Genomic DNA, 69,027 nt, shown 5'->3' on the forward strand with positions numbered 1-69,027 from the left:
TGTTTTTATGTGCCATATCCCGACTGCAAGTTTATGGGTGGTTTTTTTTCTTGCGGAAGCTAGTATGCCTGGAATTAATTACCTTGATATGCTACACTTATGGCTCTTTACTTAATTGCCGCACAAACCATGGAACTTTATTTGGCAACAAGATGGTGCGCCTCCTAACTGGCATCTGTACGTGATTGGTTGAATGAAATTCACCCTTACCGCTGGATTGGTGCCAGAGACCAGAAGACAGGGCTTATTTACGATGTCTTTCACGTTCACCTGATCTGAACCCCCATGTGATTTTTTTTTCTTTGGGGGTTTATAAAGGATCAAGTTTATGTACCACCGTTAACCAGCTGACCTACCCGCCTTGAGACATAGTTTCCCATGGTCAAGTCAGGCAAATTTTGGTAGAGTACCTACAGTATGTTATCATATACCAATCAGAATGATAAATCAAAAAGATTTACTTAATAGAGAAAGTTTCTCTGATGGTTCCACAGTCATTTTCTTCCAGCTAATATCAGTGAAAGGTGCTTTCAATGAAAAATTACATGGTTATTACATTATTAGATGATATTATTTGTTTATCATCATTGTTACTTAGTACTGAACTTTTGAATAGCATTATTATAAATATACCTTAGTAACTCTGACATTAAAAAATATTTCCTCATGAAACTTTGAGAATGTTACTTGGAAATTTCAGGTAAAAAAAAAAAATTTATGTAATATTATTATTCCAGATGACTGTTAAGTCATCTGGAAATCAAACATTAGTTATAATGTTTGATTTCTTTGCTTTTTTTGTTTTATCAAGATTCAAATTCCTTGCCATTTGCATTTTTAGCAGACGACTTTTTTTTACACAAGAAGTGTAAATATAACTACAAAGGGTACTACAAAGGGTACTACAAAGGTGTACTACATAACTACAAAGGGAAAGTATAGCAATCAGCCTACATTTAAGGATTTAGGGTTTTTGTTAATATTTATGTTTCAAGACACCATTAATCCAAAAAATACATAAAAGGTTATAGAAATTTGCAGAAGATTTAGTCACTTTGCATCCAAAGTGTCATTTCTGAATTACATCTCAGCAAATATTATCTTTCTTCGGTTTAATTATTTCCTCTTTTAGTTCATTCATTCCTTCCTTTACTTTCCTGAGCTAAATCTATTTTGACTAGATCTTTATTTTTTTAAATAATATTGCACTTGCTATTAAGTTCTGCCTTCAATGATGAACCATACTAAACATACATATTTGAATTCACAATTACAATGAGATGAGTGTAATTTATAACAATTTACTATTATCATTTATCTATAAGATCAGCAGTTCTCAAACTGTGATGTGCGGAGCTTCTCAAGTTGGTATGCAGACACAACAATACAAAAAAAATATTATAATATAAAATACAAAAGTATTCTAACTATTATAATATAAAATTATTTGTACAACAGATATTTATTATTATTAATATTTATAACCATGTAATTCAATGTAGGAAACTGTGTTCAACTTATGATTTATGTGTAGTATTTATTTCAAAGTACCAATTAAGGAGGACTATTTATTTTGTGATGAGCTTTCAACACGAACTACTGCCGATGGCATATTAAAAAAGCTGGATGACTTCTTTGCAGGAAATGGACTGGATTAAAAGCAGTGCATTTTCTATTCTGAAGGTTCTAAAGCAATGAGACGAAAAATATGGAGCTGTTGCCACCAAAGTAAGATCAATTATGTAAAACTATACCCTCACTCACTGCAGTTTCCATGAAGAAGCTTTAGCAGTAAAACAAAGACCTGACCTAAACAATTTAAACATGTTCAGGAGGTCATCAAAGTATTTAATGTTATTAGACCTCTGGCTTTAAATGTTTATTTTTGAAACTTTGTTCTGAAATGTGACCACATTCTGTTATTCCTAAACACAGTGTTATCCCTACTTTTGAAGAATATTTAAAAAAAGACTATTCTGAATTCCTAGAAATACAAAACCCTTTCTGTTTCAAACTCTACTGTTTCACAGTAGGTGTTCATTACTAAAAGATTTAAAAATTTTATTTAGTGAATAAGTTATGTGAATTTCGACTGAAGGTTAAAAATTATGAATTTTCTGCAATGGTGACAGTAAAACATAAATCTCATAAAAAAATGAACCTTGACCTACATTTCTGCTTAAAATTAAGTTTAACTGAACCAGGTACCTCTTCAGTTGTTTCAAGCACGTATTACCACTCTTCTTACTGAATTTTTGGTCTTCAAGAATAATGTAATCTATAAGTAAATATTTAATGCAACATTTTTTTGTAAGTAAATAAGTGCTTATTTACATGCATTTGTAATAAAATAAATGCTTTTGTAAAAAGTGATTAAAAATTTATGATTCAAATGAGCAGTACATAAAATAAAATTTGAGAAATGCTATATTAGATGGGTGGTACATCATAGATGTAAATCACATTAGCAAGATCCCAGTAATTCTACACAAACGCACTCGCATGAGTGAGTAAGAGAGAGAGAGAGAGAGAGTGATAGAGAGATAGAACCCCCCACACACACAGATACACACAAAAGGACCAATTTCTTAACTCACTCACATCTGGACATAAATACACATTATGGTATATTTATGCACACAAAGATATATAATATACCAAATAAACATCAAACCTAAGGCTTCGTGACTTGTATTTGTCAGAACTCCTAGGTTCACGGATTAAAAAATGGAATTTATTAAACAATGATACTAAAATTACAGTACATAGAAATTGAAATGAAAATTTTACTGAAATATTTTAGAAGAGTTGGTTTAATTTGTTCCTGCCATGATGTTAGGGGGCTAATGTCTGAACTGGACATTGAATATGTTGTTTATGAATGACGTTTATTCATGGACTTATCAAAAAGAAGTTTAATGACAGTGTTATTGCATAACTTGAATAAGTTTTCTTCTATACTGGTACCACATGCTGTAAGAATGAAAGAAACATATGAAAGTATGTCAAAAATTATAAAAGCTATAAAGTATGATAAACACTCATGGCGTATCATTGCTGACCTGAAAGTGATAGGACTTCTTCTCAATCTCCAGAGTGGCTTTACAAAATATATTTGTTTCTTTTGTTTGTGGAATAGTTGAGCTATCATATCAAGGAAGGATGAGAATGATATAGCTGAGATTAAGATACTTTATTGCATCTGATACTAAGTTTGATCGACTTGAAGGGAGGAAATGATATCTAAAGCCTATGACAACATTGGTTTCTTAGTTGAATTCATGAAGGAGATCTGCCATTTGCAGAGAGAGAACCTTAAGTTGAGGGAACCCATTGAAAGAATGACTCGACCTCCTGTTGCTGAAGTATCGATGACTAGACCGATTGCTCTTATGGATATTTCGCCGCTTACCGTACTCCAGCCCCAATTGAATCGTCTTGGACTACGGTAGTATCTAAAAAGAACAAAAAGAAGAAAAGGAACCTAAAAAGAACCTAAACAAAACGACTGCAAAGGTAATAGTTGTAAAGGGCCCTTGCCATTTAACATCACACCCAAAACACTTATATTATAATCTCAAAGATCTACATCAATTAAAAATTAAAATTATATTTATTTATAAAAATCTCAATTGAGATATATGATCTTTCCCTTTCTTAAATTTATCGCTTTGGTTTTCCTTTTGGCCATCCTTTTTTCTTGCTCTTCTCCATTTTCCTGAAGGCCTCGATGTCGAATTCTGCGTGTTTGATACATCCTAGATGATCCTTCAGTTCCTCCGGTAAAACGCGGAAGATCTCCTGCTGCCAGTATCAGATGACACCGGCTCCATTGGTGCAGCCAGAAGCACATCACACTCAAGACTGGATATGCTCACTGAAAGAACGTTTGGGGCGGCCGAATGTCTCGTCCTCTGTGATTTCGGAAGCTCCATTTTAGTTCCTTAAATTTTCCTTTTCTAAAATAGGTATTGGTATTTTCGCGGGTCCCGGAGTTCGTATTTGTTCAGTCTTAAAAACTTTAATCGAACCGGTATTGGGCAGTGTAACAAATAAGGGTTAGATAGATAATATGTTAGAATATCATATTTTTATTGACATCAGATATATTTTTTATAGCCGTCCATTGATTTTTATTTTCCTGAAAAACTTGTTTTTTTTCACGCCAAAAAACGGAAAAAGACATGCTTATGTCGTTTTTTTACCCTTTTAAGCAGAAAAGACAGATAATTATTTTGTTATAATTAAATGTTTTCTACAGCACTTTTTTTTTAGTAACACGCCAAAGAAACTGGCCCAGTTGTATGACGATTAGTATAGATGCGTCAAACTAATATTCAACGGCTCGTCATACATCGATAGAAATTATTCTGTCTAATCTCTTCATTAGAATCCATGTATCATTTATTAAAAAAATATGTTGACTAAAAGACAAAATAATTGTCACTCAGGCTACAAAAATGGAAATGCATTTAGTATTCTTGACGGAATTATTCTACAATAAACAAGCGAACTAGAAAACAAAACAAATAACTTATAGAGGTTATAAAAAAATGTTCTACTGATGAAAATAATGAAAAAAGTTCATATAAACATAGGTCTGGAAACACTTTTTTTCAAGTTACGGGTAGCGAAAGATTTCGCTCGGATTTCGGCTTTTTTAATAAAAAGAAGCCCTATTGTAATTTTTGAGACCCATATTAAAGAATAAAAGTGATGATTTCTTATGTAATTTTAGCTGGGAAATGAGATAAAACAGGTCCCAGAACTGTAACTCTAGTAATTTTTAAGATATCCGATATGAAACACAAAATTCGGTGTCGAAAAACAAGCTTTTTTAGGTTTGTTAAATGCGGAGATTTAGTAACAAAACTTAAAGAAAATCTAATTCTGAGAAAATTAATGTAAATATAACAAATAAAAAATTCATAAAACTTTTTAAAATCGGGTGTTTATTGAAGCAAAACAGACGAAAAATAGATAGAAAATCGTATTATATTTTGTTTCTAATAAGCAATTCTAATTAACAAGACAAAATTTTTAAAACAAAGCAGGAAAAATTAAAATATAGATTTTATTTATTTTTAAACTATAGATAATAAACAGATTTACAGTTACGATGGTGGGTATGGATGAATTTAAACAAACACATGTAGTAAAGTAGGAGCGGATTGACCGTACGGCCATCCTGACTCTTCACTGTCAAAAACATTAGCGATGACATGTAGTAAATTTTTGTCTATCACTATACTTAGTTCTTGTGTGAATATTTTATTATGTAGTATTAATTTAATGTAAGTATTAATTATTATATTAAGTATGTATTAATTAAGTCCGTTTGTAATAATAAAAAGGAAAAAATCGTCAGTCAGTTATAATAAATTTATCTACTTTACTCATAACCGAAAAAACATTCTTGAATCATACATGGAACTTTAAATCTGTAATTAGGCATTGGTCTTCTATTGTTTAATTTGATAGATTAAAAAAGTACTTTTTTGTTCTCTGGGTCTACATTAGAAATTCCGCTTTATATTTGTTGTAATTAAATATATTTGAATTCTTTATTATTTCTGTTAATAAAATTATAATTTTCATCTACTGATTAAACCGTTTCACCTACCTTGTTAAAATGCGCACGCAGCAAGTCTAAAACCGTAATTGTTATCATACGTAAAATAATATGTTAGCTAATATTGAAGCTGTTAGTCGGTTACTTAACAATATTAAAGAACATAGAGTTAGCTCGATCGGGTTGTTCTTATGAAAGCTTATGAAAGATACTGAGATATAAGAAAAGTATTACAGAAAAAGTAACAAAATGAAATTATAACTAGTAGAAAATAGATAATAAATATACATATTTTAAATCAAACGCAAACTTAATGTATAAAAAGTTCGAAAATAACTCACGCAGTAGCGAACACAAAATGCAATATTGCGTGACCTGTCAACGAAGTTGATGTCCCTGTTATACTCGTAAATAAACAGAATTTTTAAGTATAATAATTTTCGTCATTTTCTGGTGTTCTCTATAAAAAAAAATATTGCGTAATAAAGACTCTTGGACGCAAAGTATGTATGGTTTTATGAGCTGCCACTGGATATTACCTTTAATTTGCTTTACATGGGTTACTAGCCAACAAAAAATGAAAAATAAATTGGTTTAAAATCTACAGAAAATCTACCACAACTGACACATTCATACACAACTCTTTTAATCTAATCATCTGGTAGCTGGTAGTTCTGGTAGAACTTTCAAACTCAGAGCCTTGCTGAATGGTTTACTTACAACTCCACTTTCATAAAACGTCTACCAGGTTGAATTAGACTCGATAAAATATTTGACTGTAGTGAATGGATACAATAGACCGATAAATGTAAATTATTGCAGAACAAAAACATTTCAAATGCAGTTTTACGTTAACAATAATTTTTTTATAACGTCTACCTTTAAAAAACTTACTTAAATTAATTTTCTAAAAACTCAAAAAGTTACACAACGAAAACAACATTTTTTATTACCTTATTGTTGATTGCTCTTGGCTTTGTAGCACTTTTAGTTTATTTGTGGAATTTTATTACGTATGTAAGTAAACATATTATTGTAATATTTCACTTTGATTCGTTTAAATGTTAATTTAAGAACTGACAATATCTATTGTAGTAAATACCTAATCACAGATTAATTAATGAATAAATGTATTTATTAATTTCAAATAAATACATATTTTTTTACTGATGACAAGTTTATCAATAAACAATAATATTTATAATATTAATTAATTAATTTATTATATCATATTAATAATGAATAATAATATTTATTATTGATTGACAAGTTAATGAATAATATTTTTAAAAGTTTTTATTGTTTATGGAGATCATAAATATTTTTCTAAACATTTTTAGAAATAGGAATGGAATGGAATGCAAAGTTGGCAGGAGTCTATTACTCCCTACTTTATCGCAGAACCTGGACAGAGTCCCTTGCTGCTGGATCATTCTAATCGGGCTTGTTTTTAAAAGGGTTATTTTTTAATCTCGGATCTAATTTTTCTAGTTTTGTCTATTATTATTTTAGTGAATTTAAGACGGATTTAATTGCATTCCAATCCGTTGTTAAACCAGCGTTATCGAACCCATTTCATGGGCCGACCGCGGAAGGCTAGGCTTATAAAGCCTGTCCTCCCGACGTAATTCCCCTTCAGACCGTCCACTGAAGTCCTTTCGGTGCTAACTCTTTAATAGGCTAGCAGGAATACGCCACAACGGGGCACTAGCTATAAGGAGGGAGCAATGCGTCCCCTTTTCCGGAGGAGTCGCAATTGCTGGGATATTTTGTCTTACTGTAAGTTTTTTTTTAAATTTAGACCGCGTTTTTGTTTTATACGCGACTTACCGTGTTTGACGTCTTCAAACTATATAACTCGCGAAAACTTTTCACTCGCGACCCCGGAAACGCGTCTGACGCACTATTCCGTTTATGGCTCATGCGATATGGAGGCCCCTAAGCCTGGTTTGTCGATTTTCGGCTACCGCACCGCACCATCACGGTGGTTCGTCCAGTACGGCGTGAGGCCGCTTCCTTACAACTGTCGGAGTTGGGTCCTCTCGGCAGATGTCCCGAAGATGACTGTGTTCGGACACAGCCGCTCTCCCGAACAGTTTGCGCGCCTGCGCCACCCCCACCTCGGACACGGATTGAAATCTCGCATCAGATCGGAGAGTGGCGTTCCTGACGAACCACGGAGCTCCAAAGATCGTCCGCAACGCGATGTTTTGGACGGCCTCGATCTTCTTTTGAAGCGAGGAGCTCAACACTGCCCCCCATGCCGGGTAAGCATATGTTAGAATCGGCAGTACGTATAGCCGAAAAATGAGGAGCTTAGTTGCCAGTGGGTACGGGCTGGCACTGTTCAGCACTGGGTATAGCGAGGCTCTGGCGGCCTTAGCCCTCCGGGTCGCATAATTTACATGTTCGCCGAAGGTAAGCCGCCTGTCCAACACCACCCCCAGGTACTTAACTGTTTTCTCAAAAGGGATTTTCTCCCCTGAGATTTCCAGCTCTCTGGTCGGTTTTCGTGTCTTGCATGTGAACATCACGGCCACCGATTTTTCACCGTTGACCCTGATTCTCCACATGTCGAGCCACGGTTCCACTAAGTCCAGCTGCCTTTGGAGCCTCCGGACCGCGTAATCCACATTTGCGGATTCGTAGAAATATGCCGTGTCGTCTGCGTAAAGGGCCGTTTTGACCCCTTCCGACAGCGGCATATCGTTCACGTACAAGGTGTACAAGAACGGGGAAAGTACTGCTCCTTGGGGAACCCCAGCGGCTATTTCTCTGGTAGAGGAAATCGTTTCCCCTACGCGCACGACAAAATGTCGGTCTAGCAGATATGACCGCATCAGTCTGACATAGCGGTACGGGATCGCCGATCGCGCTAGCTTATAAAGCAGCCCGCTATGCCAAACTTTGTCAAAGGCCTTGGCCACATCCAGAAAAACGGCTGCAGTCACCCGTTTCCTGTTCAGGCCTCCGACAAGGTCGTCTATTATTTTTACCAGTTGGAGGGTGGTTGAGTGACCCTCCCTGAACCCAAATTGCTCGGGCCGCACTTCTCCCTCCATGTATCGCCTCAGTTTTTCGAGAAAAATCCTCTCGAACAACTTAGACAATACCGGTAACAGGGAGATTGGCCTATAATTCCGTGGGAAAAGTAAACTTTTCCCCGGTTTGGGTAAACATACGACTTTGGCCGTTTTCCAACAATTCGGGAAATATCCAACGTACAAAATGGACGTGAATATCACCGAAATTGCTGTAATCACGGAGGCCGGTATGTTCCGGAATGCACGGGCGCTGATCCCGTCGACACCCGGGGCCTTGTCGGGGCTTGTGGCCTTAATGGCTGCGGAAACTTCCGCTTCAGTGACTTGGTCAATCTCTAGAGGGGCGTCCTCCACCTGTGAGAAATAATCTACAAGAAAGGATTCCACCTCGGTTGTGTGCTCGTCGTTCGGGGAGGGAGGGGGGTTTGGAGTGAACTGCTCCTCCAAGGTATCGGCGAATACCTCGGCCCTCTCCGCCTCCGAGTATGCAAGAAAACCTCGCTGCCCCACAACCGGATGGCGAGGCTTCTTCCCTTCTCGCAGTCTCCTGTTCAACCTGAACACCGAGGAGATGTCGTCAGAGACCGAGGCGAGGTATTCGTTCCACGAATCCTCTCGATGGCTTGTCAGCAGTTGTTTTACCCTGTCCGTTTGATTATAAAAGGCCCGCTTATCAGCGGGGGACAGGGTGATTCGATATCTCCTCCTCAGTCGTCGTTTCTCCGTTATGGCTTCGGAGATATGAGGAGGGAGGTCGTTTCGAACAACTGCTCGAGTTTTGGCCGATGAGCTGCCTGCCAGGGCCTCGGTCATTGACGACGTGACGCGCCCGACAGTGTCGTCGATTTCCTCCGGGGTGTTCAGGAGCTCAGGATTTACCGGCCTGTACTCCCGCTGGAGGGTCTCGTAGAACCTTTTCCAGTTGACTGACCTTCGGGGTATAGGCGGGGGATCTCGGCCACCCCCTGCCTGACCTAGTTCCAACAGGACAGGGGAATGGTCCGAGCTGAGGTCTTCTATCGTTTCAATCATGAATGGGAGGGTACCCCCTTCATGACTGCGATATCCAGCACGTCAGGCCTAGATCTGCCTGAGCGATGCACGAACGTGGGCACCTCAGGGCCTACGACGACCAAGCGGCGGGCTCTCGCCCTTTCGTACAGCAATCTGCCATTCGGATTTGTCAGAATGCTGTTCCATGACACGTGTTTGGCATTGAGGTCGCCCATGAGTATCACGGGCCCATCCCAATTTTCCAGCACGGCATCCAGATCTGCGCCGGTTACCGCGTCGTTCGGCTTGCTATAAGCCGAAACCAGCCGATACACCGTGCCCAGATGCTCCACATGCACACACGTTTGCTCCATCACGTTTGTATGAAGAACAACGCGCGTATGCATGTGGCGTCTGTGGACTAAAACCGCAGTTCCACCAGAGGTGCGAGATCCGGGTCGAACTGGCCTATCCGTCCTATATGTAAAATAGTTCCGAAGGGTCAGTTGCTTGTTTGGGTTCAAGCACGTCTCAGACAACAGTATCACGTCTATCAGTAGATCCTCGGCCAGACGGCATAGTTCCTCCGTCCGGCCTACTACTGAGTTGGCGTTCCACTGCAAGAGTCTGAGGGTGGGCCTAACCATACCTGGACAGTACAGCCATGAGGCACTCTATTAAGGACTGAATACAGTCCTTGAGAGATTTTGCCTGGAGCAGGCGTGGCAAAACCATCATGATATCTGGCAGGATATCCTTCACTGTCATCTGCGACAGGAAGTCCATGCCAGTGGTCTCCAACGGGGTAGCCGGTTTCGGATTGCCGCTGGGGGTGCCTTTTGGCGCGGCCGCCCTTTTGGTGGGGCGCGGGGCCACAGTGTTTTTAACAGCCTGCTTGGCCTTCCCAGCCGGAGCAGGCTTTGCCTTTCCCGTCGAGGAAGGCTTGGCCTTCTTCGCCGGGGCCGGCTTTGCCTTTCCCGTCGAGGAAGGCTTGGCCTTCTTCGCCGGGGCCGGCTTTGTCGCCGCCTTTTGTTTCACCACCTTCTTGGTGGTTGCCGCCGGTTTTGGCTTGGCGGGTGTTGGGGAGGGTACCTCCCCTTTTTTCACGACCGCTTTGGCCACAGGTGCCGGCACCTCCGGTTTGGGGACTGTTTTTCCCCCACCGGCAACACGGGCCCAGCTGCGGCCGTCCAAAGTCGCGGGCTTTTTAAGTCCCTTGACTTTGTTTGTCTGCTCCTTATAATAGGGGCAGCCCCTGTAATTGGCCGGATGTGGCCCCTTACAGTTGACGCATGAGGCTGGTTCCTCACGCGGCTTGACGCAGGCAGAAGTGTCGTGGTTTCCACCACACTTTACGCATTGCTGGGCCCTCTGGCAGTAATTGGACGAGTGTCCAAATTTCTGGCATCTGTGGCACTGGGGTGGCCCCCCTCGTGACACAAATGCAGTCACTGCGACCTTGCAGTAAAAAATACTGCCAAGGTCATAAATGGCCCGGGCCAAAGGGGTCCTCTTAAGGGCCACTAGGCAGGTCGGGGTTTCCCGACCGTCCCTTGTGAGGAGCTTCTTAACCGAAACCACCTCATAGCCAAGGGAGGTCAGTTCCTCCCTTACTTCCTCCGGGGCAGCCCCATAGGGGATCCCCCGTATAACCACCTTCAGCTCCCTGTCCTTCGGGAGCTGAAAGGAGTGAAAGGCGATTCCCTTCGAGTGCAGAAAACTCTGCACCGCCCGGTAATCCGCCTCGCTGCCCAGCTGCAGCCTTATCGAGAGCCCGGTGCTTTTAGCCACCAGGCGCCCCCCAATCCTCGACTTTATGTCCCTCGCCAATGCTGGCCACTCTTTCGGGCAGTCCAGCATTATCGGCGGGATTTTCTCCCGCCTGACGGTAGCAGGCTGTGATGGGGCCCCATCATCAGCCTGCGAGTTGGCAGCTGCTGCAGCCTTGCTGCAGCCCGCTACGGGCTCCGCCTCCATAGGAGGCGCGGAGTCCCGGCGTTTCTGGCGCTTCTTAGCGCCAGACCCGCTTTCCTCTCCACCGTCGGACAGTTCCGTGGTGGGAGAACGGGGTGGAGGAGGCCTTATTTTTCCTTCCATTGAGGAAAATAAGGAAGAAAAATTTAAAAATTAAAATTAAAATTAAACTTAATTTACACTTCTTAGTCTACACTTGCTGTAAAATAAAATCACTGACAATAAAATCAATTAAAAAATAAAATTATTTTAAAAGTAGCACAATAGTCCTATAATAATAGGCTATTTACTTAATGTATTCACAATGACTACAAGAGTTCACTTTACATTATTAGAAATATTGAATAGGATAAAAGTAAAATTAAGAAAAGGATAATCCTTTTCTTAATGTGACTGGCCTGTAGTCCAGGTAGCTGGCCGCCCGGCTGATGTCCTAGCAGACCCTTCTCACATTGTCTGGCGACGCAGGTAGAAGAACTGTTGAACACCTGGCTGGACTGGTTACAACTGACAATTCACAGAGCACAATAAAACACAACCTTTCACTACAAGAGCCAAGGATGGAATCTTTTAGAAATAAGAATATAACTTTATGGCTTTCTGTGGCCATCATGATTATCATGTAATTATCACAGATTTACGCTAACTCCTCTAATCTTAAAAAAGATTAACACTAATTTTTAAAAATATTAAATTTGAAATAAACCTATGCACTTGTATAGCTGTATAAAAAAGAAATGAAAGATAAATGCTTTTTTTCTGTTAAAGTGAATAATTTCACAGATGTTAATTATAAGATAATAATTATACTGACAATTTTTATAATCATAAATCATTCCTGACAGAAAGCTGATGGTAACATTTTTGGGATTTTATAAAGTTGGTTATGGTCAATTTATAAAATATAGATTAAAATATTTTATAACGATAATTTTGTATAATGATAACAGTATAAGGCAAACATTGCATCCAGTCAATTTAGTAGAAAATCAAAAAAAAGTAATTTTTGTTCATTGCACCATTTCAGTCAAATACCATTTTAAATGTTTAAGCAACATTAATCACCATAAGAAGCAAAAGTAAAACATTATGTTGTGAATATCTTACTGTTAATAAAACTCACAAAAAATTTAACTTAATTTCAGTTAAAATAGTTAATCTTGTTGATGTCCTGGTCCAGTTTGATTAATTTACCTTGATGTAAGTTATAATAAAATATATCAGAAATATGTTGCAAAAATTGATTGATTCAATATTAAGTTACCCAAGTCAAATGCCCAATAAATTGTAGTAAATTGTTTCTCTATGTATAATGAAAGTGCTAAATAATAAAAATAAAATAACATATGAATTTATAAAAACAAAAATCTAACACACACAATTCCCCAGTACTCATGTTCTTTTTTGAACTCAAATGTAACTTCATCTAGTATTCTTCCACTTCATATTCTAATCATTTGTGTGATTTAGCTTCTGTTTTTGTTTAACTTCATAATATTGTAAATACAGTGTTGTTTGAGGAGATACATTCTTTGATATTCTGATGTTTATGAGTCAGCCAAATTCTTTCCAGGTGTACATTATGTACAGACCATGTGCATCCATGGTTGGTTCTCATTCAATTTTGAACATTATTCAGTTGATCTCTTTGTGGCTAGTCAGTAATAATTTGCAGTTTTTGTACACAATATAAAAAATAGTGGGAAGTAATTGATTACTTGTATTTTTGCTTTAAATCACTGTTGAATTACTATAGCCAGACTAGTTTTTTCTTGTGGTCTCTGGAGTATGATTTTCCTTCCACATTGTGAAACTAAAATGTAAATGTTATATGCAATATAATAACCAATTACAAAAACCAAACCAATTTCACTAATTATTAATTCATAACTAAAAAAAAATATCTACGTGTGTGTGTGTGTGTGTTTGTGAGTATGTGTGTGTGAGAGAGAGAGAATGTGTGTGTGTGTGTAACATACAATAAAATGAATTACTTCTTTAATTACGCTTTTTAGATTAACTGTCATAATAAAAATTTTAGGAACAGTATATTGTGAAATCATTATAATTATTTACAGAAAGAGATATGATAGACACAAGTTAATTTACCGTGGGGCTATAAATAAATTTTTATTCATACTGAACTAGAAAACTGATCAGCCTTTAATTTCATCACATCTATAAATCTACTATTCCTTATTAATTATGAAAAAAAACACACTTCTTGTCAGTAATAAACTGCATTACAATTAGGTTATTTTGTGACTGTTGCACTTTTATCATGGTACAAAGATTAATTTTTATAATCTATTTTTAGGTCACAAAAAAAAGATTAACAAAGTAATGATACATAAAACTTTCTATGAATTTAATTTTTTTTAAATGTTATAGTGAATGCTTGTAATTGTTAATTCAGTAATTAATTTGAATGTGCTAAAACAGTTAATGGTAAACTATGACTTTCTCCATAAAGAATTAAACTTTCAACCATTCCAATCATTCCTCATCAATTGCAATAACTGTTCTGTGATTACAGAACGTAGTTTAGTTTTTGATTGTATTGTCACCATTAACTAAATATCCCTATTACTGTGGTAATTTATGTTGATATAACATCTACTCAGGAATTGTCAGTCTTGAGTGTACTGCAAGGTATCAAGTTTTTTTTAGAATTCTTAAATTAATGGTACATCTTAGATGAAAGTTCTTTCCATTCTTTCAGCCATGTTTTTAAAATTAAATGATAAAATAATTCTAGACTCTTTCTAAGAATTAAATAAGAGCAACAGAGAGAGATGGGCTGGGTACTAATTACAGTTCTCTTATACAGTTCTGTTATTGAGCTGTTAAAAGTAAGGGTCAAATTTCCTTCATAGGAGATATGAACTCCCAGTTACCATACAGAATGATTACTTTTGCATTTTAATTAATACTACTACTTTTTCCACTTTTAGGTCATAAAAAAAAGATTAACTTAAAGTACGTACAATACAAAAAAAGTAATTTAATCAAATTTAAACTAAAAGATAATTTTAAAAAAAACTAATCTAGCACAGTAATGTGATTTTCTCTATAATTAACATACGGAATAAAAATGTGTCTCATAATGAGATACTGAAGAACTACTAAGACAATAGCCTCTCTCTTTCTCTTTTTCTGTTTAGCCTTGGAACCACCATAAGGTATTACTTTAGAGAATGAATGAGGATGTTATGTATGAGTGTAAATGAAGTGTAATCTTGTACAGTTTCAAGTTGACACATTCCTGAGATGTGTAGTTAATTGAAACCCAACCACCAAACAACATCGGTATACATGAGTATTCAAATCCATATAAAAGTAACTGCATTTACTAGGATTTGAATCTTAAAGTCTCGACTTTGAAGTTGCGATGACTTTGAAGTTGCAGTAGCTGATTTGCAATGACAAGTTCACCACTAGACCAACCCAGTGGATTATAAGATAACAGCTTACCTAGCAGCAAACTTTTTCTGCATTATTGTTTTTATTTAAATACATCATATTTACTATTAATGTGGCTTATATTTACTGTTATTTTCTTTTTTATATGAAGTTCAAATTTAAATATTGCACAAGATTTTTAATAAAACTTTTCTGTAATATTTGTAATGTTTTACTTTCCCGTCTACTACTATGGCTGTAAAGGGGAAAGTATTGTAATTGGTCCAATTTGGGCATATGCGGTTTTCACCGGATCTTGACGTTTTGGCACCTAAGGAACCCAAAACCTGGATGGAAATTTTCCGGATGTTCATGTTCATATTTACGTGTTGTGCATTCAGCCTTACACTCCTTATATCTTCAGAACTATTGGACTGATTTTCACCAAACTTCGCCAGAATACTTCTATATATGGGACACTGATGTCTTCAACTTAAAGGGTCAAGAAGGGGAAGATATATAGCAAGGTCACCCTCAGTTTCTCGAGATTTCACCTAATTAATGTTTATTTTTCTTAGGCACATTTGTTAACAATAATAATATTGTTAATTAATTTATGTCAAAATTTTGCAAAACCACATTCCTATCCCTAGTGGGTAAAGAAAAAATGGTGTTTCGAATACAAAAAGTATCATACCTCTCTTAATAAGCACAATATCGAATTGGTTTAAAGTGGTCGTTAGTCCTTTAAAAATTACCTAAAACTTTTGTCTAAAACAATTTTTGATATGATCGACCCATATGGCAAGGGATGACCAAAATGTTGTTGGAATTGTAAGATGGGGCTTGTCATATGCTGAACACATGAAACTTTTTTTCACATGCAACCATTGTCGTATTGAGTAAATTTGAAGTTTTTCTTAACTTTAAGGTGGAAATCTTTTTTATCCCTTACTTAGCATCGGTGAAATCAACCTCCACCTTCTGGCATGCCGAAAGGTTTTCTTTTTAAATCTGAAAAGAAAATATTTTTGCTGTTTTCAATGATACTTAAAAAGATTTTTCATAAATAAATTATTGTGACTGGGATCGATCTTTTAAAATTCTTACATAAAATTACACCAAGTAGTTCACATCAAAAAAGAGTAAAATGTTTTTGTCATATTTAAAAACTAAATTAATTTTGAATGCATGTTTATATAAAATTTAGTTAATTTTTTCTTTAAGTACTTTTATTTATAGTTGCACCAACAATTAAAGTCATTAGCAACTTATCAGTGTAATGTAACTGGTACTGGTAAATGTGTAGTCTTGAACAAACTCAGGCCGACCATTTCTAAGACATATGGTTATCAAACCCAACTACCAAAGAACACTGTTATCCATGATCTAGTATTCAAATCCGAATAAAAGCAACTACCTTTATTATGATTTGTACCTGAGAACTTCAATTTTGAAATCATCTAATTTACGACTAATTTACCATTAGACTTACTCGGTGGGTTATTTAGTTTATTTAATCAAACCAATGTGCTTTTAAATTTTAGCAGGAACCTTCTGTATAACTCTCTTATTTAATTTCTTAAATTGTTTATCAAGAATTTTTATTTCACATCCCAGGTTAAAAAAGATTTTGGTTTTCGGCATGAAGAAAATTGCATATGATATGTGGTATTTTAATTCATAAAATCATTGCACATCAGTGTCACACATGATATATGTAAAATTTTATCACATTCATGAAAATTATTGCAGCTGTTTAGAATAGGTTTAAATGCAAACAAACCAAAAACATATCCTCTGGCACAATCAGATAAAAATAAAATATACATATTTCAACAAAATATTTTCTTGTTAATGACATAAAATTTTGTGTATGATAAAGTGATTTACCATTACTGGTTAAATTCTCTTATAAAATTCTTGTTATTTATAAGATCTTAACAATTTTTAAAAAGTAAATTTTAATTTTAAAATGACCATCTTGATGATGCAAATGGTAATGACCTCACCTTCTACAAAGCGTTTTAAAATACTTTATTAAACAGTTGTCTCACAGTAACTATTTCATTCACAATCATTGCTTCAGTTCTTCATTTAGTATGATTTTAACATTTGTTATGAATACCACTGTACACATGAAACAAAATAAAACTTGTTCAGACATCACTGAAAGACTTCATCAATGAAACTTGCAGACTGATTTGGTCTTGGCCCTGATGCAAATGTAGGATGAATAAACGTTTCAAAATATAATGTGCTTCTCTTCTTTTTTTTTTAAACAGGCTTCTGACATTTTCTAATCAGAATTTTTTTTACAAAAAAAAATTATTAAACATATAATTTAATCTTACATAAAATTTTGTCAATAAGAAATAAATTTGATAAATTTCCAGTTACTGGTATTCTGTTTACTCAGGAAGTAAAAGACTATATTATTTTTTACCTTTACATTTAAAAAAAAAATAATATGAATTTTAATCACATCTATTTTGTTAATTAATTACGTATTTTGTGATACTGCTTTGATTAAGGTTTTAGCAGTTTTTCCATTGATAAGCCCTTGCAAATTTTGGGACGGTTCATTTTTTTTTTATCTGAGGCATAACACATCTACTCATTACCCATTACCAGAGTTAGGTTAAAACTTCTATCACATGAGAAAATAAAATAATTTCTGATGAAATAAGCATTTTTTATGCTTTTTATCAATTTACAATTATATTTTTTTAAATTTTGAGTTTACTTATTGAAAATTATGTATTTATTTTAATCGTTAGAAGTATTAAATATTCTATAAATTTATTCCAACTATCTTTATAATTTTCATGTTTTATTAAATAATTTATATATTTTTTAACCTTTTTTTTAACTATTCTGAATTTTTATCCAGTCATTATATATAAAACTTGCTCTAATCATCTATTTTAATGAGAAATGAGATAAATATAGTGATGTGTGAAAAAATTCCCATACCCTTGCCTGTAACTAAAGTGAGACTCATAAGCAAATTTACAAGTCACCATTTCTAAAAACTGCCTACAAAATTACTTGAATGGTTTTGTTGATGGATCGCATCTTTATTTCATGTTGAAACTCAGGAAGTAAAAGACTATATTATTTTTTACCTGTACATTTTTAAAAAAATAATATGAATTTTAATTATATCTATATTTTTGTTTTTTAATTATGTATTTTGTGATACTGCTTTGATTAAGGTTTTAGCATTTTTCCCCTTTATAAGCCCTTACAAACTTTGGGGTAATTCATTATTTTTTTTTTATCTGAGGTGTAACACATCTACCCATTCCTGACATGATTTATATGTTATATTTCTATGATCAAAATAAAAGATTTATTTGTTAAACTATCTACCTATACACAACATATATATATATATATATATATATATATATATATATATATATATATATATACATAACTCACTTGTGAGTTTCAAATGATTCATTTTAAAATTACTACATTTTAAACTTTCAGTTTAGTCAGAAAAATTTATGAATGGAATCTCTTAACAGGAGATTCATAATAATCGAAAAAAGAAATTCATAAAGCAGGTTATGAATTAAAATTAAATAGAAGTAAAGTAATTAAAAGTAAATAATCAACCCTCAGCAAAACATCAGCTGTTGCCAGAATGAGAAAAGCAGCAGGTCACTGAAAAATGTCATAAAAAAAATCACTGAATGTGAATATAAACTAAAATTGTTATGACATGGGCTTTAAAAACTGCATTAAATAAATTTGTTTTAGGTTATTGTTTAAAAGGTTGCCCAGCTTTAAAAAGAAATTAAAAATATGTTGACTTTCTTTTAGTCAAACTTGTCTCTACACTATGATAGGGATAGTCGCTGCACTCATAGAAACTCATATCAGGTACCCGATGATTGAAAAAAAATTAACTTATATAATTCTGATCTCTATAGTTATTCAGAGCCCACCACTAAAAATCATTCTTCCTTTTCTATAACATTGTTCCTCTTCCCTCATTATGAAAATTATTTATTTATTCTTTCAATAGAAGTGTTGACATAATTATTTCATTATGGTTATTTTTATAGTAGAGTTATTAAACATTCTACTTGTTAGAAAATTTATTTATTATTGACTTTAAACAAAACTTTTGTAATTAAACTTAATGATGATTAATTTACTGAATTAATTTATTACAAATTCAATGAATCTGTATGTAAAGATTAAATGAAATCAAAAGTATAATTAAATATTATAGATGACCATGAACTAATCAGTGTGTAATAACAAGGGAAGATTACAAATGAATAACTTAAGTGGTCATACTATTTTTTCTATAATCACTGTAATAGTCCAATACACAAATAAATTCATTCGTACACACAAAACAGGCTTCATGAGTGAGTACTCTGATAAGCATATTCTTAGACAAAAACAGTAAACATTCATTAATTACAATACAAAATTAACATTTTAATCAGGTCAAAAAAATTGTTGTTTAATTAAAATTTTTAATTTCATGATAAGGTTTCTCCCACCCTACGATAAAAATGATATCTTCTTTCTGTATTTTTTTTTCTTAAAGATGAAATGTAGTATTTTTATATAAAAGGAAAAGATTTTTCATTTTAAATTACAGTTACTTGTTGTAACACTATTTAGCTCTTTCACAGTTTCACTGTTGTATTTTTATTAAAAGAGTATTGTTTATACTAATTGTGTACATCATGAATCAGGTATGGTATATTTTTAATACTTGTGATTTTACATGTATAGATAATAATTTGTAATTTATTAATTATAATTTTATATTTGATTAAAACTGACAGAAAATACACAGACCCTGATAAAAGTTGCATTTTTTTTTGTTATAAATAATTATTTATATTTTGCAAAAGTGTAAATAAATATGACTCTTTTAAATCAATATTTTCATATATAATATTCATAATAAATAAAAATTCCATTCTGGTTAAACAAAAATTAACCTTAATTAATTACCTCATAATTTTTTTATCTGTGCTACTGTTTATTTTTTAACCTGATGATACTGCAATACCTGAAGTTAAACATCAGATGTAATTTCATTACATTCAGTTGGTATTTATTAGTGACTGATGTGACAATAACAATTGATAAAATATTTATTTAAAAAAAAATTACAATTCACCGATATAATTTTTTTTTATGAAGAAGTAGATAACATATATTCCATTCGCAAATTATCACAATTGTTCAAAAATGTTGTGCTTATATAAGTTGCTATTAATTTTATTATTAGGAATTATTTCTGACAGAAATCAAAGAAATTTACCAGTCAGTATTCATTTTATGCTTTTGTCATTATCTGACTACCTGTTGACAATGAAACAAAAAGCAGCATGCACAGCACATTTAGCACATGATAATTAGATTGTATTTTAAGTTGTTTCTTTCTGTTAACATCCATAATCTTGCATGGATTGAAGAAGTATGTTTTACAAGTACTTTTCAAAACGGATTAAAAAAAACCCTGCCTTAAAAACAAAAAAAAAAATAATATATTTTCATTTTTCTTTAAATTCAGATTTTGTTACTTAGCACACTAAAAACTACTGCAACTTTCTAACCCATAATTTGTTTTCATTGAGAGAAAGTAGAAATAAAAAGAACTACTTTAACTTTTTATGGCAGCTATTTAGTCAATTTTATTTTTTAAAGTTTATTTCACATATTTCAGTTAATTTTTGAAAATAATTTTTTTCCTAAAAGTATAGTTAGGCTTACTAAAACAATACCTGCAAAATAATATACGAAATACAAAATTGCATCTTCATAAAAATACAAAAAAGGAGTGTAGAAAAAACCATAATAGACTTTTTTTTTACCCTGTTTTCCAAGGATTTTTCTAAATTTTCATTCAAAAATATTTTGCTATATGAATACCATCATAGGCAATGATGAAGACTAATTGTCTACATAGAAAATGTAATATATTTTTTTAAATCTTTTGTTTGTGAAAAAGTATAACTGGATTGCAGAAAGGAACCCTGTATAAAATAAAAGTAGTATTGGAATTAAATTTTTTGAAATATCTGGGGAACACGAACTGAAAAAATAACATGAAAGAGTAAATATTATCATGAATAAGGTTTGAAAAGTGGGTGCTTCTATGCTTGAAATAAAATTTTAATTATAAGAATTTTTTTGAAAGTAGAAATATATAAAACAATTATGAGCTTGATGAGTTTATGAGGTAGAAATGACAATCCTTTACTAAGTATACAAAAGAAAAAGTTGAATGTTTTGAAAACAATCAGGCAATCAACATTTATTTTCAACCAATATTTTATTTAAAGCTTAGAAGTACCTCTTTCTAGACCTTATTCATCTTAATATTTACTCTTCCATGTTATTTTTTCAGTTCATTGTGCTCCCCAGATATTTAAAAAAATTTAATTCCAACACAACTTCTGAGAATCTTTTAGGCCAACATAGAAAATTGGTAATACATGGATTAATAATTCATAAATTACGACTTCCAATCAGTTGGTATTAATTAATTATCTTGTAAATATTTCCATAATAACAGTCATATTGTTTCTGTGGTCTAATTTACTAGTGCCTCTTCCTCATCACAAGTAAATAATAAACATACAAATTTTAATAATTAACTATAAGTAGGTATAATTTATAAATTACAATAAATATTATACTATGTAATATAATATACCATAACTATAATAATATAGTATAAAATTTATAAATTAATATTGAAATTCATTAATTAAGGCTACAGTTAGAACAATATTCTCTTGTGTATGATTAAATAAGCCTATGATGATAAATTTTAATGACAAGCACATCTAAAGTTTAATTTTGTATATATGAGTAATTTTATTACTGTAAACATAGAGAATGATGTTACATTTTTGTAACATGGTTTGTGGACCAATATGTTATCAATTGCCAATTGTTCAAAGATACATGACCAGCTGTAATCAATTTATCTTGTTTACATCCACTTCTTGCCCCATTTTCACTCACTCATTTTTTCATGGTTGATTTTCATTCATTTTTATTTTATTTTCAAGTAATCTATTACGGCAAGCCTATATAATTTATTTTCTGCTTCTTTTCACATAAACTTCATTTTCTTGAAGTGCACCTGTTTTTCTGCTTCTGTCCATTTTATTTTGGTGCTCTTTCTTCCTTCTCCCACAAGAGCCATTGTATTACAAATTATTTCTCTAAATTTCATTCTAACCAAACAATCCTCAGCTTTAATCCTTAGTTTGTTTTAATTTCTCTTTCATCTGCTTTACTTTGACTTTATAGTTTTCAAACGTTTTTGGAAATTGGTTTATTTAGTCTTTTTGGATTCACTTGGAACATGTGTCTGAGGAATTTTAATTTTATTAATTGCAGTTACCTAATTTTATTATTTATTTTTATTATACATTATTTTATTTATATTTTACACATTATTGTATAACGTTTTTTTAAAATTCTTCTATGTGGTCTGTTTGCAGATATATAACATCATATTTTTATCAGCATTGCTGTTTGTATTTTCTGTAATGGCATCTCCAAACCCATATCAAAAACATGGTTATTCAAATGATAATAATGGATATTTTAACCAACCAAATGCATACCCACAAGGTGGACAGTCAGGTTATCAAGGGCAGCCACAAGGACAACCTTCTGGATATGTAGGAAATCAACCGCATAATAGTCAGTTTGGAGTCCCAAATCACGGTAATCATCAGGGAGGATATAAAACTCATGGACATTAATTATTCTACATGAATTTATCATAATTTAAACATATTTTATCATACTTCCATTTTTTTTAAATAATTTCTCAATTGATTTTCTCTATGTTCTATCACATATTTATTTCACTCATATGTACTCCATGTAAATCAGTATTATTTATTTCTATAGATAATAATTTTCCAATGTTAATTGGATTATTTTTTCTTAAAACATTTTTAATTATAATGCATAAAATTTTTATAAATACTGATTTTAAAACTATTTTACTTTCCTTTTGGAAATATTACATTTTAATAAATAAAGAAAAAATGAGTTCTAAATTTTATTAGTACATCTTATGAAAAATAAACAGATAGATTAATTAATTAAATCTAAATTCTTTTTTTTTGCTTTTTTCTACTTATTTCATTTTATAATATCATTTATTTTGTATTTATGGAAAATGAAAATTTTACATCATTCATTTATTGTTTGATTCTATTAATTACAATTTAATTTATTAAAATTAATGTCATATTCGTTCAAATTAATTAATGTCATGGATTTAAATAAAATATAATTATTGTACAATTCAAACAGTGTAACACATAATTTTTTTCCATTTCCTCTAGTTTCCTTCAGTAAAGTTTATTTAAGCAGATCTTACAGTACATCAAAATTAAATATTAAAAATAATGTTACCTAAGTTCTGTAAGGAAAGGATTTCATAATTTAAAGTATAAGTAGTTTGTTTTTTATTATTTAGCCTCCAGGAATGTTGGAATCTCTTTTTAACAGTTTTAATTAAGGTTTTGTGATTTGAATAATAATAAAAATATTTTTTTGATGGCCTCCACATCATGCCTTCTAACCATCCACTGAAAAATTAAATTCTGGCAAGTGGGAGTTCTGGCAAAAGAGTTTAAACCTGAATATGTTATACAAAAAATCAAAAAGGTTACCATAATTACATTACAAGCTACTTATTACTTATTTTGATGGCTTTACTTTTTAATGAAATACCATCAACAACTGCATCCAGAAAGTCAAAAGACAAGTATCAATCTTTTCTCTAAGCATCTTTTCAATAAATCAACAAAGCTGGCTGCTGCATCCAAAGAAAAAAATTATTCTGAATCTAACATATTGGTCTTGAAAAACAATATTGGTTATATCACTGAGAAGACTTACTTTGAGTACCTTAGCAGGAAACACGACATCCTGAAACAACCGCTGATCACTGAATGAACTAAGACCGCTAAAACTGCAGTGAGCCTTACTGATCAGACAACACTTCACCAAAACCTTTACATGTCAAAAATGAAAAAGGACAGCTGTCTGAACAGCTTCAATTAAAATTGAAGTCTACTTTTTATTGTAATTGTAATTCCATACTGAGGTACAGTATTTCTGGCTGAATCATTGTCTTATAAACAGATGAAGGATCGCTCAAACATCTTGAAACAAGCTACAGACCCATAAAAACAGTCCAAGGTTTTCCTTACTTGGTATTGTTCAACAAACATGTTTGTTAAACAACAGTTTATAATAAAACAAAAAAGTTGTAGGACTGCTTCTGCTGTATATGTTCTACACTAACCAATCTCATAGATGTATTTTTTACTTTCAATGTCTTTCTAGAATACATAACAGTTTTTTTCTATATTGAGAGGCATTCCATTGATTAGACCATTGATGTAATTCTATTAACATTACTGCAAAATCAACTGATCATTTTTTCAGTTCATTTCACAAATTTTTACATCTTCCACAAATAAAATAATCTTAGAAGAATAGAATCTTAGGTGATGTCACTTATATAATGAATCAAAAAAAGCAGAGGACTCACATTAGAATTCTGAGGAAGACTAGATGAAGCAGTATGCATACTATAAATCATACACAATGCCTTTACTTTAAATACTCAGTCAAACCAGTAGGACCTTAGCCAATGTAAAATACTACCATTGATACCAAAAGTGATAGTTTTCAGTAAAACACACATAAGCGTGCACACACACACACACTCACTCATGCACTTAAAAGAACAAATCTGTATTTAAGCCTTTGTTATTTGTGTTTAAACACACACCGTTAATATATATATATTTATTAATATTGTACTATATTCAATCAATGAGAAGCCTGATGTCTTATTTTGCAATTAGGAAAAAAGTTGCACTGGATAATTCTTAAAGAGTCTACAGAGAAAGGAAAAAATTATTATAAATAAGAACATCTAAATAAAAAAAAAGTCTACTGTTGATATATCATTAAAAACATATCTATTATTTATTGCTGTTATCATTTTAATTATAAAAATTATCTATAAGAATATATAAAAAGGAAGTAAAAGTGTTCTTTATCCTCCACCAAAGCAGGACATGACAGATTGGTTGGCAGAAGGTTGCAATGAGACACAATGATAGGGGGAGCAAATCCACCTACTAATTGCAGAATCTGGACAACAGTCCCTTGCAGCTGGATCTTTTTTATTGGACAGGTATTGTTTGTTTAATGTCAGTTATATACTAGTTTTGTTTATGAACAGAATTATGGATTGCATTCCAATCCTTACAGATCAATTTGAAACCATTACTTGGGTTGATCTTAAGAGACTTGGTCTTTCTCTTAGCATGATTCCTCTTCAGTCTTTCTTCTGAAGACCTATCGGTACTAGTGCCTTTCGGTCTAGCAGGAATATGCCTGATGGAATCCTACTTATTGGAGAATGCAATGCACTCCCTTCTTCAGAGGGTCACATGTACTAACCCAAAATTGTAAGGTGGATGAAAGGATAGTTGAAGTAAGATTTTGAAGATGGAACAGGATAGGGAAGGCTTAAAATAAATCTTATTTTGATCAGTGTATAAAAGCTGGCAAAGTATTGCATGACTTACCCGGCTATTAATTATGAAAATTAAAAGAGTTAGATTTTTTAGAGGTGGTGAATCAATTTTAAGAACTTCCTAAAAATACTCACTCATACATAGGTTAAACTTAAAAAATTTGCTTAAGTAAAATTTTCTCTAAATCTAATACTCCCTTCAATTGAGGCTAAAATAAGAAAAAAAATTTTTTCTGCTGTTTAGGTCCAGGATCTATAATTAAAAATTATAAATTTAATGTGTAAAATTTATAGCTTTCAGTGTGAAGTATAAACTTTCAAAAAATGTTTTAACCGAAGGAAGATAGAGCAAAAGAGCAAAAACATATGTTTTAATGTAAAAAGATGTAGTTTGATTTATTGAAAAATGATTTTTGGATATTTATACATGCATTTTAGGTAAATAATTTGCTTAATTACCAATATATTAAACACTGTTTCATTTATATTAAAGTACTTCATATATGTGTGACTACAATTCTTATTTTATTGTATGTTTTGTAGGATTCATGTTTCATCACTAAAAAATAAACATAAAAAATAAAATATGAGTACCACAAAACACAGATTACTTTTTTGGGAAACAGGGTTACTTGTGTTGCAACAAAACCATAAAAGTATATAACAATTTGTACCATATTATTCATACAAACTGAACCAGTAATTTCACTAAATTCTACTTTGAGTATATACATTCAACTGTGTTAAAGTAACTTCTATTTTGTGTATGTCCAAGGAACACAATGCTGTATTGATTGATTTATTACATCAGCTTACATGGTAACAATACAATATAAAGTAAATACATATTACACTCTACAGAGATGCTTTCAGCATCTGTGTGTAGTCTGGTAAAAAAAAAAAAAAAAAGGTACAAACTAACACCTACTTATGTTGCTAAAAATAAAGAAACATAATAGTAATAAATAACTAGCAGGTTTACTTTATTCATATGCACATCTTAAATACATTATTAATTTTTGATGTCAGTTTTTCTTTACAGTTTTTAACATTCAGAATTTTCAGTCCGCGGTTTTGGTCAGTAAGCTTGAGGGAATCATGTTAGGTTGGATGTGAAGATTTTGAGGCCTACGTGAAGGTGAAATTTGATATGTATTTTACCGATCCAAATGTCTGCCAAGGCATTTACATCGGTGGCATCCCGACCGAGGCCTGGCTGATGACTGTAAGATGTAATCAGTTAGAACATCTAAAGACGACCTCCGGTAAAGCCCCCTAAGGGCTTGGAATGGAGGGGGTGGTGTGGCGACCGGTAACATCACAAGGTGGGTGTCTTCCCCCTATGGGGTTGGGATGGTAAATAGGTTTTTTTTAACCATTGCTTCAGTGCACCAATTTTTAACCAGTGCATCATTTTTAAAATTTCAAATTCATAGTTGCTTAATCATTTGTCATTCAGTTTAGAATCAAATCTCCTGAATAACTGTTTATTGTTAGGTTCTATTAGGTGATTTTTTTTTTTACATCATCTAGAATTATTAGTACTTTTCAACTCTAATTTTCTGTTACAATTAACAGGACCAAAAATCTGCTTCTTTTAGTGTTCTTAAACTTTTCCTTATTCAAAAAAAGAAGGGAGTTCTCAATTTTACCCATATATACTGTATATTTTTAAATTATTAAAATGCATGCTTTTAGAATTATGGGGCTTTTTGATCCAAAGGATCTTTTGAAGTTAATTTGCAAAACTTTCTTCAGTAAATTCAGTAAAAGTATTGTGGGCATTGTTATTAATGCTACATTTTATGTGTATTTATACAATAATATATTGATCTGTGTTGGGTTTATCTATATATGTTGTTTTTATGTGTCTGTAAAGTTCATATTGTTCAAATGTGTTGAGAGATGTGTAATTTGCAGTTGATGTTTTATTTATGTGTCCTCCTTTCTATAAGACAATTTGTAAAATTTGATTCTGTTGTGCAGGGCCTGCATATTCACAATGTGTTATTTGTACCTGTTAGTGAATGTGCCAGTCAATGTAATCAAGCTTATAACAAAAGTCTACTCAAATATTACAAGAAATTCTGTAACATACTAAAAACTGACATATTACAAACCAAAAATAATTGCTGCCAGGAAGTATTTTAAAATGCATAAGGAAACAGCAGGGAATGTGGACATTAATTGATAAACTGATACGTGATCCCAGAACAGATAGGAAAATATAAATGCTAAAGAGAGAAAAGAGGGATATTGGAACTGGTAAGTTATAAATAATTAACATATTTAATGATCATTTCTTAAATGTTAACTAATGAGCTTTCTGATAAAAGCATAGATCTAGATGAAGAAAAATTCCATGCAATTTATTATTTGATAAAAGTAAACTTTATTTTTTTTGTGTTCTTTTCTCCCACATCTTCATCTGAAATTGAAAATATTGTCAAACCTTTAAAATTGAAAAAAAAGACTGTTTACTGATGGGATTAGAATTGAATCAATTAAGATAATTGAACACATCTCTGAACTCCTACCGTTTATCTATAAGAGCATGCCTAAAGGGGTTTACTCACAGTACCTGAAAAAAATTTTTTATTGTTCCAAAATATTAATCAGGAGGGAGAGATCATCTCAATAACTATAGACTAATTACTCTTCTATCTGTCTTTTCAAAAATGTTAAATCTATTTTGACTAGATCTTTGTTTCGTAAAAAGTAATATTGCACTTTGCCATTAAGTTCTGTCTTCAATGATCTACCATACTAAACTTACACATTTGAATTCACTATTAAAATGAGATGAGTGTAATTTATATTAACTTACTATTATCATTTATCAATTAGATCAGCAGTTCTCAAACTGTGGTATGCAGAGCTTCTCAAGTTGGTATGCAGACACAACAATACAAAAAATATATAATATAAAAAATACAAAAGTCATCTATAATAATACAAAATTATTTGTACAACCGATATTTATTATTATTAATATTTATCACCATGTAATTCAATGTAGGAAACTGTGTTCAACTTATGATTTATGTGTATTATATATTTCAAAGTACCAATTATAAGGAGGATTATTTATTTTGTGATAAGCTTTCAATATGAACTACTGCCAATGAAATATTAAAAAAGCTGGATGACTTCTTTGTAGAAAATGGATTGGATTTGAAGCAGTGCATTAACTTCTATTCTGATGGTTCTCAAGCAATGACAGGAAAATATGAAGCTGTTGCCACCAATGTAAAATCAATTAAGTAAAATTGTACCCTCACTCAGTGCAGTTTCCATGAAGAAACTTTAGCTATAAATCAGAGACCTGAACAATTTAAACATTTTCAGGAGGCCATCAAGGTTTTAAATGTTATTAAACCTCTGGCTTTAAATGTATTCTGAAATGGGCAGTGACCACATTCAGTTATTCCTACACACAGAGTTATTCCTACTTTTGAAGAATATTTTAAATAAGACTATTTTGAATTCCTATAGATACGAAACCCTTTCAATGTGTTTCATAGTAGATTTCCATTCCTGGAAACCTAACAATGAAACAGAATCTTTGATAGAATTATCTTCTGATGGTGGTTTGAAAATTGAATTTATTAAAACATTAGTTGTGTGAATTTTGACTGAAGGTTAAAAATTATAAATTTTCTGCTATGGTGACAGAAAAACATAAATTTCGTAATAAACTGAACCTTGACCCATATTTCCCTTAAAATTAAGTTTAACTGAATCGGATACCTCTTCACTTGTTTTAAGCATGTAGTACCAGCCTTCTCACTGAATTTTTAGTTTTCAAGAATATTGTAATCTATAATATAAATAAATGTATAAGCAACATTTTTTTATTAAGTTAATAAGTTCTTATTTAAATGCATTTGTAATAAAATAAATGTTTTTCTAAAAAGTGATTAACATTTTTATTAAATAAAATTATTGTAAAACACAATTTTTTTATATAAAATAGTTGTACGCTACTGATGTGTAATTCACGTGAGTAGTACATAAAAAAAAGTATGAGAAATGCTATATTAGATGGTTGGTACATCATAGATGTAAATCACATTGGCAAGATCCTGAAAATTCTGTACACGTATAAAAAATGACCACTTTTTAACTCACTCATATCTGCACACAAAGATATAAAATATACCAAATAGACATCAAACCCAAGGCATTTTTTAACCACATTCTGAATTTCAGAATACATCTATCACATTAAAAAAAATCTCATAACATCAGCTAAAGTGAGAACAATAGTATCAGTCATTGAAGGAAGATGGTTGCAACAATGATGGAAAATATTATAATTTTAAATAATTAAAAATCTCATTGAGCATTACAGACTTCTCAAAAAGTTCCTTTTGTATTTGTATTATTTCTCTACATACTATATAAGAAAACTAATTTTAAAAAAACTAATGCTTCTACGGTGGCTTTTTTGGATTAGGAACTTATTTACATTACGGTCGAAAAGTAATAGCAGATTTGAATTGTGTCTGTTCATGTAGTATTTTATGCATTAATATGTTTCATAATACTCAGTTTTGTTAAGGTACAGTGCTTTTTTTTTGCATATGTGTAGAAAATTAAGGTTGTTATCAGTGCCAATGAATCTATATTCTGTGTCTATGAGATGGTCAGCAAATTTACATTCAACTTGAAGGTTAGCCTGTACAGATGTCTTTTAAGTGTTTATAATTTTCATTTGAAAAATAAAAAGAAGCATTCTGTTTGACCTATGTAAAACATTCTGTGGTTAGAACAACTTAGTTTTTTTATTCCGAATCCACCAAGTTCGTGTATTGGTGAACTCATCATCGCAAAAAAGCTGATTTCAAAGTCGAGAGTTTTAAGGTTCAAATCCTAGTAAAGGCAGCTACTGTTATATGGAATTGAATACTAGATTGTAGAAACTGGTGATCTGAAACTGGTAGTTGGGTTTTAATTAACCACACATCTCAGGAATGGCCAACCTGAGACTGTACAAAACTACACTTCATTCATACATATCATCCTATGAAGTAATACCTTACAGTGGTTCCAGAGTCTAAACAGAAAAAAGAAAGTTTATTATTCCAGAAGCATTATGATTGGTAACAGTGCTCTGTGGATGTTTGTTGTTTTGAATGCTCTACTGTACCCATTTTTTTGTTAAATACTCATCCTAATGTGATATCCATTCTTGTTTATTATTTACATTTATTTTATGATGGAGTTTACTAGCAGCTTTTTAAAAAAAGAAAATCACCAGCTGCTGAAGATGATCACAATAATACCCGAAAATATTTTGAAAGAAATTGTTAAAATCACAGTTTTAAATCTTGATTCAGTTTTTTATTTTTTAAGAGTTTATATTTCTAAACTGACATTTTACATATTCCTTTTAATATCTCACTACTGATACTCTCTTAATTTGTTGTGCTCCTGCTCAGCCAATCTTACACTGGTGGGAAAATGAATGCTGCCTCACTTCAGTCATCTCGACTGATATCCGGCTACCAATTTTCTGAATGACTCATTTAGAGCCACCAAAATAATTTTAGGTGCGTCTTGTTTGTCACTTTTTGGTGATAAACAGTTTCCAAAGTTTATGAATTTCTAAAACTTATGAACGTTATTTAAATTTACTTGCAAAAGGAAAATACACTAAAAGGACAACCAGATTGAAAAAGGGAGAGAATGAATTAAAATTGAGAATACAGCTATGAAGGTTTAATATAAATTCATGAAAAAAACAAACATAGTATAAATAAATTTCAATTAAAAATTATGGTGCAGTCTGTGTATATTTACACTTTGTATTAATATGCAAATTCATTTTTTAGAATATTCCTTTTAGTTTATTTTAAAGATCGTAGTAGATTGAAGTATGAGTAAGTGACCTTTACTACCTGCTGACAAAAATTATTACATCACATAAGATTACTAGAAATTCTAATAAAAAAATTTGTTCTTTGTAATTACTTTTTGTTTACCATAATCCATAAATTATATAATAAAATATTAAGTAATTCAAAAAGTTAAATTATTTGTATAGCATTTTAATATTTGTATAGCATGCAACAGAAATTTGACAGGTTGAACATTTTCGTAAATAAACATGTAAATAATTTGTTTACTCTATCACCTGTTAAGGTCACATTATCATTAGAAGTGACTTAAGTATAAACTAATTATAATCAGTTCTCAGGAATAATTTATTGTCTGTTACAAAATTTTGGTGCGAAACTTAGGTTTAATGATAATTTATAGATAACTCATATACTGATACTATAATATATGGATAAATAGGCCTTAGTGGTGTTTTTAGTATTAATTTGAACCTTTCCAGACATGTGTCTATTTTTATTTCATTAATGCACCTGATCAATGAAGAAGTATGGCAATTCATTGCCACTTCTAAAAATATGTTTTCATAAAAAAAAAATAATTTTTCTTCAACTTTCAAACTGCAGTGATTGATTTTCTTTTACATGAAGTAGCTGGAAAAAAATTAATTCTTAGAATTTATAAATATATATATGTATTTATACATAAATATATACTGTGTAGACAACCAACCCCTTGCTCTAAAATCACCATTGGTCGTTTATAGCCATGACTTTTATTACCAACATTTTAATCTGCACAATTTCCCATTTTCATTGCAATCCTGACAACCTATTGACTTCTACATATATATAAAACATATTATACTAATTAAAAAAAAAAATTTAATAGGTTGTCAGAATTTCAAAGATGGGAAATTGTTGTACAAGTTAAAATGTTGGTAATAAACAGCCACTAATGATTTTAGAGCAAGGACCTGAATAAAAATCCTCTAGATTTTTTTAAACTGCAGCAATACAGTTGAATCACTGATAACCTGAAGCAAGCAGTATCTAATTTTAATGATTATTTTATGAATGTCTTTAATCCTTGCTTGATGCAGTTTATATTTTAGATTCTGATAATAAGCATCTTTGTTTTTTCTTTGGTTCCCACTATGAAATATATGAGGCTATTATAGTAATATCAGACAGTAGTTGAATCAGTTACAGACATTTCTTAATTCTTTTACCTTAAATGAATCAATAACCTCTGGGATATATTTCCATATAAATTTGCATTTCCTTTCTTCCTGTCGATATGGTGTCAGAACAGAAAGGGCTATAATACAGAGCTTCTTAAGTCAATAATTTACTCTGCTTCTTTGATCACTGTTAGATTATTTCTGATATTTCTTTGACTTTTCCAAGGTGTTGATTCTATGGTGTGCAATGTTCTTGTAAAGAAGCTAAAGATAAAAGGTGTAAGACCTGAAACAGTACAGATCTTACTTATGCAATAGAACTGCACTTACTTACTTTTCTCATTTAAGAAAGCGGGTATAAATGTTATACCTTATACTGGGATACTCCAGTACATCCATTATTCATTTTACTTTTAATTCTTCCAACCTTATGACTTTAATATGATAAATTATACTCCTGTCTTACTTACACCTATGAAGTTATTTAAGTTGAGGACATAGAGTCCGAATGGTTTTATGTGAACTGGTACCATTGATCTAGTCATCATTATAAGTAACATCTTCTTAAACCACTGGGGTTTATTCACCCAAGTACAATCTCCCAAAGCCCTTCGCACCTCATCATACTGAAAATTAGCACATACATCAACTTATAAAAGTATTACTTGAAATAAATTAAAATTTTACAACTTCTATTTCTTTTATGTGAGAGATCGTTACTTTGAAAATGTTGTTTAAAACACTTATATAGGTAAATATTATATTAGTACACATGAGGCAAACCAGAATAATACATACCACAAATAGGATTAAAGAAAGAACTGTACTATATATATCAAAAACCTACTCCTTCAGAAAGATCTGTACCAATGGAACTTACACATATTTTATTGTTTTGTTTATTCATCAATAAAAAATGGTACTAGTTTTGCACCAAGTTATTGTTTTTAAATTGTATAATCTCATAACTACATAACAGTGAAATAAAACTTCACCTAAATCAGTAACAATATATATTAATAAGTGCAAGGCTAATCTTGAACATAAATACTATCTGATTATAAAATTTAAATTTATCTAACATCAAAATATTACATTTAATTATTTTATAATTAAAAAACATACTTTTGTGAATTTCTCAAAAAAATGATACTGTTGATATTAAGGTATTTATCATAGTAATTCACGACCTTAAAAATGCCCTAATCATATTCCTTGCTCAGTTTTTGAAACCATTTGACAGCTTTTTAAATTTGTAATTGCTACAAACATCACCAAAAATTTCCTTAAAATATTTGGAGCTAAGTCTAGATTGTATAATAAAAGACTAAAAACATCAACTGGATTTTCTCTCTTTTGCAGAAGATGGGTGCATACTTTCTTAAAACAACACAGTACCTCTTCTCACCAATTTTGAATAAAGTAGCACAATTTAAAACTGAAAAAAAATGTTTATAACCAAAACTTTTCAAATATTATGTACTTTAAATATTTACCTGAAATATTTGCTGAAATAAATAAAATTTGGGCAAGTAATTCATGAGAATTCATTTTTCTAAATAAAGGAACAGAGTAGTGTCTACCATAAAAAATTAAAAGTTTTACTGTTGTTATTGAAAATTTTATGTGCTTTTTTTGCTGTTATATTTTTTTTTAGTGCATTCTGAGCAATTAAAAAAATTGAGGATTTCTCAGACAGAATTTATTTCATTGATGCTTAACTTCTGCTAGTTTAAGAATCATTTGATTATTGCATTATGAGCAAACAATTTACACAAATGGAAATGATAGACTTGTTTGAATCAGCTTTACATGAAATTCCACGACGTGAAAAGAGCTAATTGTTAACAATATGTTGGCAAAAGTTCAGTTACATTGATTTCTGTAAATTTTGATTTTACTATATATTAATTTTTGCAATATTTAATTTTATATTTATAATATAATCGTCTGAGTTTCATAAATTGAAGGGCACCTGCAGAAGCCAGACTGATTAAAAAATCAGTAAGTTTTTTACTCTTATGTTTTATAGATAATTTCTGAAGTATTTCATCACAGGATTCACCTTCACTTTAAATTTTTTGTGATCAATACAGCTGAAATCAATGGAAAGCTACAGTTGTATTTTCCATGGGAATGGTTTTCCTTAATACTTTTTTAAAATTAATATGATTGTGTTTTCTTGGGTAAATAGTCCTTGAATTGGATCTTTACATGGGAAATACTTATGAAAAATTCGTCAGAGGATGTAACTTCACAGAAATGAAATATTGGTTGAAATTTAAAGAAAAAAAAAAAAATTAACGGATGGATAGACAAACTAAAAGAATAATTTGAGATTAAAATTTGAGCAAGTTGTATCACAGGAGCAAATTTCAGTTAACTGATAAAAGAGAACATTTGGTAAGAAAGAAATGTTTAGGTGAAAAAAAACATTTGGCAGAAGATGATGGATAACACAAAAATATATTAAAATTTATAAATGATTGAAGAAAGTAAAAAAGAAGATGAAGAAGGCAGGAAATCACATGTAGATTCTTCAGAAATAAAATTAGTGGTGCAGACTGTTATGTAATAAATAATAATTAATATAATAAAAAATTAAGGTGAGAAATAACAAAGTAAAATTGTATGTTGTAGTTAAAACTACAATTCTATGTGGAAGTGGAGAATGATATGTTGTATTTCAGAGAAAACTTTGGAGAAATGAATCTAAATTTTTTACTATGAGAAGGGAAAATGGAATACCATTGTTAGGAAGGCAGAAAGAGTTAACTAAAGGCAAGAATATATAGAAGGGATATATACACAGGAATAAAATTATCAGATGAAGTTCTGAAGGTCAAATTAATGATAGTATTATAAGAGACTATTTTATTATCAGAGTTAGTGCTATTAAAGGCTTTATGAGAAATAAGGCAGATATAATATAAATAATACACCTTATAATATATTTCAGGAATCACTCCTTCAGAGTTATTGTCATGTTAAGAAAAACAGGAAATAACTATGAAGATGATAATATAGTTATTAATTATGTGGTGAATTAATTCAGCAATAAGAATAAAAATATGTACATTAGTGCGATTATTACTAGTTGAAAAGTTGGTTAATAATAATCAATACTTAGATGAGTGAAGATCAAGAATTACCATTAATTTTATTTTATATTTCTTGTTTAGCAAGTGCTTTTTATATTAAGTTTTTATTTATTCATTTTTTGTTGTTTAATAAAGGAGTGTTATTTTACACATAGTAATGTAATTTATCTGTCGTCAGCAATTGATAATAATTACTCACTCCTGTCCAATATGAAGTCATCTAACCTAATTACATCATAGTCTTTTTACTCATGAATAAATTAGTGCTTAAATATTAAATTAATTTTTTGAATTTATTTAGTAGTTTTAATTGCTAAACTAACAAACTTATATCTCATCGTATGATATAGGTATTTTATTTTAAATTACCTCATCAATAAGCTTCTGTCCATTAAAGCAGTACACATACAATAAGAGAATTTCAAATAAAGCTATACAAAAGAATGCAGTTTTGATGAAAGCATTATGTTCCTGGAAATAAAAAGTACATTATTAGTTTGTAATTATGACAACTAAATCAGAAGAAATCTCAGCTAAGTAAGACATTTAGCCATTTATTATTTTTTTTATTAAACTAATTAAGTTTTTTCCTTTTTTTATTGGTTATTCCACCTTGGGACCGGATCTGCTTTAATATGAACTCAGTCCCAAGGGAGAATACGGAGGAATTGTTCATCCCTGCACTTTGTGCAAATGATCTTGACCAACATCATGGACATTACATGCCATTGCCATTCAGTCTGCATCACAGTCCCCACTAAGCATGCAGAATTCTCTGAAGCATGCTTCCCTATTCTTCAGGAACCAAATGAACATGAGCACCATGTGTTGTGTTAACCACCTCCTGCAAAATTCACATTCTGCAGAGGGTCTCTGTGTCTGAGCATATAGGTATGCTTTAAAACACCCATGACTGGTAAGGAGTTGTACGCCAGTTTGTACATCAGTTACCGTATTTGTGGTCCAGCCATCTCTAGAGGTTCAGGACCAGGCTGTAGATACATCTGCCCTTCATCAACTAATCCTATCTCTCCTGTCATCTGCAAAAAAGCAATGTGTCTCTGCAACTGCTTTTCTTGTTCCCCAGTACTTCTTCTCCCTCCTCCAAATGAGGAGATCCAGGTTGCACCCTGGATCTCTGGCCACTATACCGGCAACATCACCCAAGATGATCCTGCACTTGCAGCATACCTGAAAGGAAAAACCTGACAGAATTACATGGGCATATCTTTCTGGTGCGGCTGACCAGACTGGTGCTCTGTACAGCACTTTCCATAGCACCACCTGCAACAAGGTCTTCTGCTTCGATGTGTGTGAACCACGATGTTGGTGCTGTTTTTATCAATTTATACCTCATGGTACTTTAGAGTAGAGGAAGGGTGAACTACCATGGTTCTGACCCTAAATGAAATCAGGATTACTTTATTACTAACCAAGACTAGAACTCTTGGATCTTTTCTGATGAAAGCTGGAATCCGATCTCCTGCAGGCATGAGAAGATAATATTTATCGCCTCGTTCCCAATGTCCATCTCCATCCATTCTGACTTGGCTGTCCTAACAAGTAGCAAGTCATCATAAGTCAGGACTTCTCCTACATGAAGTGTGATGGACTTTGTTTTATCCAATGTTCCACAATGTTGGCCACAGCACTGAACTCTGAGGGACACCAAAACTCATCCTGATCTGGTGGAACTACTCATCGCCAGCCTTACGAAGAGGTAACTGGATAATCCTTTTTAGAAATGTACTGTTGCCACTCTTTTCATTGCCTGGAATAATGTGCTCCTATTACACTGTTGAGCCATTTTAAACATCAAACAGGATCACAGCTGTTACCAAACCTTGAGTCCAATCTGGCCTCCCAGATGATAGCCATAGAAATTACAGTTGACCTCTCATTTTCTGTTTAGCCTCTGGAACCATTGTAAGGCATTACTTCAGAGAATGAATGAGGATGATATGTATGAATGTAAATGAAGTATAATCTTGTACAGCCTCAGGTCAACCATTCCTGAGATGTGTGGTTAATTGAAACCAACCACCAAAGAATACCAGCATCCATGATCTCATATTCAAATCCGCATAAAAGTAACTGTCTTTACTAGGATTGAACTGTAGAACTCTCAACTTTGAAATCAGCTGATTTGTGATGACATGTTAACAATTAGACCAGCCCGATGGGCTATCTACAGTTGACATGCCCTTACATAAACCAAACTGGAGCTTGCTAATACCACCTATTGTCTCTAACTCTTAGTCCAGCCTATAACCAGCTCCCTCCTGAAAAGCTTACTCAAATACCTCGGCAAGCAGATTGGCCCAAAGGATAGTGAATCGTTGCCTTGCCTTCCCTACTTCCCTAGGAGCACAAGCCGGGTGGACTTGCAGGACTCCAGAATACATTTCCAGGTGATGTCATGGTTGAAAACATCAGCCACGCACCAGGGGCAAGTTTTACAACAAGCTCAACTACCATGAGGGCACATCGTTCAAGCAGGAGCTCTTACTGTATTTGGTGATGCAACTAGTCACAGCTAGCCCTTCTGTGGTAACTAAAGGATCTCAGCAGAAACTATTTACTTGTGGTTCATGTCACCACACAGAAGAAAGCTGACCTGTGCACAACTCATAGAGTAACCCTGTCAAAGTCAGAAAGACCCATACAAAATTTTTTGGTTGCAATCTTACAGCTATTTCCCCAGATATCCTCATCAAGGGCATCACAGAGTTCCCTCCACTTCTGCCATTTGGATCTGGAGACCTCGTATTTCATCCTTGTCCTTCTGAACTCGTTCCATCAATACTTAAGGAGTTCTATAACCCTCCTATTGGCCTTATGTAATCTTACCTGGTATTCATGCAAATGCTATGATTCCCTAGAGACCCTCTGGGTAGATTAAGTGTGCCAGGATTTAAAAAATATCTTAAACTTTAATAACTTTACAAAGTTTACAAAAAAAGTTTTCTACCAAGAAAGTTTTTTTTTTATTTTTACAAAAAAATTAAAAAATTGTGAGCAGGAACCAACAGCTTACTATCCACCTGTATGTGAAAAATGGTTGGATTATCCGGCAAAAAAACATGGGTTTATAAGTAACAAGAAAGAAAAGATTAAACAATAAAATGGATGAATCTATATTCAAATTGACAAAAGAATGGGCCAGTTAAAAGTACAAGTAACAGCATAATTATTTAATAATTCCTGATAAAACACTTAATTCTGAGTTTATAGCAACATTTAAGGATTCACTACTTTTTAACAGAATCATATCTCAAATTTAAGATGGAATATCTTATGTTTTCCTATGTCAGTTAAAAATGAACTATTGTTAATTCATTTACACTACATTCATAATTATTAATTACTGTATATATATATATATATATATATATATATATATATATATATATATATATTAAAATATATCATACAATTATACTTAATAATGACCATTTTAGAAATATAGCAATTATTACCGCAAGACATAAATAGAAGTAGATACACATTTGAAAGCACAGACTCTGGTTAGTTGCAGTTATGGTCAGCTGGACAAATTTATTTACATCTAAAATATTCCTAGAATATAAAACAAATAACAGTAAAAATTCAATAGAACAATGTATAGATTTGCTACTATTTTGTTAATCTAATTAGATACATTTACACATGCGCGCGTGCGTGTGTGTACAAAATTACATATGCTACAGGTACATCAACAAATTGCTGAATAATGTGATGATGAAATTTTTGAGGGTTAATCTTAAAAAAGATTAGTCTACATTAATTTTTTTTATTATGTATAATACAGTAAACTTGATTTAAATAACATGTGATTAAGATAATTGTATTGGTTTTAGGAGATCTGAAATGAGTTCTGAGTCACTATTGAAAATGGCATAGACATTTTTAAGAGTAATAAATAAACAATGTCAAGCTTACTAAGGAAAATGAAGAGTGAAGTGGATTTCCATTACCGTTTTACCAAAAAAAACATGGTTGCATATTTTTGGGTACAGTTTTGTGTTTAAGCTTTTACTGATTTTTATTTTAATCTATTCTATTTTAATTCTTCTTCTATCTAGAAGAAGAATTATTATCCCAGAGGTTAACTAGAAATGAAAAATAAAGCAATATTAATTAAATATTGATAGATCTTGATTTTACCAGATTGACAATTGACTATCTCTCATATCAATCTACACTAAGGCTTAGAATTATTTATTTTATTATACTGTTTGTTTTGAACTTTCAGTTAAAATACAAATTAACATTATGTTGCAACTTTACATACATTTCATCATATTTAAAAATAATAAATTTTTCAGATGAATTTTTTTTTAACCAATCTCTTCTTTTTACAATTTTTCACAAAATGCCCAATTTATTGACACAAATTCAGGTGAATTTATAGACAGATAAGTTTCTCATTAAAAAAAATTTATTTTTATTAGTTGAGATGAAAGAGATTAGATTTTAAAGCTTTCCATATGTCGCAGCATTAGTTTTTTAAATAAAAATTATAACTTGAGAGTGGAAAAGCTACAGACATAAAATAGAAGTAAATTATTCTTTGACAAATATTTTTTTATTTCTTTAATACTGATGGATTAATGCAAAATGAATGATTTCCTTAGATATTTAAGTTGAAGGTGAATGTGATACTTGCACACTGTAACTCCTAACCATAACATATTTAGCGATAAATAGAGTATTACAAAATATAGCACAACTTGAATTCACATGAGCATTCTGAACTAGCAGATGAATCACAATGGTATGTTCACTCTGTAATATATATATATATATATATATATAAAGTGATTCAGGAGGATAGGGCAATACTTTTTATCAACTCATTCTAGAGGCTAAAAATAAGAAAAAAGTTCATATAAACATGGGTCCGAAATGCTTCATTAGCGAGTTATACAGAGTGAAAGATTTTGCCCGAGTTTTAGTTCCTCCGGGTAAATTAAGGCTTTCTGAAATTCTGGGAAGGTCAATTACGAGGCAAATTCAATTGTTTCTTATGGTTTTTGAGCTGGTAAAACGAAAAAATAGGTCCCAGAACTACAGTTCTGGGACCTATTTTTTTGAGATATACATATCTCTCTTAGTTTTTAAGATATCTCATGTAAAACGCCAAAAATAGGGTCAAAAAACACTTTTTTTACGTTTGACGTACAATAATGTTGTTAAATTGGCAATAAATCATACATTTTTTTAAACATAAATTGTAGAGAATTTAAGCCTACAAGCCTTTTTAAGCTACGATTTTCCGTGACAAGAGCTTTATGGCTGTGATATTTGGTGTTTGATGTTTCTCACGGCGTGTGTATGGTTTTATAAACATTGAATTTTCTGTGTATTGATGTATACATGTTAAATGTACTGGTATTCTGTTAATGTATTATTTATATGTTCGATTTGCAAGTATAAAAGTTAAGATTACTGTTCTACTTGCTTTGGTCTCCCGGATTTTTGTCAGTTTCCTCCTGACCTACGAATGCTTATCTGGTTATGGGTCACACTTGTGTGAGTGGTAGATGCAGGGTGTAGAGGTGTGGGGTGTCCTGAAATAAAAATAACAAAAAGATTATTATCATTATTGTACATGGATATTGTTTTCTACACTCTAAGAAGACTGATTGATTTTTGTGAGTTTAATATGTATTTCTTCTTCTTCTTATTATTATTATTACTTTTTGCGCAACATTTTAAGGTTTAAACTGTTCTGTTGCACTTACCCCTGGGTCTAGTTCATTCCCACTTCCCAGAATTCAGTTTTTCAGTGATGGTTGTGAATGGCTAGAAGGGATCATGTGGAAGCCATAAAAAATGAATGAAAATAGTATTACAATTATTATTATGATTAAAAAATTGTATTATTAAAAAAATAAATTAGTATTATGTGGTAAGTAAATGTGTTTGATTACGTTATATATTGACTCGATTCTGATATACTATAAATATTGTATTTAAAAACGCTTACCTGCAAATTAAATCATGTTCCTTTATTAAGTACGAAGTGTACAATTTTAGTTTTTTTGAATCAATTTTACCATTAAAAACATTTGAATCATTATGAAATTTTTCTGTTCGGTCGACACTATCGTGCTCATTGCCATCATATTTACAATTATAAAAATAATTCGTTACTTTATATGTATCGATTTCTCTTAATTTCACACAATATAATTTTAAGTCGATGATAATCGATTGTACTGTAGCACTAATCGCACCGATCGCAATGCATGAATAAAACGCTAATGTTATCAAATCCAATGATGACAGAACATATACTATGATAAACACAAGTAATGAATCGCTAAATCTTTCTGGAATCCATAATTCGATCGGTAATGGTACATTTTGCAGATCTTTACTTAAATTTATTTTATCATTTTTTATTAAGCACATATAAATAATGATAAAAACCGGGATAAAAATTAGTATTGTAATAATTGAAAAAAGCAAATATATTGTACACCTTAAAAATAATAATTGTGATCGTTTATTACGTGTTATTATATTTATTTTTTCTTCAGACAATTTCATAATCATTTTATTATTATTATTATAATCATCAGTTTTATCGACATAAAAATCCTTATCAATTATCTTTACCAATGACCATATTTTATGTGGAACGAATATAATTTCTAAACAAAACGATAAACATGTTATAGTAACATTTAAATCTTTCATAGATATTAAACTCTTGACCATATCGATTTTCCAACTTTTGTAAATTTTCATTAACGTTCCAAAGGATAATAATATGGACGTTATTGTAAATATTATTGTCCTTAATGAAATCTTTTTATCTTTATAGCCAAGAATATTTAATAAATGCTCTATAACGTTTTTTTCCATCGTAGCAGCAAAATATATTTATTGTATACCTGAAATATAGTTGAAAAAAAATTAGCATAATATTAATTTAGTCAATTTTTGAATAATATACTAGTTTTTAACTATACTATAAATTTAACTGTGATCAAAATTAATCACTTGACTATTTTAATGAAGTAAAGCAGATCAGGAAGCAGCAATTCCGTTAAGTTTACGGGGAAGAAAGGCAATGGTCTATACTTCCTGTGACACAGTAGATGAACGAAAGGGGATATAAAAATAAAATCAATAAAATCCGGAACAGAAAGATTTCATAATGATTCAAATTATTTTAATGGCAAAATTGTTTCAAAAAAACTGAAATTGTACACTTTGAATTTAATAAAGGAACCAGTGACGGATCGCGTATAGGCACTATGGAACTGCACTTTCCGCTATATTATCCTATTTCACTTGATATTATCGATAACATTTAATATAATAAGTCCTTTTTTCTCGAATTCTTTCTTTACAATATAAAATCAATATTTTACAATATAAAATTGTACAATATAAAATCCTTAAGCTTAATGTCAGTAGTCATCCCCCAGTTTATGAAAAAAAATACAAAAAACTTTGTAAGGAACTGTCCGCTTAACAGTTCCAGCGGCACGGTGTTTGGCTGTTGTGCGCATGTGCACATAGGAAGCTGCAAGCGAGGCTGCGAGGAGGAGAGGGCACTGTAGCTCCCGTAGGGCCGACCTTGACGTGCAGGTGGATATACCTTGGTGGAAGGTTTTTTTTTACTCTACGTGTGTTGTGCTTAAAAACCGTATACCATATTCTTGAATGTGATAAAGGGTGTAATTAGATTATTATCCTGCTTCCAGCTATTCTATTTTATTCATTTTAGATCAAGATCAGAATAGATCAAGCTTGAATTGTAACAATTTAGGTTTTTTTGTCTTCGGTCATTTGACTGGTTTGATGCAGCTCTCCAAGATTCCCTATCTAGTGCTAGTCGTTTCATTTCGGTATACCCCATACATCCTACATCCCTAACAATTTGTTTTACATATTCCAAACGTTGCCTGCCTGCATTTCCTTCTACCTGACCCTCTAATATTAAAGCGAGTATTCCAGGATGCCTTAATATGTGGCCTATAAGTCTGTCTCTTCGTTTAACCATATTTTCCAAATGCTTCTTTCTTTATCTATTTGCCGCAACACCTCTTCATTTATCACTTTATCCACCCATCTGATTTTCAACATTCTCCTGTAGCATCACATTTCAAAAGCTTCTAATCTTTTCTTCTCTGGTACGCCGATCGTCCAAGTTTCACTTCCATATAAAGCGACGCTCCAAACATATACTTTCAAAAGTCTTTTCCTGATGTTTAAATTAATTTTTGATGTAAACAAATTATATTTCTGACTGATGGCTCGTTTCGCCTGTGCTATTCGGCATTTTATATCGCTCCTGATTTGTCCATCTTTAGTAATTCTACTTCCCAAATAACAAAATTTTTCTACCTCCATAATCTTTTCTCTTCCTATTTTCACATTCAGTGGTCCATCTTCATTATTTCTACTACATTTCATTACTTTCGTTTTGTTTATTTTCATGCGGTAGTTCTTGCGTAGGACTTCATCCATGCCGTTCATTGTTTCTTCTAAATCCTTTTTACTCTCAGCTAGAATTACTATATCTTCAGCAAATCGTAGCACCTTTATCTTTTCACCTTGCACTGTTACTCCGAATCTAAATTGTTCTTTAACATCATTAACTGCTAGTTCTATGTAAAGATTAAAAAGTAACGAGGATAGGGATCATCCTTGTCGGACTCCCTTTCTTATTACGGCTTCTTTCTTACGTTCTTCAATTCAATTTAGGTTAAAGTAAGTAAAAAATGTTTGATTTTGTTCTTTTAGAATTTTATCCCGTTTCTGATTAAATTTTCTTTTTATATATATATCTGTTTCCTTTTACACAATTTTAAAACAAATGCTAAAAATTTCTGGAGCAGCACCCCCTACTAATTTTAGCAACGTGCCGCCACTGAAAAGAACATGATTTAATTGCAGGTAAGCATTTTTAATGAAGTACGAGTACGTATAGTATATCGGAATCGAGTCAACATATAACGTAATTAAACACATTTATTTACCTTATAATACTAATTTATTTTTTTAATCATATTTTTAATAGTAATAATAATATTTTAATTTTTTTAATCGGTTAATTTGCAATTTTTATTTTTTAAGTTGTTTTTTTGAGAAAATATATTTTCGTTATAATAATGTATTTATTTTATATCATAACATTATTATACAAATACAAAAAAAAATTCATCAAAGAAAAATACCTACCTACTGCTTCCTTTATTTTATACAACTGCTAATTGAATACTAAGCCTTGTATAACTTTTATGTGACTTAGCCATATTACTGTACCGTAAAACAAAAAAAAAAATCTGATGTGGACACCATTTAACTGCATTGTACGCCTATTAAATTATATATACACATTTTTTTAAAATTAAAAGTACATAAAATCTTATTTCATTAATAACGTCAGAGGTTAATAATTATTAATAAATTAATACATAAAAATTTTTAAAAAAGTCGAATTCGACTGATTTCATTTACTTTTTTTCAGTCGGATTCGTACCGATGTGCCTTCCTCTTAACAGATTGTAATGCAATGCATTAATTAAAATTTTATTTGGTTTTAACTCTGGAACCAATGAAAATAAGTACCACTTATGATATATCGTTGAAAACCTCTCAGAGTTTATTCTGCAGTTAAGAAAAAGTCCAAAATTCAATTTTTTTTATTTTGGTAATTTTTTTTACACTTTTGGTTCAATCGATTGCAATAAAAAGGGGAGGCGCGCAATTAGATGTTACAACAGTCCTAAATCCAAAATTTCAACATCCTTAAGCTAATCGTTTTTGAGTTATGCGAGATTCATACGTACATACAAACGTCACGACGAAACTAGTCAAAATGGATTCAGGGGTGATAAAAATGGATATATCCATTGAAATCTGAAAACCGAAATTTTTCGCCATCACAATACTTTCTTTACTTCGTACAAGAAAGTAAAAATGAATTGTTGAAAAAACTGAATTGAAACATTAGAATCATTTATCTGCTTTGCATAAAATGTATAAAACAATACTTGTTTTCCGTTTTATTTTTATTGGCATGAAAAAAAAAATTCCAAAATTTTTTTGAAAAACCGTGTGTTTTTCATGCAAATAAAGCAATGATGGAAACTATTTTATGAATTAAAGTAGAACGGCATTCTCTCGTCTAAGTCTAATTGCAATCCATTACGTAGCTGCATATGTTTTTATTAATTTGTAGTTTACTTTTTACTTAATTCGTATTTTACTACGTGCAGCCTCTAATCGAACCGGTATTGGGCAGAGTAACAAGTAAGGGTTAGATAGACAACATGTTAGGGTAAAATATTTTTATTGCCGTCTGTTATATTTTTTATAGCCGTCAATAGTTTTATTTTCCGAAAATCTCCTGAAAAACTGTTTTTTTTTCACACCAGAAAACGGGAAATGGATATACAAATGTTGTTTATACCCTTTTAAGCAGAAAAGATAGATAATTAATTAATTTGTTGTAATTAAGTTTTTTCTACGACTTTTGTTAAAGTAACTCGCCAAAGAAACCGGGCCCAGTTGTATGTATAGTCAAATGTTTGACGGTAAAAATCTTACCTCAGAATTCTTTCGGACAATATCGATTTTCATGAAAATTTTTAATTAAACTGCTTCAAAAGTTATATGTTCCTGATGTGTGCTTTTTGTTTTTTGGGGGTGAAAACTACCCCTTGTTAAAAAGTTCTAAAACCATAGACTTAAACTTTTCATAGATTGAAATCATAATTAAATATATGGAAAGAACATTATTTTATGTTGCGGAATATAATTTATGATGTTTTACTACAATTCAACCTTTAGAAACCACCCCTTATGATGATATTTTTTAAAAATTAGTTTTCAACGGTTTAAAATATTTTAATGGTGCATTTATAATGAATTAAAATCCCTTTACTGTTTATAATATAATTTATGACTTACTGCAACTTTTCAACCCTTAATAACCACTCCTTATGAAAATAATTGTTAAAATTATAGATGTAATACAATGTAAATAATTGCGAAACTGTATATATTATTTGTAATGAAAATTATCTCTATATTATAAACGAGCAGCGTTGTTATTAATAATTAATGCATTCTTGCATCTGCAGTTATGTCTCTTAAATATCCAACGATTCAAAAATAATGTGTGTAGGTGAATTCTGAAAATATGAGATGTATATAACAGTTACCCGAAAAAATATGTGCATATAACCTTAAAAAATACATTATAGAATTTATAAGAATTTTATTTAATCAGTGTATTTAATAATGAAGTACCACAGAGAACGTTTTTAAAGTAAACCGAATAAAAAGTACGTTTAAAACTCTATTCAGCATTCAAATTAAAATTAATGAATTTATTTAAAATAATTAATATTTTTAATTGTATCATGAAAATAAAATTTCTGCTCATGCATTAAATGATGAAGCGTGAATTTGATATACTTACATTTATTAATACATGTGAACACATGTTACTGTATCTACATATGTACAGGTATATACTCATACACTCCTATCTGTATATAAATATATACATATAAATATATTCTTCTACCTATACTTTCATCTATATATATAAATATATATGAAAGTATAGGTAGAAGAAGGAAAATAACGGAGCACACCGTAGGCGAACACCTGCTGATGGATGGTAACCATTTTATTTTCATCATAATTCAGTTAGTTTTCATGCTAATGACTTTTATTAAAGCTAATTTTGAAAGGTCTTTTCAAGTACTTTGAAAGTATTCTATAAGTTTTCTTCGAAAAATTTTCCGTTTTTCCGTTATTTAACATTGAAAGGTTCGACTTCAGTTTTCGGTGAACAAAACATTATCTTCAACATAACTCGGTTCCTATTACACCTATAGAATAAAAAAAAAAACTAATCTGTTTGTTATTTTATAAGCTTCATTTTTACTTTTTCGATAAAAGTAAGGTTTTTGACTTATTCGTGAAAAATCGTTCAATAGTTGAATGAAAAATCAATATTTTCAATCACGAATAACTGAAAAAGTATTGACTAAAAAAATTTGTTATAGAACATTTTTTGCTTATAATTTATTCCTCCATCGATTTCTTTAGTTATTTTGAATATAATAATTTCCACCCCCAGAAGGGGTGGCATCCATTCCCAGGGTAAAACCACTTATCGGTACTATATAACTTTTGTTCCTTGACCTATTCCCTAATTACTGTCCAAATTTCACGTCAATCGGTTTTGTCCGAAAGAATTCTGAGCGAAAAACCGTCACACACTGGACTAATGACGATTAGTATAAATGAGTCATCTAATAGTCAACGGCACGCCATACATCGATAGAAATTATTCTGTCTGATGTATTCATTAGAATCCACGTATAATTTGTTAAAAAAATATGTTGACTAACAAAATAATTTTCACCCAGACTATAGAAAATGAAAATGCATTTAATATTCTTGACGAAATTATCCCATAATCAACAAGCGAACTGGAAAACAAGACAAATGACTTATAGAGTTATAAAAAAGCGACTCAAAAAATCTTTTTTCATATTACTATCAACTAAACAAACGTTGATGACTCAAACTTATAGAAGCTTATAAAAGTAATAGAAGTTTATACATGAAAGATGAGTAACATAAAACCGAACCCATAATGAAACTGCTACCCAACACTATTTATGAAGGACTTCCACACAAATAGCGCGACTAGTGGATGTATATGTTACTACTGATTATTGCTGCCGTTTGTCAGGTGTTTATGTGTCAGTGCAGTTTACGTTTTGTTGCAGTACAGGTTTGTGAGTGCAGTTGTGTTTATGTAACCCGGCCACCGTGGCGCGAGTGGTAGCGTCTCGGCCTTTCACTCAGAGGTCCTGGGTTCAAATCCCGGTCAGGCACGACATTTTTAACACATGCTACAAAACACTCATCTCATCTTCTGCGGAAAGAATTGCTTGACTGCGAACCCGGAGATAAAAAACCCACCGGGTTGGTCTAGCGGTGAACGCATCTTTCCAAATCAGCTGATTTCGAAGTCGAGAGTTCCAACGTTCAAGTCCTAGTAAAGGCAGTTACTTTTATACGGATTTGAATATTAGATCCTGGATACCGGTGCTCTTTGGAGGTTGAGTTTCAATTAACCACACATCTCAGAACTGGTCGACCTGAGACTGTACAAGACTACACTTCATTTACACTCATACATACCACCCTCTGAAGTAGTATACCTGACGGTGATTCCCGGAGGCTAAACAGGAAAGAAAAGTTGTGTTTGTCTAAAATGCCTAATTCAATCCAAGAGAGAATATACAGTTGAGGCCTATATTCGTTGTAGATCGTTTGAGAAATCACGTCAAGTACTCGTAGAAAAATTTCCTAATGCCTGCATCCCAGCGAAGAGTAGCATACACGATTTAGTTAAAAAATGGCGTACAACAGGCTCAGTTTTAAAAGCAGACTCTCAATATGATCAGTCAAGCACAAAAGTGCATCGATGCCCAGGGTGGTCATTTTGAACATCTTTTGTAACGAGATAATAATTGCAACATTTAAATTAGGTTTTATGTTTTTATTTAATTTATCCGTATCACTCATAAAATCTCATTCCAATATAAGCTACCGATTCTGCAGCGGTTACGTTATGGATTCGGTTTTATGTTGCGCTCTGTATATATATTTATATATTTAGAGTGTTCCACAAGGAATGGGAAAAATTTTCAGAACATGTTCTACTGATGAATATAATGAAAAGATTTCACATAAACATAGGTCTGGAGACGCTTTGTTTTCGAGTTACGGGTAGCGAAAGATTTCACCCGGATTTCAACTCTTTTAATAAAAAGAAGCCCTACTGTAATTTTTGAGACCCATATTAAGAAGTAAAGTTGGTGGGTCTTTATGTAATTTGAGCTGGGAAATGAGATAAAACAGATCCCAGAACTGTAACTCCTGTAGTTTTTAAGATATCTGATGTAAAACACAAAATTCGGTGTCGAAAAACAAGCATGTTTAGGTTTGTTAAATGCGGAGATTTAGTAACAAAACTTAAAGAAAATTTAATTCTAAAAAAATTAATGTAAATACAACAAATAAAAAGTAAATAAAAACTTTTAAAAATCGGTTTTTTATTGAAGCAAAACAAAGTGAGTTATATGTAGCAGCACAATCTTTGTAATATTTTACATCAGTACGGTAGATTGTTTGTTTCAAAATGCATTATTTTCCATATTGCCATGGTGAGTTGTTACAAAATGCAACTTGTCGATCCATGTGGTTGATTCAAAATGGAATTTATCCCCTTCTTCAAAGAACAGCTGGTACTTCAAGCATCATAATAGCATAAGAGTAGTTTGAGGTTATACGATTATTTTTTCATGTCGCTGTGTTTGAATTTGTACAGTTTTTCACGATTATGTAGGCGTTAGTGAACGTTGGGCCTAATAATAAAGGCTGTAGGAAATGTATTTGTACGGAAAGAAAACGTGAAAAGGAAAAACTGAAGTGTTAATTTATACAGTACCAATTTAAGCAAATAATTTAAAATACTCAGTGTAATTAATTTATATTATTTACACCAATATAATTTTAAATAATTTTTGATTTTGTTTTATACAAAATAGTGAGATGTGGTATTTTAACATAAAGATTTCAACATAAAATTTAATTTTAGTTATTGATTTAAGATTAGGCCTGTAATGAATTTTATAACGTATCCTACTTGCATTCTTTTATACATTTCATTCTGTATCACTCTTTTACGTTATTCTGCATCGATGAAACTTTGATTACCTAGTAACTTTTTCCCACATATTGCAACTAATAATTTTCTCGTAATTTAATGCAGCCGTGATTTGTTTAGCTCACACATGTTAATATGCAATCGATAAGAGTGAGCCAAAATTATTAATAAGATCTGAAATTTTGAAAATGTTTCGGGTGTACTGACAAAGATCCAGAGATGGTAAATTTTATTCCACCGTGTTTAAATCAAAGTGGGAGATTCAATTATCTTAAAATATCAGATCCTGATCTTAAAATGGCAAAACTAAGTTGTATAAGACAGCTAATAAAATACATCAAGATCGTCTCCTGTCAGATATGATAAATTTTAAATTGCTTTTTTGAAAGCAACACAGAAAAGGAGAGACCAAACACCATCCAACCGAATTACAAGGTATGTAAAACCTTTTCTGGAATTAAGAAGCTATATAACTGCCATCATTGTTCATATTAATGATTATTTTAATCCATTTCTGTTTAATCGACACAAAATAATTGTCACTATTATACAAATATTATATTAATGTTATGTTGGGTTATTGTTATTTTTTTTTATTTGTAAGCTTATTATTCTAACCAAAGTCAGTGTATTCTCGGGTCCTTAATTAATTTCAGATTATGACTAAAAGGGGACCTGTTACTGTGTGCTCAAAATTTTTCACCAAGCTATTTAATATATCCCAATACAGAGTTCTAACATTAGCAAAGTTCAGAAAGGAGAATCAATTTCTGAAAAAAGAGGAGGGGGATCCATAGCTGAAATCATTTTCTGAAAAGAGGTCTAAGTTAAGCTCTTCATTTCTAGCCTTAAAGCCTGTGAGAGTCACTATAGTAGGAATAAAAGCAGACATTTGTATTTGCCTGTAGATTTAAATATTTCCAAACTGAGAAATATGTACATAATTCTGTTGATCAACCATTCGAAGTAGTGGTTTTTTTACAACATTTTTGTTAATACTGTAATGTAGGTTTTGGAAGCCCTGCAGCTGATGGTTGGAGTTACTGTGTCAGAATGAAACATTTGGTTCGACTTGGCCCCACTAATAATGTCACAAAATTGAAATGTGAACTAAATTCATAGGCCTAGAGCAAAGCAATTTAATATAATGCTTCAAGAAAAACCTGAACATTCACTGACTTGTTGTTTTGACTTACAGCAGGTGCAGGTGCTGCCAAAACTCTCTATTAGTGAAACTTTTTATTCAAGAAAGGTATCATTTTATTCTTTACATGTACACCTCGTATTATACACCCTGTATTTATCCATACAGCCTGTATTTTACACATGGACAGAAAATAGAGGGGGGTCTGTTGAAATATCTTCACTATTTAATTTTTTGAAGAAATTGGATATCTGTCAATCAGTTGCATCCTTGTGGCTGTTCACTGATGGATGTGCTGAACAAAATAAAAATTTTCATGTTGTGCATGTTCTGGGGTTGTGGTTATTAAAATATGCACCTGTACGTGTAAAGAAGTTTTACTATCCTATGCAAGGACACTCTTTCCTACTTCTGACAGGGTTTTTGGAAGATTCGAACAAGAATCCAGACAGAATTCAGAAATAATTCATGTAAGTGACTAGATATAATTGTATATAAAAAGTTCAGAACTGTTAGACATCTTGGAAAAGACTGGTTTGTTTGTCATAAAATCACTTAGAGCAATTCTTAGAAAATTACCAGGTATTAGTAACATGAAAAGAATCACTTTAAAAAGAAAAACATTAAATAATGGCAAGAGTGTATTAATAATGAAAATGGAACAAAGTTACAAAATGAATTTAGGAAAACAATATAACATGCTATAAAGAAGGTAAAAAAACCCACAGCATCCGAGATCCACCTATTCTTCACCCGTTAACTGCAGACAAGAAAAAGGATGTTGACAAAATCTTAAAAAAGGTTTTGGTGACAATTGGCAAAATGATGAACTTCTAAAATGGTACAAAGAACAGATTCTGCTTGTTGCTGAAACAGATGATGTCATCGATGAAGAAGTCTGTGATTGCATCGAAGGAAATATTCCAAAAATGATAATTTAATAACATGATTGTATAAATGTAACAAAATTTACACAAAGTAATTTCATACAATTTTTTAAATAAAAATTCTTGATAGAAAATTTTTGTGTAATTTTTATTAGAAACCCAACTTGATAGCACTAAAAACTGTTACAAAAACAAACTGTTCCAAAATGCAACTTGTCCATATATTTGGAACAAGTGCAACTTGTTTGTTCTAAACCCCCCCCCCCCTCAACATGAAGTATGAAGATATTTTCCTCTTTTTCCACTGTATTACAAATAAACTAGGAAAGCAACATTATATAATTGCTATACTATTTTCAATTATGAAGAAGGGTAATGTGCAAGAAGTTTATTGCAATTGTTGAAAAATTAAACATTTTGGACCTATTGAATTTTGAAAAAACACTCCTCATTTATTTATTTAATTTACTCGTAATGGAAAAATCAGTCTTGAATCATACATAGATCTTCAATTGTTTAATTTGATAGATTAAAAAAGTATTTTTTTAATTCTCTGGGGCTACATTTCAAATTATGCTTTATATTTATACTAATTAAATATATTTGAATTCTTTATTATTTCTGTTATAAAATTATAAATTTTCATCTACCGATTCAACCATTTCACCTACCTTGTTAAAATGCATATGTAGCTAGTCTAAAACCGTAATTGTTATCATATGTAAAATAATATGTTGACTAATATTGAAGCTGTTAGTCAGTTACATAACAATATTAAAGAGCATGGAGGTAGCTCGATCGGGTTGTTCTTATGAAAGCTAAAGGGATACTGAGATATAAAAGTATTACAGAAAAAAATAAAAATATCTATAACTCCCAGAATATAGGTATTGAATATACATTGTACATATATTAAATAAAACAACAACTTGTGTATAAAAAGTACGAAAATAACTTGGACAATAGCAAACACAAAAAGCAGTATTGCGTGACCTGTAAACAAAATTTATGTTCCTGTTATAGCTTACTAGTAAATAAACAGAATTTTTAAGTATAAAAATATTTTCGTCATCTTAAGGTATTCTGTATAAAAAAAAAATATTGTGCAATATAAAATATACTTCTTAATAATTTTTAACCCTTGGACACAAAGTATGCTCAACTTGACACATTCATACACAACTCTTTTGATCATCTAGTAGCTGGTAGTTCTGGTAGGACTTTAAACTTCAGAGTCTTGCTGTATGGTTTTCTTACAACTCCACTTTCACACAAAGTTCTACCAGGTTGAATTAGACTTGATAAAATTTTTAGCTATAGCAAATAGATACAATAGATCGATAGACAAACTGGTATGTAAATTATTTCAGTACAAAAACAACATTTCAAATGCAGTTTTACATTAACAATAATCATTTTATAATGTCTACTGAAATTAATTTTCTAAAAACTCATAAAGTTACACAACTATAATCTTCTGTAATACCTAATTGTTGATTGCTCTTGGCTTTGTAGCACTTTTAGTTTATTAGTGGAATTTTATGTGTATATATGTATGTAAACATATTATTGTAATATTTCACTTTGTTTAAATGTTAATTTAAAACTGACAATGTCTATTATAAGTAAATAATGATTCACAGATTAAGTAATGAATAAATTTATTTATTAATTGCAAATAAATAAATTTTTTTTTTTTCAAGTTTATGGATAATATTCTTCGTTTTTGCTGTTTATGGATATCATTACTTATAAAAAAAGATAATAAAAAAGATAAAAAAAGATAATTTTGTGGCATTCTACGGCCATTGTGATTATGTAAACATCACAGACATTACACTATTCTCTCTGGACTATTTTAGTACTTTGTTCATAAAAACAATTATCAAATTATCACTAATTTTTAAAAGTATTAAATTTGAAATATCTGATGCATTTGCATGGCTGTATAAAAAAAGGAAATGAAAGATAAATGCTTTTTTCTGTTCAAGTGAATAATTTCATGTATGTTAATTATAAGATAATAATAATATTTATAATTATAAATATTCTTGATAGAATGCTAATGGTAAGATTTTTGGGATTTTATAAAGTTGATTATGGTCGTTTTATAAAACATTGATTAATACTGTATTAATATAATGATGACAGTACAATAAGGCAAGCATTGCATCCAGTCAATTCAGTGAAAAAAAAAAAAAAAATTTTGTTCATTGCACCATTTCAGTCAAATACCATTTTAAATGTTTAAGCAACATTAATCAGCATACGAAGCAAAAATAAAACATTATGTTGTGAATATCTTACTGATAATAGAACTCACAAAAAATGTTTGATAAAGATCATAATTAATAATAACTAATAACTAACTTAATTTCAGTTCAGGTAGTTAATCTTGTTGATGTCCTGATCCAGTATGATTAATTTACCTTAATGTAAGTTATAATGAAATACATAAGAAATATGTTGCAAAAATTGATTGATTCAATATTAAGTTATACAATTCAAATGCCCAATAAATTTTAGTAAATTGTTTCTCTATGTGTAATGAAAGTGTTAAACAATAAAAATAACATGAACATTTCAGTTAATTTTAAAATTCTTGCATGAATTCAATTTGATATGAATTTATATCAAATAAAAACAAAAATCTGTCACACATACACACACACAGATGCACACATACATCATATAAATACGCACGCATACGCACACAAACAGAGGAAAAAGAAGCTCTGTAACTGCTTATGTATTTTAATTGAACCTTAGAATCATTTAATCTTAACTATTATTTCAACTTAAGCTATCATTTTTTTGTTTTTATCTGAGAAAGTCGCTATGGAAGTTATTAAAAACTATACACATTTTTTAAATTACAAATTAAAGCAAATGTAATAAACACAATGTTTTTCAAAACTTGCGTTATAAAGTTTACAGTTGCCCCTGAACCTGGTGCTGCTCTTCTTACCTAGGAATCACTTGATGCTATTTAGGGTAATTTTTGTTCAGTCTGCCAAACACATAATTAGAACATAGTTAAAAAGTGTTGGATTTAATTTGAACTGTTCATTTAGTGTGCTGATGTACATTGTGATGTATTTTTTAAACATTTTTCATGATATTTGATTGGTGTTATTTTAAATGTTTATTCTAAACTATCTTTAATTTTAAATTGTTTTAAAATATTTTAGATTCTTATTAAATAATTGTGTTTTGTTGCTTTAGTTGCATTTTATTATCAATTCATTTTATTAAGAATTACAGTTTAATTTCATTTCATAGTTCTTTAAACTAATAACTTATATTTACCTTTACTTATAATACCTTATATTTCGATCTAATATTTCTTAAAATTTTATACACATTGTTTCAAATCCCAGTCTACATTATCAGAATGTCTTCTTCAAACCTATAAATTGTGTTAAATAGCTTTATTTCTCTTCAATCTGCATTCCATATTAACCTTAGAGTTGAAATCACTTCCTCAGTACTCATTTTTTTCAACTTATATATATCTTCATATAGTATTCTTCCACTTCATATTCTAATCATTTGTGTGATTTAGCTTCTGTTTTTGTTTAACTTCATAATATTGTAAGTATAATTTTGTTTGAAGAGATACATTCTTGATATTCTGATGTTTATGAGTTACCCAAATTCTTCCCAGGTGTACATTATATACAGACCATGTGTATCCATGTATCCATTCAATTTTGAATATTATTCGGTTGATCTCTGTGAAGTCAGTAGTACCCAGTAACAATTTGCAATTTTTGTACACCCGATAAAGAATGTTGGGAAGTAATTGATTTCTTGCATTTTTAGTTTACATCACTATTGAATTACTATAGCCAGTCTTGTTTTTTCTTGCGGTCTCTGGAGCACGATTTTCCTTCCACATAGTAAACTAAAATGTGAATTTTATATGCAATATAATAACCACTTAGAAAAACCAAACCAAACAAAAAAACCAAATTTCTCTAATTATTAACCATTTATATCATTAAATGACAAATTAAGAAATTTTATACATTAATTTTAATTCATAACTAAAAAAAAGAAAATCTATATACATACATTATATATGTGTGTATATATTAAAACAGTTACAAGTATTAACACACAATAAAATGAACTACTTCTTTAATTACGCTTTTTTGATAAACTGTCATAATAAAGATTTTAGGAACAGTATGTTGTGAAATGATTATGATTATTTTCAGAAAGAGATATGATAAACACAAGTTAATTTTTCCATGGGGCTATAAATAAATTGTTCATACTGACCTACAAGACTGATCAGCCTTTAATTTCATCACATCTATAAATCTACTATTCCTTATTAATTATGAAAAAACACACTTGTCAATAATAAACTGCATTACAATTAGGTTATTTTGTGACTATTGCACTTTTATTATGGTACAAAGATTAATGTTTATAATCTATTTTTAGGTCATAAAAAAGAGATTAACTTAAAATAATAATACATAAAACTTTCTGTGAATTTAATTTTTTTTAAATGTTATAATGAATGCTTATAATTGTTAATTCAGTAACTAATTTGAATGTGCTAAAACAGTAAATGGTAAACTATGACTTTCTTCATAAAGAATTCAAATTTCAACCACTTCATTCATTCCTAATCAATTGAAAAACTGTCTGTGATTCTGCAGACTGTAGTTGAAAGTGTTTGATTGTATTATCACCATTAAGTGAATATCCATACTACTGTGGTGATTTATGTTTATATAATATCAAATATTGTCAGCCTTCATGGCGTGAGTGGTAGCGTCTCAGCTTTTCATCTGGAGGTCCCAGGTTCGAATCCTGGTCAGGCATGGCATTTTCACACATGCTACAAATCATGCATATCATCCTCTGAAGCAATACCTTTGGTTGGTCCTGGATGTTAAAAAAAACATCATCTCAGGAATTGTCAATCATGGTACATCTTAGATGAAAGCATTTTAGAAAGTATGAAACAAATTTAGAAAATAATAAATAAAAATATTCTTCTAATTCTTTCAGTCAATTTTTTATGATGGGCTGGGTATTAATTAATCAGTTCTCTTATTGACCTGTTAAAAGTAAGAGTCAAATTTCCTTAATAGGAGATTTTAACTCCCAGTTACCATACAAAATTAAGATACTTTTTCACTTTTAATTAATACTACTATTTTTGCACTATAGGGTAGTTAATTGAAGCCCAACCACCAAGCAACAACGGTATCCATGAGTATTCAAATCCGTATAAAAGTAACTGCCTTTACTAGGATTTGATTCTTAGAACTCCCAACTTGTGAAATCAGCTGATTTGTGATAATGAGTTCATCACTAGACCAACCCAGTGGCTTTATAAGACAATAGCTTACCTAGCAGCAAAATTTTTCTGCATAATTGATTTTATTTAAAATACATCTTATTTACTATTAATGTGGCATATATTTACTGTTATTTTCTTTTTATATGAAGTTCAAATTTAAATATTGTACAAGACTGTTAAGAAAACTTTTCTACAATATTTGTTATTTTTTACTTTCCTGTCTACCGCTATAGCTGTAAAAGGAAAAGTATTGTAATTGGTCCAGGTTGGGCATGTGCGGTTTTCACCAGATCTTAACGTTTTGAGACCTAAGGAACCCAAAAAACTGGATGGAAATTTTCCGGATGTGTGTGTGTGCGTGTGTATTCGGTCTTGCACTCCTTTTATCTTCAGAACTAGTGGACTGATTTTGACCAGACTTGGTCATATTACTTCTATGTTTGGGGCATTCATGCCATTAAATGTTTAACTTAAAGGATCAAGGAGGCGAGGGTGTACAACAAGATCACCCACAGTTTCTCAAGATTTTGCCTAATTAAGGTCTTATTTTTCTTAGGCACATTTATTAATTATAATAATATTGTTAATTAATTAATTAGTGTCAAAATTTTGCAAAGTCGTATCCCCATCCCAAAAAATTATGTTAAACTAGTGGCTAAGTGGGTATATTTCATCAATCAACGTAACCTTTATTAGGATTTGAACCTGAGAACTTCAACTTTGAAATCAGCTAATTTACGACGACAAGTTTACCACTAGACCTACTTGGTGGGTTATTTAAGTTCATTTAATCAAAGTAATGTGCCTTTAAATTTTAGCAGGATTAATTAATTTTATTTATTTGTAAATAAAGAGTAAATTGTTTATAAAGAATTTTTATTACACATCCTAGTTTAAAAAATGTTGGTTTTTTGGCTTGAAGAAAATTGCATTTGATATGTGGTATTTTAATTCATAAAATCATTACACATGTGTCACACATAACTTCTGACATTTTCCAAGTAAAATTTCTTTTACAAAAAAAAACTATTAAAGATATAATCTTATATAAAATTTTATCAATAAGACCTATTAATTTCTGGTTACTAGTATATAGGTGCGGTATAAAAAGGACAACTAGACTTGTTACCAGAATTATGTTAAAACTTCATCAGATGAGAAAGTAAAATAATTTGTCTTGAAGTAAGCATGTATTATGCTTTTTATCAATTTACAATTATATTTTATTTTAAATTTCAAATGTTTGAGTTTAAACTTATTGAAAATAATGTATTTATTTTAATCTTTTGATATATTAAATAGTCTGTAAATTTATTTCAACTATTGTTATTATTTTCATGTTTAAGCAAAATAATATAGATATTTTTTAATCTTTTTTTTAACTATTCTGAGTTTTTATCCAGTCATTACATATAACTTGCTCTATACATCTATTTTAATGAAAAATGAGATAAATACAGTGATGTGTGAAAAAAATTCGCAGACCCTTGCCCATAACTAAACCGAGACTCATAAGCAAATTTACAAGCCACCATTTCTAAAAAAAACTGCCTAAAAAATCACTTGAATGGTTTTGTTGATGGTTCAGCATCTTTATTTCATGTTGAATAAACTCAGGAAGTAAAATAGTATATTATTTTTTACATTGACATTTTTTTTAAAAAATATATGGATTTTAATTACATATATTTTTTTGTTTTATAATTAATTATATATTTCGTGATACTGCTTTGATTAAGTTTTTAGCATTTTTCCCCTTGATAAGTCCTAGCAAATTTTGGGGTAGTTAATTATTTTTTTTATCTGAGGCGTACCACATCTACTCATTCCTGACATTATTTTTATATTATATTTATATATATTTATTTATATATATATATACATACACACTTACTGCATATGTATTACTCTTATATTAATTTTATTTAACAGTAACTTTTATTGATGTGACATTTTCAAGCAACTGATCAGTTGTTCTCATTCTGGAATTAGTTGATTGTAATGCTTACAGTTTTATTTATACTTGAAAACCCACTTGTGAGTTTCAAATGATTCATTTTAAAATTACTACAATTTAAAGTTTCAATTTAGTCAGAAAAATTTGATGAATACACATCTCTTAACAGAAGATTTATAGTAATCGAAAAAAGAAATTGTTTGTAACTCATAAAGCAGGTTATGAATTAAAATTAAGTAGAAGTAAGGTAATTAAAAGTAAATAAACAACCCCCTGCAAAACATTAGGCTGTTGCCAGAAAGAGAAAAGCAGCAATCAGTCATTGAAAAATGTCATAAAAAACCATTGAATGAGATAAACTAAAACTGTTATGACATGTCCTTTAAAAACTGCATTAAATAAATTTGTTTTAGGTTATTGTTTAAAAGCAATTTTAAAAATGCTGACTTTCTTTTAATCAAACTTGTCTCTATACTGTGATAGGGATAGTTGCTGCACTCATAGCAACTCATATCAGGTACTTGATGATGGAAAAAAAATTAACTTATAAAATATATAATTGTGAAATCTATAGTTATTCAGAGCCCACCATTAAAAATCATTCTTCCTGTTCTATAACATTGTTCCTCTTTCCTCATTATGAATATTATTTATCTATTCTTTTAATAGAAGTGTTGACATAATTATTTTATTATGGTTATTTTTGTAGTAGAGTTATTAAAAATTCTACTTGTTAGAAAATTTATTTATTATTGATTTTAAACAAAACTTTTAATTAAACTTAATGATCATTAATTACTCTGATAAACATAATTTTTGTTTCCTAACATGCAATATATGATTTTAATCTGTTTTTTATGCTGAAAACGAATATGAACTAAGAATCTTTCTATCACCCACCATTTTAAAAAAAAGTTTAAATTTTAATTAAAGAATTTTTTAATTTTTCAACATATAATTAGCATTTTAAGCTCCTATATTGTATTGTGTTAGCCCATTTTTTATTGTTTGTTAACATAATTTGTAAGCTATAAATAAACAATACTAGACAAAGGATTAAATCATATCATTGTCACATATTATGACATCATTTCTAATAGTGAAGAATGAACCTTCATGGACAACATTAATCATGTCTGTGCAGGTCAAAACATGTAGCTGAAAACACAGATGTATTGTTTGTATTAAGCACTGGATTTAGGAATGAATTAATTTTGTCCAGTCTTATTGCTGTCTTAAGTTTGTTAACAGTGCAGTGTCGTAATGCCTCAAAATTTTGTAAATGATGTGGATGCCTTTTGTTATGTGTGTGGTGAGTTTACCATAAAATCAAATAGAAAAAATGTTACACCTTCAATTAAAAAAGCATATCATTTGTACTTTCAAAGTAAAGTTGGTGATCAGGATAAGACATGGGCCCCTCATATAGTCTGCATTAGTCATGTAACTGTTACTTTTTTTTAATGAGTGTGTCTGGAATTTCTTAAAAATCTAAACATACTGTAAAATATCCTTCATTGCAATCTGCAATCATGCCTGTACCTCACAGTGAAATTATTCGAGTTCCTGAGCTACCTGTGAACGTATGTTTCAAAAGCAGCAATGAAGAATCAGGCAGTACTGAAGAAGACAACAATTATTTTGATTTTGAATTATCTTCCACTAATCGTATTACAAGGTGACTTAAATGGTTAGGGTTTTAAATTTATCAAAAAACCAAGCTGATCTGTTAGGATCAAGACTGCAAGGTTGGAATTTACTTAAAAAAAATACAAAAATTTCTGGCTTTCAAAGCCGATAAAAAAACAATCTCAGTACTTTATTGATGAAAATAATTTGGTGTATTGTATAAATAGTGATGAGCTTATGTTGCATGTAGAACAAATTCATAAACCTGAAGACCTGGCGCCTTTTCATAGATTCGTCCAAGTATAGTTTAAAAGTTTAAAAGTGGTTCTACTACACAACGGTAACAAATATCCTTGGATACCTTATGATATTAATTTGAAAGAGACATACGGTGTGATGAAAGACGTTCTTGAAAGAATAAATTATAAAAAACATAGCTGGAACATATGTGGTGATTTAAAAGTTATAACTATTTTGTTAGGTATGCAGTTACGCTATACTAAGTGCATGTTTTTTCTTTGCAAATGGGACAGCTGAGCTAGAGATAAACTTTATCTTACCAAGAGTGGAAGAAACGAGACAATTTAACTCCAAATAGGAAAAATATTATTCATGAAATAAAAAAAACATTTTTTTTTTTGTCTATCAGTGTTAACTGAGTTAATTGATTACCAGTTCAGTGAATTTGTATATAATACATTAAATGAGATCAAAAGTATAATTAAATATCATAGATGACCATGAACTATATTGGTGTGTAATAGCAGGGGAAAATTACAAATGAATAACTTAAGTGGTCACTGTGGTCACTCTCTTTTTTCTATCATCACTGTGTTAATCCAATACACTAATAAATTCATATGCATACACAAAACATGAGGAAATACTCTGATAAGCATATTCTTAGATAAAAACAATAAACATTCATCAATTACAGTACAAAATTAACATTTTAATGAGGTCAAAAACATTGTTGTTTAATTAAAATTCTTAATTTTATGATAAGGTTTCTCCCACCCTAAGATAAAGATGATGTCTTCTTTCTGTAATTTTTTTTCTCTTAAAGATGAAATGTAGTATTTTTATATAAAAGGAAAAGATTTTTCATTTTAAATTACAGTTACTTGTTGTAACACTATTTAGCTCTTTCACAGTTTCAACTGTTGTATTTTTATTAAAAAGAGTATTGTTTATACTATTTGTGAACATCATGAATCAGGTATGATATATTTTTAATACTTGTGATTTTACATGTATAGATAATAATTTGTAATTTATTAATTATAATTTTATATTTGATTAAAACTGACAGAAAATACACAGACGCTGATAAAAGTTGCATTTTTTTGTTAAAAATAATTATTTATACTTTGGAAAAGTGTAAATAAATATGACTCTTTTAAATCAATATTTACATATATAATATTCATAATAAATAAAAATTCCATTCTGTTTAAACAAAAATTAACCTTAATTAATTACCTCATAATTTTTTTATCTGTGCTTCTGTTTATTTTTTAACCTGATGATACTGCAATACCTGAAATACCATGATACTGCAATACCATGTTTAAACCAGTTCTTTAAATTCACTGAAGTTAAACATCAGATGTAATTTCATTACATTCAGTTGGTATTTATTAGTGACTGATGTGACAATAACAATTGATAAAATATTTATTTAAAAAAAAATTACAATTCACCGATATTTTTTTTTTATGAAGAAGTAGATAACATATATTCCATTCACAAATTATCACAATTGTTTAAAAATGTTGTGCTTATATAAGCTGCTATTAATTTTATTATTAGGAATTATTTCTGACAGAAATCAAAGAAATTTACCAATCGTATCCATTTTATGCTTTTGTCATTATCTGACTACCTGTTGACAATGAAACAAGAAAAAAGCAACATGAATAGCACATGATAATTACATTGTATTTTAAGTTGTTTCTTTCTGTTAACATCCATAATCTTGCATGGATTGAGGAAGTATGTTTTACAAGTACTTTTCAAAACTGATTCAAAAGAGCCCTGCCTTAAAAACTAAAAAATAATATATTTTCATTCTTTTTTTTAAATTCAGACTTTATTACTTAGCACGGAAAAAACAAGAAACAGAAACAAGTGCAACTTTCTAACCCATAATTTGTTTTCATTGACAGAAGGTAGAAATCAAAAAAACTACTTTACCTTTTTTAAGGCAGCTGTTTAGTAAATTTTATTTTTTAAAGTTTATTTTGCATATTTTAGTTAATGTCTATTTAAGTTTAATTTTAGTTAATGTATATTGTTTCTGTGGTCTTATTTCCTAGTGCCTCTTCTTCATCACAAGTAAATAATAAACATACAAATTTTAATCATTAATTGTAAATAGGCACAGTTTATAAATTACTATAAATAATATATAATGTACTATAATTATAATAATATAATATTTTAATATACAATTTATAAATTTCTATTGAATTTCATTAATTAAGGCTACAATAAGAACAATATTCTCTTGTGTGTGATTAAATAAGCCTATGATAATAAATTTTAATGACAAGCACATCTAAAGTTTAATTTCGTATATATATATATATATATATATATGACTCAAATTTTATTATTGTAAACTAAGGGAAGATGTTACACATTGGTTTATGGAGCAATATGTTATCAGTTGCCATCTGTTCAAAGATACATGAATTGGGAACTACACTTTCAAATGTTAGTCTTTCTAAGAAAACTTTCAGCTTTAGTCCCCAGCTGTAATCAATTTATCTTGTTTACATCCACTTCTTGCCCCATTTTCACTCACTCATTTTTTCTTGGTTGATTTTCATTCCTACTTGTATTTACATATATAAATTTATTATTAGTATTTATTTTATTTTCAAGTAATCTATTAGGGTAAGCCTATATAATTTATTTTTTTGCTTCTTTTCACATAAACTTCATTTTCTTGAAGTGCACCTGTTTTTCTGCTTCTGTCCATTTTCTTTTGGTGCTCGTTTCTTCCTTCTCCCACAAGAGCCGTTGCATTATAAGTTATTTCTTTAAATTTCATTCTAACCAAACAATCCTCTTCTTTAATCCTTAGTTCGTTTTAATTTCTCTTTCATCTGCATTACGTTGGCTTTTTAGTTTGCAAATGTTTTTGGAAATTAGCTTATTTAGTATTTTTTGGATTCACTCGTATCATATGTCTGAGGAATTTTAATTTTTTTTTTTTATATTGCATTTTCCTAATTTTATTATTTATTTTTATTACACATTATTGTATAACGTTTTTTTTAATTCTACTATGTGGTCTCTTTACAGACATATAACATCATATTTTTGTCAGCATTGCTGTTTGTATTTTCTGTAATGGCATCTCCAAACCCATATCAAAAACATGGATATTCAAACGATAATAATGGATATTTTAACCAGCCAAATGCATACCCACAAGGTGGACAATACCCACAAGGTGGACAATCAGGTTATCAAGGGCAGCCACAAGGACAATATCCTGGATATGCAGGAAATCAACCGCATAATAGTCAGTTTGGAGTCCCAAATCATAGTAACCATCAAGGAGGATATAAAACTCATGGATATTAATTATTCTACATGAATTTATCATAATTTAAACATATTTTATCATACTTCCATTTTTTAAAAATAATTTCTCAGTTGATTTTCTCTATGTTCTATCACATATTTATTTCACTCATACTCTACTACTTACGTAAATCAGTATTAATTTATTTATATACATAATCATTTTCCAATGTTATATGGTAATTAAATTAATTTACTTAAATTTTTTTTAATCATAATGCATACTTTTTTTATAAATACTGATTTTAAAACTATTTTTACTTTCCTGTTGGAAATATTACATTTTAATTAACACATTTTACTAAAATTAAAAAAAAATAGTATATCTCATGAAAAATAAATTAATAGATTACTTAATTAAATCTGAATTTATTTTACATTTTTCTCCTTATTTCATTTTATATCATTTATTTTGTATTTATGTAAAATATAAATTTACATCATTCATTTATTGTTTGATTGTATTAATTATAATTTATTTATTAAAATTATTTTTTTTAATGTCATGGATTTAAATAAAATATAATTTTTGTACATTTCAAACAGTGTAACTTAATTTTTTTCCGTTTCCTCTTAATGTAGTTTTGTTCAGTAAAATTTTTTTTACGCAGATCTTATTATTCAGTAATTAACATTTAAGTATACTACTACATTTTAAATGCTATACACTAAATCAAAATTAAATATTAAAAATAATGTTACCTAAGTTCTCTAAGGAAAGGATTTCATCATTTAAAAGTATAAGTAGTGTGTATTACTATTTATCATCCAGGAATGTTAGAATCGCTTTTTAACAGTTTTAATTAAGTTTTTGTGATTTGAATAATAATAAAAATAATTATCTTTTTTTTAATAATTTTTTTTTAACATAATTATAATAATATCTTTATTTATTTATTTATTTTTTTTTTTTTATGGCCTCCACATCATCCCTTCTAGCTATTTACAACCATCTACTGAAAAATTAAATTCTTGGAAGTGGGAATGATCAGAACAAACCTTAATATGTTGTACAAAAAACATAAATAAATATATATTAAACTCACAAAAAATCAAAAAGGTTACAATAATTATATTACAAGCTACTTAATACTTATTTTGATGGCTTTATTTTTTAAGGAAATACCATCAACAACTGCATCCAGAAAGTCAAAAGACAAGTATCAATCTTTTCTCTAAGCATCTTTTTAAGGAATCAACAAAACTGGCTGTTGCATCCAAAGAAAAAGATGATTCTTTCTGGATCTAACATATTGAACATGAAAATCAATATTGGTTATATCACTGAGAAGACTTCCTTTGAGTACCTTAGCAGGAAACACGACATTCTGAAACAACCGCTGATCACTGAATGAACTAAGACCGCTAAAACTGCAGTGAGCCTTACTGATCAGACAACACTTCACCAAAACCTTTACATGTCAAAAATGAAAAAGGACAGCTGTCTGAACAGCTTCAATTAAATTTGAAGTCTACTTTTTATTGTAATTGTAATTCCATACTGAGGTACAGTATTTCTGGCTGAATCATTGTCTTATAAACAGATGAAGGATCGATCAAACATCTTGAAACAAGCTTCAGACCCATAAAAGCAGTCAAAGGTTTTCTTACTAGGTAATGTTCAACAAACATGTTTGTTAAACAACAGTTTACAATAAAACAAAAAAGGTGTAGGACTACTTCTTCTGTATGTATTCTACACTAACCAACCTCATAGATGTATTTTTTTATTTTCAGTGTCTTTCTAGAATACATAACAGGTTTTTTCTATATTGAGAGGCATTCCATTGATGTAATTCTATTAGCATCACTGCAAAATCAGCTAATCATTTTTACAATTCACCATTTCACAAATTTTTACATCATCCACAAATCTTAGGTTATGTCACTTATATATTGAATCAAAGAAAGCAGAGGACTCAAATTAGAATTCTGAGGAATACTAGATGAAACAGCATACATACTAGAAATCCTACCCAATGCCTTTGTTTTAAATATTCGCTCAAACTAGTAGGACCTTAGCCAACTTAAAATAATACCTTTGATTCCAAAAGTGATAGTTTTCGATAAAACCCACAAGTGCATGCACATACACTTAAAAGAACAAATTTGTATTTAGGCCTCTTTTATTTGTATTTAAACACACACCCTTAGTATAAATCATATATATATAAATATCATTTTTTTAATATTGTACTGTATTCAAACAATGAGAAGCCTAATGTCTTATTTTGCAATTAGGAAAAAAGAGTTACACTGGATAATTCTTTAAAGAATCTACAGAGAAAGGAAAAAATTATTATAAATGATAACATCCAAATAAAAAATAGTCTGCTGTTGATATATCATTAAAAACTTATCTAACATTTATTACTGTTATCATTTTAATTATAAAAATTATCTGTAAGAGTATATAAAGAAGTAAAAGTGTTTTTTACCCTCCACCAGACAGCAGCACTTGACAAATTGGCTGGCAGACAGGTTGCAATGAGATGCAAGGATAGGAGGAACAAATCCCTCTACTAATGACAGAATATTGACAACAGTCCCTTGCAGCTGGATCTTTTTTATTTCACAGGTATTGTTTTTTTTAATGTTAGTTATATATTGGTTTTGTTTATGGACAGAATTTTGGATTGCATTCTGATCCTTACAGATCAATTTGAAACCATTACTTGGGTTGACCATGAGAGACTTAGTCTCTCTCCTAGCATGATTCCCCTTTAGTCTTTCTACTGAAGGCCTATCGGTACTAGCAGCTTTCGTTCTAACAGGAATATACCTGATGGAATCCTAGTTATTGAAGAATGCAATGCATTCCCTTCTCCAGAGAGTCACATATACTAACAATAGGCCAAAATTGTAAGGTGTAGGAAAGGACAGTTGAAGTAAGATTTTTTATTTTGGACAGGTTGCCGGCCTCCATGGCACAAGTGGTTGCATCTTGGCCTTTCATCTGGACATCCTGGTCAGACATGGTATTTTCACACACTACAAAACATTCATCTCATCCTCTGAAGCAATACCTAACGGTGGTCCCAGAGGTTAAACAAATAAGAAAAAAATGGGACAGCTTAGGGAAGGCTTAAAATAAATCTTATTTTGATCAATACACAAAAGCTGGCAAAATACTGCATGACTACCAGCTATTAATTATGAAAATTAAAACAGTTAGAGCCAAAAAAAAAAAAATAGAATATATATTTTTAGAGGTTGTGAATGAATTTTAAGAAAGAATTTCCTAAAAATATTCATATATAGGTTAAGCTTAACAAATTTGCTTAAGTAATATTTTCTTTAAATCTAACACTCCCTTCAGTTGAGGCTAAAATAAGAACTTTTCTGCTGTTTAGGTCCAGGATCAATAATTAAAAATTATAAATTTAATGTGTAAAATTTATAGCTTTCGATGTGAAGTATAAACTTTCAAAAAATATTATAACCGAAGGGAGATAGAGCAAAAGAACAAAAATATATATTTTAATGTAAAAATATGTAGTTTGAGTTATTGAAAAAAGATTTTTGGATATTTATATATATATTTTAGGTAAAAAATTTGCTTAATAAAGTTTTCTCTAAAATCTCTCTAAAGAAAATTTAAATCAGTCTTTTTGTGATTTCTCCTCCCCTTAAACGAATTTTGAAAAAACAATTAATATGATCAATGCCACACATATCTTAATATTTGAACCAAATTTGAAGAAAATTCAATTCATCACTCCTGAGATATAAGGCCAGAGCAGTGCGACACACAGGTATACATATGTTTTTTTTTTAGTCTATATGAACTAGTTAGACCCTAAAACGTAAAGATTTATAAAAAACCTGATATCCCACTTTTAACATGATCACCACACTTTTATTTTTAATAGACCTATAGCTGTTCTAACTACATTCACCAGGAAAGTAATATTACATCGATTGCATAGGGAACGGGTAGATATGCTACTTCATGGATAAAAAGAAAACTACTCCGACCTTCATGTGTCAAGGAAAACCTTAATCAAAACATCACAAAATGCAATATTAATTAATTATAAAATAAAAAATAGGTGTGATTATTAAAGTCA

The 69,027-nt window shown here is 30.5% G+C and overlaps 1 protein-coding gene and 1 long non-coding RNA gene across 4 annotated transcripts; one reads left to right on the plus strand and one right to left on the minus strand.

Annotated features, from left to right (window-relative positions):
• Nucleotides 1-25,098: 25,098 nt before the first annotated feature.
• On the plus strand, nucleotides 25,099-39,869 carry LOC142329453 (uncharacterized). The gene is made up of 3 exons (XR_012757506.1): nucleotides 25,099-25,219; nucleotides 27,551-27,829; nucleotides 39,550-39,869. It is a non-coding gene; the product is annotated as an uncharacterized LOC142329453 (long non-coding RNA).
• LOC142329452 (odorant receptor 33a-like) lies at nucleotides 31,274-56,846 on the minus strand. Of its 3 annotated transcripts, none has more exons than XM_075374101.1 (5): nucleotides 56,736-56,846; nucleotides 39,169-39,268; nucleotides 36,059-36,160; nucleotides 33,059-33,214; nucleotides 31,274-31,470 (listed from the first exon to the last, which is right to left on the minus strand). In XM_075374101.1, the coding sequence occupies exons 1-5, from the start codon at nucleotides 56,762-56,764 to the stop codon at nucleotides 31,417-31,419; spliced, it is 441 nt and encodes a 146-aa protein (XP_075230216.1). In that variant the 5' UTR covers nucleotides 56,765-56,846; the 3' UTR covers nucleotides 31,274-31,416. The 3 variants fall into 3 exon arrangements, with proteins under 3 accessions (XP_075230216.1, XP_075230215.1, XP_075230214.1); XM_075374100.1 differs by lacking the exon at nucleotides 56,736-56,846 and adding an exon at nucleotides 41,682-42,124 and having other exon boundaries at nucleotides 31,274-31,467; XM_075374099.1 differs by lacking the exon at nucleotides 56,736-56,846 and adding an exon at nucleotides 41,682-42,124.
• Between the last annotated feature and the right edge of the window lie 12,181 nt (nucleotides 56,847-69,027).

Source organism: Lycorma delicatula, chromosome 8 (assembly GCF_047948215.1).
Source record: "Lycorma delicatula isolate Av1 chromosome 8, ASM4794821v1, whole genome shotgun sequence".
Classification (NCBI taxonomy): Eukaryota; Metazoa; Arthropoda; class Insecta; order Hemiptera; family Fulgoridae; genus Lycorma; species Lycorma delicatula.

Bases quoted from the DNA above. Each gene is read 5' to 3' on its own strand.
- LOC142329452 (XM_075374099.1), bottom strand. From the start codon at position 42,109: ATGTGCTTAATAAAAAATGATAAAATAAATTTAAGTAAAGATCTGCAA. The intron at 39,269-41,681 runs GTAAGCGTTTTT...TTTATATTCTAG, and splicing joins GAACATGATTTAATTTGCAG to GAATATTTTAGATGTAAATA. The intron at 33,215-36,058 runs GTAATTTAAAAT...GCTAATTTTCAG, and splicing joins GACAGAAGCTTATTGATGAG to TATGATGAGGTGCGAAGGGC.